The sequence below is a fragment of the Phyllobates terribilis genome, unplaced genomic scaffold (assembly GCF_046119375.1).
Source record: "Phyllobates terribilis strain yellow unplaced genomic scaffold, ASM4611937v1 Scaffold_17__1_contigs__length_24005725, whole genome shotgun sequence".
Lineage (NCBI taxonomy): Eukaryota > Metazoa > Chordata > Amphibia > Anura > Dendrobatidae > Phyllobates > Phyllobates terribilis.
The window spans coordinates 1,929,475-2,001,563 of NW_027362777.1; the positions used below are offsets into that span (position 1 = coordinate 1,929,475).

At 45.0% G+C, this 72,089-nt stretch overlaps 2 protein-coding genes across 2 annotated transcripts; both read right to left on the reverse strand.

The window, feature by feature from the left end:
• Positions 1 to 2,591: 2,591 nt before the first annotated feature.
• On the reverse strand, positions 2,592 to 7,031 carry LOC141176029 (posterior protein-like). The gene has a single exon (XM_073660003.1). The coding sequence runs from the start codon at positions 4,285 to 4,287 to the stop codon at positions 2,641 to 2,643; it is 1,647 nt and encodes a 548-aa protein (XP_073516104.1). The 5' UTR covers positions 4,288 to 7,031; the 3' UTR covers positions 2,592 to 2,640.
• A 116-nt stretch (positions 7,032 to 7,147) lies between these two features.
• On the reverse strand, positions 7,148 to 35,340 carry LOC141176024 (uncharacterized). The gene is made up of 7 exons (XM_073659998.1): positions 35,255 to 35,340; positions 19,308 to 19,430; positions 18,999 to 19,178; positions 18,796 to 18,916; positions 18,615 to 18,712; positions 18,348 to 18,438; positions 7,148 to 10,818 (listed from the first exon to the last, which is right to left on the reverse strand). The coding sequence occupies exons 2-7, from the start codon at positions 19,383 to 19,385 to the stop codon at positions 9,497 to 9,499; spliced, it is 1,890 nt and encodes a 629-aa protein (XP_073516099.1). The 5' UTR covers positions 19,386 to 19,430; positions 35,255 to 35,340; the 3' UTR covers positions 7,148 to 9,496.
• Between the last annotated feature and the right edge of the window lie 36,749 nt (positions 35,341 to 72,089).

Below are 72,089 nucleotides of genomic sequence, written 5' to 3' on the forward strand. Positions count from 1 at the left end.
GTACTGAGATGGCACTACAAATTTAGGGCCTTCTGAAGTCTCTCTCAGCAATAGCTCATCTTGCAGGATATATTTTTGGGGCTTATCTGATGATTTTTCCTTAATTTTGCATTTTATTTGATTTAAAACTGGGTCTTTATCCTGCTCTGCTGCCAAACAAGATGTAGGTGTTTTAACAACAGGTAAACACTCTAATTCAACCTCATCTTTGTCCTTGTCCTCAAAATCTTGTTCTTCCCAGGCTTGCTTTCCCTCTACATCATAGGAAGTCCACTTTTCTCCTATCATTGCTACCTCTTTGGCTAATTCATCTACCTTGTTATTACCAACTGTAATTTCGTCACTGCCCTTTTGATGTGCCTTCACCTTTATTATTGCCACTCTTCGTGGTTCTGCACTAGTCCTTTCCCAAATGTTTTTCAAAACTGAACCATGTACTAGTGTCTTACCTGATGCATCACTGAATCCTCTTGTGTGCCATAAAGGCATGTACTCAGTAAGTGATCTTGTGACATATGCACTATCAGAGAAAATTGTGATAGGCCCTGTACTGAAATGCAAAATTGCTTCCCTCACAGCTTCCAGTTCAGCTCTTTGCGCTGAGAATTTCCTTGGGCATTTAATGAGAATTTGTTAATTTGCTTGAGGACACCACAGGGCATAACCTGTGTAAAATTGTCCCTCTTCCCAATACCTTGTTCCATCCACCCAAATTTTTAGATCTTCTTTTCCTGTCATAAACCTAAACACTTCCTGTGTCTTGGTCATGTGTAACTCCCCGCAGTCATGTTTTTCCCCTTTGTATTGCATCAACTGTGGCAGGATGTAGTTAGTATCGTGAGTCACTGTGATGTTCCTAGGTGTTAAATGTACAAGCCATCTTGCTACCCTTTGAGAAGATACACCACTGAGTGTTCGCTCCAAGAGCATTTTGATAGGAGTGTGGGGTGTTTGGAGTATGATTTTAGAAAATCCTACTATGTACTCTGTGGATAGTATTGCCCAATGCACTGCCAACAGATTCCTAACACAATCATCAAATCCTATTTCCACAGGACTTAACAACCTTGATAGGTATCCGACTGGAACCCATTTTCCTTGCCTCTCCTGCAGCAATACAGCCGTAATTGCTATCACAGAGGCATGAACCTGTAATGCAAAAGGTAGATCTGGGTTTGGATTGCTCAGAGCAGGTGCTTGAGTGAGGCTGATTTTAAACCTGACAAAAGCTCCTTCATGCTCTTCCATCCATTCCAGTGGGTCAGCTTCTCCCTGATCACCTTTTAGGAGTTCATAGAGGGGTTTTGCTTTCTCAGCAAATCCCTCTATGAAATCTCTGGAAAATCCGACAAGTCCCAAGAACTGTCTCATTCCTGTTTTTGTGTTTGGCCTAGGCAACTTCCTAATAGTTTCACATTTGTTGGGGTCAGGAATTCTCCCCCCTTTTGAAACTATTACTCCCAAAAATGACACAGAATCTCTCATCAGCTGGGCTTTGTTAGGATTAAGTTTGAGGCCTGCCTTCTCAAGGAGTGTTAACAGCTCATTCAACAATGTGTAGTGCTGATCTTTTGTGTCAGTTTGGAGCAGAACGTCATCTACATACTGTACAATGCAATCAGGTTCTGAAAAAGATGACAAAATTTCAACCATGCACTTATGAAAGTAAGTAGAACTGGACCTGAATCTTTGTGGTAACCGACAAAATGTTAACTGTTTCCCTTGAAATGTAAATGCAAATTTGTATTGACAGTCAGGGTGTAAAGGAATGGAGAAATATCCATTTGAGATGTCTATTGATTAATACACAGTGGAGGAGGGTTTGAGTGCTGTCATCATGTCAGGCATTTTGGCAACCACATTAGTGACAGGAGGGGTACACTTATTTAAAGCTCTGTAGTCCAATGTCGGACGCCAACCATTTGGTTTCTTAACTGGCCATAGGGGTGCATTATTAGTGGATTGGCATTCCCTGATGACATTTTGAATCAGCAAATCATCCAGTATTCTCTTAATGTAGGGGACTGACTCTGGTGGTATTTTATACTGTCTTTGGGGTGGGGGATCAGGACCCTCTACCATTACTACCATGTTGGACACCTTGCCACATTGGGTTTTTGAATTTGCCCACACATTGTTATGTTGCCACAAGATGTCGGCCAATATTTCATCATCTGTTCTCAATATCATGGCTGGATCTAAAGATTGAGCACCTTTGATGGAATCAATACCATAATTGTCAGTTACCATTTTTAAATAGCCTTTATACCGTGATCCTCTCCACAACATCCAGTTGCATAAATCAAGAATAAGTCCATATTCCTTCATAATATCTGACCCAATAATGGTACCTTCATGTGTTGGTGAAAGATATAAGCCATACTCAACACATAGATTTCCCAGGTTTATTGTCACTGGTAAAGATTGTTCTGAAGATACTAACTGTCCTCCAAATCCTCTCAGAAAAATGTGTTTACCACCAGGGTCTTTAATCAAATCCAGATTAGTCAAACTGACAGCAGCCCCTGTATCCAGTAAAATGTTTGTACGATGGCCCCCTACCGTACCCTGAATAAGGGGTCTACCGCCCTTGTCCCTGCTAAGCTGACTCACTAGGGACAACACTGGGGCGTGACATCCCTATTGTTTTACATAAGGATTTGTTGAAGGTGGGGTCTTTAATTCCTCTGGCTTTTCTGCCATTGCCTTCCCAATCTTCCTCAGTTCATCCAGAAGTGGGCCATATAATGTAACTTCAGGAAGACTATGCTCTCCATTCCTTGCAGTATTTGGTTCTTGTCTTTGCTTCCTATTATTAAAAGGTCTATTATTGATAACTCTTTTACTACTTCTACATTCTTTCATAGTGTGACCTGTGTAACCACATTTATAACATTTTCCAATAAATCTTACTTTGCCTTCATTTTTGACTACCTCTGATATCCTCTTTTGGGGCTTGTTGTCATGACTTGTATCCTGAATCCAATCCTTTAATATATTTACAAAGGCTTGATAGGAATTTGCGTTCCTCAAGGCAACCTTTGTTGGATAATCAACAAAGGTGCAGTTGTTAGCCATTGAATATAGAAAACGGCTATCATCAGGAGACATGTCAGGGCAGTTATAGGTAGAACGATATAATGTCAAACATTCACTGCAAAAAATAATAGGATCATCTCCTCTATTTAATTTTGCATTTTCTAAGGCATTAGTACCTCTCATATCTCGTCCCCCTATAACTCTCTTTAATTCCTCCACTCTGTCTCTAGCATTTCCCCAATTACATTCAAGATCTGCAGATAATCCTTTGTGAGCTCCTACAGGGGGCTGCAGTTTTTCACAAAGTTGAGATGGGAGCCATACCCGAAGTAAGGCACATGCAGCTCTATTACCCAGACTGTATTGTGTCACTACTGCCTCTAACTTATTGGAAAGACTAATGGCTGAGGCACTTGTATCAAACTTCCCTAATATCTGGCATAGATTTGTCTTATCCTGTATGGAGAGTGTTGTGGATTGGACTAAATTACTGCTGTTACTAAGCAAATTGTCTCTCCTTTGTCTGCTCCCTCCTGACTCAGGAGTAAAGAGAGAGGAACTACGATCTGGGTTATACTCAGGGTTATCAGCCGTGCACACAGGCTGCTCCTCCCCTCTTTTCCAATCTCTTTCCTCCTGATCAGCAGACTTGCACATTTGATTACAATAACTATGGTTATTCACTCTAGTACATTCTTGTGATTTCAAGGACATAATGCAATGTTCTTTTAGCTCCAATTTTACATTAGCATCATACAACTGGTTCCTAAGTATTGTCATATCATCATTATACTTCGCTTCTTTTCCTTCTAGCAAAGCAATACGCTGTTCCCTAAGTTTACATCTCTCCTTATACTCCTCCAGCTTATCTTCTAATTCACAATTTTGGTAATTCATATTGTCTACCTCATCCCTTAGATCTTCACACTCACAATTATGATCTTCAGCACTAGCAATAGCCAGACTGACTTCCTGTTCAATTTTGTCCACTTCACCTCTTAATTGAGCTTTCTCTGAATACCAGTGCAATTCCTTTTGTTCTGCAATTCCTTTCATTTTCAACAACATACACAAAACATTTGCTAACTTCTCTTTCTTTGCTTTCTTTTTCGACAATTTACTTTTGTTATCATTCTGCCCTTCACATTGTTTCATAAGGTCATTAAACTGATGTGTCAATGCATCATCTGCACAAGTACTGAACTGAGCAGAGGCATATTTTTCAATAAATTTACTGACTATTTCCATGTTAATTACTTCTAACTATTTTCACAGAAGACAACAAAAATAAACAAATCAGCTTTCCAAACAAAAATTACAAATTAACGAAACACAATACAGAAACCAGTGAATATCACTTCACTAAAACAGGGACACAGATTGAATATAATCTTTTCCCTCAGGCAATCACTGCCACAGTCTTGTCTCATGCACTTGATCAACTACAGATCCAAGATCCAGGCCAAGAGTGATCTCCTATTGAAGCATAAGGCTACTTCCCCTTAACATGAGATTTAGACTTTTAACCTCTACCTCACTTTCTTCTCAGAGATGTCTGGTTTTACCCTTTAGATCTTATGAGAACTTCAATCAACAGGGTGCTACCCTAACTTTACCGGCAACAATTCAACAAACAATCCACTAAACAAATAAGACAAACAGGCCTGAACCTAGGAGACATTAAAATACATAAGCAGTTACATAAAATAAACAGGATAAAAAAAGATAACTTACTATACGATCGCTGAAACGATTCAATATAGGTGGAGGAGTGGCTCCTCAGTTTGATTTGAGCGTTATCGAACGAGACCCGTTGCTTATAATCCTTATACCCCCCTGGAAATGAGTGGTTATGTATTTTCCATGGGTTCTCTTATACCTAAGTGGAGATCTGTCTACACACCCCTTGTGGTGACATCATGTGGGCTGGTCTCCAGCCTGCACATTTTTATTAAAAATGCTAACGTCTGCGATAACTCATTGCTCGTTGATCGCAGAAGCTTGCAAACTATGCCATTTTTTCTGTTATGATTTTACCTGCATTTAGAGACCACACATTGCATAGCTGCAGTCTGTTATTCTGGTGTTTTCGCGCTACAGCTCCCTGATCTTGCTTACAATAATGAAAAATTATGTATACGTTTCTCGGCTGTCCCTGCCACTAAAAATATAGGTCCCATTATTGTCGGAAGTATGAAACTTACAATATTTCATACTTCGTTTTGGAAGTCGAAGTGTCTATAGATTTCTGTTTGAAGCTCGGGAAACAAGCTTTCCCAGTTACACGCAAATTATGGCAATCCTGCGTTTTAATCACCCCCTGCGTCATCCAGGTACAAGAGGCTCGCATTCTAAGTAGCTTGTAACACTTCTTGGCTGACAGCAGTTGGTTTAAGGCCTTACTCATGACTGTGTTAATTGGGGCTTTGTGCTAAGATTTTTATGGAGGCAGCTTTGTACTGACAAAAGGGAGAAATGGTCAATATCCATGTCAGGGAAATATGGAAGAATATTTTCCTGATACCAATATCTCCCTGACAAATAGCAATTGAACTTCTTGTGGCAATAATTAGTAAAACCTCTGAGATTTAAATATGGGACCAAGGAAGAGAAGGCGGCATTGTATGCTTATGATTTACTTTTATTCTTAGGTGATGCTCTGGGGTTTCTAGAGAGCACGATGGTGACTATCAATAGCTGACTTATTCCATCCATAGACCATACTAAGGACTAGGGGGCACTTATTACTGGTGGAAGAATGGCCATTCCGGCAAACAGGAAAGGGTTCTTTACAGTTAGAGCAGTCAGACTGTGGAAGGCTCTACCACAAGAGGTAGTAATGGCAAACACTAACAAATTTTAAAAAAGGGCTGGATAATTTCCTCAGTACATATAACATTGTGGGTTATAGATAATTTAGTGACAAAAAATGTATAATTGGTGGAGAAGGGTTGAACTTGATGGACCTAGGTTTTTTTTTTCAACCCATGTAACATCCCCATGTTTCTCTTTGGCGTCCTCCACCTCAGTACATTCAGAACTTATCTTTGAAAATCCACCAAAATGGGGATGGAAACCATAATGAAGAAAAAACTTTTCAAGGATCCATCTTAAACCCTTCAGCTGATAAAATGAACCCCATTGTAGCATTGGCGTCTCTGCCTCCTGCCGGGCAGAGACGGCGCTCCCCTCACTGTCGTGGTCCCGGTCCGGCGCCTTGCTGCTGCTGCTGTGGCGCGCACCGCGCGCAGCTTCCCGGGCACAGTACTTAGGGTGCGCGCGCGCTTCCTTCCTCTTAAAGGGGCCGGGCGCCGTCCTAAAGAGTCCCCGGAGGACTTCCCCTTTATAAGGCACCTCCTCCAAAATGAAGGTGCCTGTGCAAGGTTGTTGTTTTGTGTGCTAACACTTTCTTCAGCCCTCAGGTCCCGCTGCGTCAGCCTTGCCCGCCAGTCTGTCTAACAATCCTGCCTGCCAGTCTATCAGCCGTGCCCGCCAGTCTGCTTATCTGGAGCACCTGCCAGTTACCTGCTGTGCCCGCCAGCCTGCCTACCTGGAGCACCTGCCAGTTACCTGACATGCCCTCCAATCTATCTACCTGGAGCACCTGCCAGTTACCTGCGTTGCCCGCCAGCTTGCCTGCCCCAAGCACCTGTCTGGCTATCTGCTGCACCCGCCTGCTTGCCTACCCGGAGCACCTGTCTGGCTATCAGCCATACCTGCCTGCTTATCTACCCGGATCACCCGCCAGCCTTCCTGCCGTGCTCATCCGCTGTACCGGTCAGCTCCTGTCATCTGACCCATGGGAGTCACCTGCTATCACACAAGGTCGGTCCTAGAGTGGCACCTGGTTCACCTGCCCGGTCCCTCCCTGGTTCACGGAGTCGACTAAGCCGCCGTGTGACTTGGGTCGGTCCGAGTAGGCACTTAGTTACGCCCCTCTGGTCCCTCCTTGCACCAAAGCACAGAGGTTCCACCACCCGGACCCGTAACACCCATGAATGAAAGTTCCTGAACAGAAAAAAAAACACATTTCTCAAGTTTAGCAAAAATTTCGCAAAAAATATATATCATAGTATCGTGTTAGCCAGTAGATAGAAAAATATTAAGGTTTGAGAGTCCTCAGGGGTTGATACCCTTTAATGGCTAACTGAAAAGATGGTAACAAATTTCAAGCTTTCGAGACTACTCAGATCTCTTCATCAGGCATACTATAACACAATCTGAAGAGTCACATATTTATACGCAGCAGGGCACAGGAATAATGCAATAGATAAGACAAGTGACGTGAAGAAGAACGATCAGTATTGAAGAGGGAGAAGTCGTTGTGGCTGTAAATATTGGAACAGTTCATAGATAAGGAGTGTGAAAGTTTTACTGTCCTGTGATTGAGGTCTGGTCCATGATTGTAAAACTCCCAAAATGGTCTGAGGAGCACATTCCTTAGTTGATGTAGAAAGACATAAATCCATACGATACATTCATTGCTGCTCTGTGAGTGTGTCAAAGATTGTCATAAGCTTGTACTCCCAAATTTTTTTTGTCTTTCTGAGATTTGAAGTTACATTTTAATACAAGTAATTTCATGTCCATGATGCGGTTATCAAGGATACAAAAATGTTTGGCCATAGGTAGATCTGTTCTTTTTTCTTTTATTGTGTGGCGATGAGAATTCATCCTTGTTCTAAGTTTTTGCCCTGTTTTCCCTACATGCAGACCCCCAATTGAACATTTGGAACATATAATTAAGTACACTACATTAGATATGATGCAGCTGAAAGTACCTGGGATCTTGTGGTTGTCTCCTGATGTGAGTTGTGTATCTTCATCTTGTCTGTGTTCATTATAAATGGACAGGTTTTACATTTTTTCTGGCTGCAGGGAAAGGTACCTGAAGCTGTTGGAGAGGACAGGGAGCTTCTGACAATGAAGCTTCTTAGACTTGGTGGCTACCTAAATCACAGAAGTGGGAGGTCTCAAAATATAGATTGTAATCAGGCATCTTTTTGTAATAATAGTTGTAATTTCCGTGCAGCTACCATTAACACCTCCAGATTTGGATTGTAAGTGACTACGAGAGGCACCCGGTTGCTCTCTTGTTTAGTTTTGAAATGTAGGACATGATTGATAGTCTGATGGCTTTTGCAATCTGGTTTTCAATTGTTGTTTGATGGTAGCCCTGCTTCAAAAAGGTGTTTCAGAGGCCACCAAGGTATTTGTCTCTGTCCATAGTATTGGAACATATCCGATTTTTTCTAATGGCTTGGCTGTAGACAGTGGAGATTGTGTGTTTTGGATGGAAACTGACCCATTTAAGGTATGTTGGAAGGTCAATTGGCTTCTGGTACACGGACGTCTCTATTTCATTGTTCTGCAACTTAATGATGGTGTCCAAAAAGTTAATTTCAGTACAGGAGTAGTTGAGTGTTAAGTTGACGGTGGGATGAAATTGATTAAATCAGATCAAGGAACATCTTTAGCTGTTGCTCAGACTCTGTCCAGATGATTAAACTATCGTCAATGTAACGGTAGTAGGCCAGAGGCCTGATGTGATGTGAGGACATGAAGTCACTTTCAAGCTTGACCATGAAAATTTGCATACTGTTAAGCCATTTTACTTCCTATATCTGTACCAGTCTCATGTAGATATGTGTGGTTATCAAATTCACAGTAATTGTGGGTGAGGATGATTTTTGTAAGTTTCATCAAAGGTGAAACTATCCTCCCCATCTGTTTGCTTTCCCTCCCAGCAGCTTTTCCTTCTACCAGTTAGGCTTCTGGGAGGTTATACTTGTTCCTTTTATTTTTGATTCTCCTTAGCTTGCCTTCTTTGCCCTATATGAATGTATCTTAGTTTCTCACCCATGGTTTTTGTATCTTACTTCTCCCTTTCCTTTCCCCTTGTTGACAATGTGTTGCGACCTCTCCTCTGATTCCTCAGAAGGTACAAGAAACCCCTCAGCGGCCTATTACAGAGTTAGATCCGAGGTGGTGTTTTAAGTTGTGCAGCTAGGGCCTTTTTAGTCTATACAGAGACCAGTTGGGTGTAGTTGCGACGTTTTCCCGTGTGGGTTCTCTGGTGGCTATCAAGATGAACTTTCTGGTTAAAACATTTCCCACATTCTGAACATGAAGAAGGCTTATCCCCTATGTGAGTTCTCTGATGTCTGATAAAATTTGATTTCTCTGTAAAACATTTCCCGCATTTTAAACAAGAAAATGGCTTCTCCCCTTTGTGGCTTCTTTAGTGTATAACAACATCCTATTCATGGTAAAAACATTTTCCACATTCTGAACATGAAAAAGGCTTCTCCCTGATGTGAGTTTTCTGATGTCTGATAAGATTTGATTTCTTTGCAAAACATTTCCCACATTCTGAACATGAAAATGGCTTCTCCCCTGTGTACGTTTTCTGATGTGCGATAAGACTCGTTTTCCTTGTATAAGATTTCCCACATTCTTAACAGGAAAAAGGCTTCTCCCCTGTGTGGGTTCTCTGGTGACTGAGAAGAGATATTTTCTTCACAAAACATTTTCCACATTCTGAACATGAAAATGGCTTCTCCCCAGTGTGAGTTCTCTGGTGACTAACAAGAGTTGATTTATCTACAAAACATTTCCCACATTCTGAACATGAAAAAGGCTTTTCCCCTGTGTGAGTTCTCTGATGTTTGATAAGATTTGACTTCTTTGCAAAATATTTCCCACATTCTGAACATGAAAAAGGCTTCTCCCCTGTGTGAGTTCTCTGATGTTTGGTAAGACTTGATTTCTCTGTAAAATATTTCCCACATTCTGAACATGAAAAAGGCTTCTCCCCTGTGTGAGTTCTCTGATGTTTGATAAGACTTGATTTCTCTGTAAAACATTTCCCACATTCTGAACATGAAAAAGGCTTCTCCCCTGTGTGAGCTCTCTGATGTTTGATAAGATTTGACTTCTTTTGAAAATATTTCCCACATTCTGAACATGAAAAAGGCTTCTCCCCTGTGTGAGTTATCTGATGTTTGGTAAGACTTGATTTCTTTGTAAAACATTTCCCACATTCTGAACATGAAAAAGGCTTCTCCCCTGTGTGAGTTCTCTGATGTTTGACAAGACTTGATTTCTCTGTAAAACATTTTCTACATTCTGAACATGAAAATGGCTTCTCCCCTGTGTGAGTTCTCTGATGTGCTATAAGATTTGATTTCCTTGCAAAACATTTTCCACATTCTGAACAGGAATAAGGCTTCTCCCCTGTGTGAGTCTTCTGATGTTTGGTAAGGCTTGATTTCTCTGTAAAACATTTCCCACATTCTGAACATGAAAATGGCTTCTCCCCTGTGTGAATTCGCTGATGTGAAATAAGAGTGGATTTCTCTGTAAAACATTTCTGACACTCTGAACATAAAAATGGTTTCTCCGCTATGTGACTTCTCTGGTGACTAACAAGATTGGATTTTTGGTTAAAACATTTCCCATGCTTGAAACAAAAAAATCTATTCCCTGCTGTATACATTTTTTGATGACTATTTCCATATTCTGATAATGGCTTCTTTGCTTTAGGAGCAGTTTGTTTCTTAATGCCTCTTTTGTGGCTATGATTTTCCTTAGTAGTCAGTAATAAATCAGAAGACAGGACCTGTTTTAAAGAATCAAATGACAAATCTTTTGTGTGAAAGGATGATGGTATATCTGGAGTAATGGCATTCACTTCAGTTGTATTATGTGGGATCTCAAGATCATCTGATTTAAAAATTGAAGATGTCAGCTGTCCCTCTGATCTCTGGGTACTGTCATCTGCGAAAAATAAAACAAATTACTATTTTTGAATAAAATATCCTTGAATTTTATATTTTTGAACATATCTACTTAAAGTGTCTGTAGGAATGGCAAGTTATGTAAAAACATTGAATGATTCACCAAGACAATGACAGTTCACAGTCTAATAGAAAACCTCATAGGATGAACCAGTAGACCGTGGTGTTCAACTGTCTGTTAATTCTGCCTCCCAAATATGGAATATAAAGCCACCAAACAATGTTATGTAGGTGAAAATAACACCAATAGAAACTTCTACTCATCTCACAAAAAACAAGTCCCTACTCCGATCCATCATCTGTCAAAGGAAAAAAAGAAGTTTCCACATTATTAGGGTCTCAGACAGGGCCGTAACTACAGCCGGGGCACTGCCCCGGGGCCCCAACCACCCAAGGGGCCCCAAACTGATGGTAAAAAATTGTATTTTAATACTTTAATTTCTCATAAAATACCCAGCTCCTATATTCCTGTCAGACAATGTCACCCGGAGGACAGGAGAGACTATCATTTCAATAATTTCCAGGAGCTCTGCCAGCTGTCAATGAATGGAAACCTGCACTGGCCTGGAAAGTCTCATAGCACAAGATTTGTAACAATATGTTAGTCTGGAGATCACAGAGAGTTGGCGAGGCCGGCACAGTGCACACTGACTGTAACAAACTCTCAGCATCATTGAGAGGAGACAGTCTCAGCAGACACATATCTCTGTGACAGATGTGAGAAGCCCTGCTATTTAATAAACATATACAGTTATTTTAAAATTGTGCAATATTTGGAATTATTCACCTTATTAATTTTCCAAACATATTCACTGAATATTTAACTTCTAAAACTTGCATCATAAACAACAAAATCTATTAAAGGTCTTGCGGAACGTGGTGAAGCCTGTGTGCTGTATACAGCAATGCGTAGCAGGCTTCACCACGTTACGCACAACCTCTAGTGATTGAAATGTTGAGGGACCCCACAATGAAGTTTTGCCCTGGGGCCCCGAAGTTTATAGTTACGGCACTGGTCTGAGAGGCTCTTGAAAAGCAACATGGCTTCCATAAACCAATCCAGCAATATCCACTCTCCCAAAGTCAGATCTCCCCCTTGCTTCTGAGCCTTGCAGTGTGCCCAAACCACATAGCATCCATGTATTTGGCATTACTATAGTGAGAAGAACCCACTTCATTTATGATGTCTGTGTCTCCTGGAGCACAATCTGGTATGTGTTGGGCAATAAAATAGTATATTTTCAATTTTCACGTTCCAACATCCACTGTGTGCTAATTTCCGGAAAGTGGCTGTGGAGTCAAAATAGTCACTACTCCTATAGATTATTTCACTGAGGGTTATAAAATCCAAAATGGAGTCACCTTATGGGAATTTCTACTACTCTGGTTTTCTGCCATTTTGTCATATTAGGGCGTGTGTCCCATTTCCTCTGAGATCTACTCCTGCGATGTCTACTTCTTTCACCATGTCTGTCCTCATTCATTCTGCAGAGAATCTAACGTGGTGGTATACAGTACAGACCAAAAGTTTGGACACACCTTCTCATTTAAAGATTTTTCTGTATTTTCATGACTTTGAAAATTGTACATTCACACTGAAGGCATCAAAACTATGAATTAACACATGTGGAATTATATACTTAACAAAAAAGTGTGAAACAACTGAAAATATGTCTTATATTCTTGGTTCTTCAAAGTAGCCACCTTTTGCTTTGATGACTGCTTTGCATACTCTTGGCATTCTCTTGATGAGCTTCAAGAGGTAGTCACCGGAAATGGTTTTCACTTCACAGGTGTGCCCTGTCAGGTTTAATAAGTGGGATTTCTTGCCTTTTAAATAGGGTTGGGACCATCAGTTGTGTTGTGCAGAAGTCAGGTGGATACACAGCTGATAATCATACTGAATAGACTGTTAGAATTTGTATTATGGCAAGAAAAAAGCAGCTAAGTAAAGAAAAACGAGTGGCCATCATTACTTTAAGAAATTAAGGTCAGTCAGTGTGAAAAATTGGGCAAACTTTGAAAGTGTCCCCAAGTGGAGCTTCAAAAACCTTCAAAGAAACTGGCTCACATGAGGACTGCCCCAGGAAAGGAAAACCAAGAGTCACCTCTGCTTCTGAGGATAAGTTTATCCAAGTCACCAGCCTCAGAAATCGCAGGTTAACAGCAGCTCAGATTAGAGACCAGGTCAATGCCACACAGAGTTCTAGCAGCAGACACATCTCTACAACAACTGTTAAGAGGAGACTTTGTGCAGCAGGCCTTCATGGTAAAATAGCTGCTAGGAAACCACTGCTAAGGACAGGCAACAAGCAGAAGAGACTTTTTGGGGCTAAAGAACACAAGGAATGGACATTAGACCAGTGGAAATCTGTGCTTTGGTCTGATGAGTCCAAATTTGAGATCTTTGGTTCCAACCACCGTGTCTTTGTGCGACGCAGAAAAGGTGAATGGATGGACTCTACATGCCTGGTTCCCACCGTGAAGCATGGAGGAGGAGGTTTGATGGTGTGGGGGTGCTTTGCTGGTGACACTGTTGGGGATTTATTCAAAATTGAAGGCATACTGAACCAGCATGGCTACCACAGCATCTTGCAGCGGCATGCTATTCCATCCGGTTTGCATTTAGTTGGACCATTATTTATTTTCAACAGGTCAATGACCCCAAACACACCTCCAGGCTGTGTAAGGGCTATTTGACCAAGAAGGAGAGTGATGGGGTGCTACACCAGATGACCTGGCCTCCACAGTCACCAGACCTGAACCCAATCGAGATGGTTTGGGGTGAGCTGGACCGCAGAGTGAAGGCAAAAGGGCCAACAAGTGCTAAGCATCTCTGGGTACTCCTTCAAGATTGTTGGAAGACCATTTCCGGTGACTACCTCTTGAAGCTCATCAAGAGAATGCCAAGAGTATGCAAAGCAGTCATCAAAGCAAAAGGTGGCTACTTTGAAGAACCTACAATATAAGACATATTTTCAGTTGTTTCACACTTTTTTGTTAAGTATATAATTCCACATGTGTTAATTCATAGTTTTGATGCCTTCAGTGTGAATGTACAATTTTCATAGTCATGAAAATACAGAAAAATCTTTAAATGAGAAGGTGTGTCCAAACTTTTGGTCTGTACTGTATGTAATCAAATGTTGTCTACTATACGTAGGGGAAACTACTTAACACATCAGGGACCACATTGCCAGCCATAATTCCACGATTCGTTGCGGCAAAACTTGGTTACCACTATCCCATCATTTCTCCAGCGCCAGGCATACAGTATCACAACTCAGGTTCCAGGTGATTGAAAAAGTACCCAGACGAGATGGTAACCATATCAAACACCTTAAACAACAGGAGTGGTTCTGGATACACACCCTCCAGACACTGACACAGGGACTCAACTGTGAAATAGATTGGCTAACCTGATTAATCTTTTTTCAAAACACACTAGATCAGCTCTACAACCTACTCCTATTCCTTCTCGCCAGGTGAGTTCCTCAAACCCCCTTCCCCTCTCACCTCCCCCCCCCACTGATTTCCTTCTCCACCCCTTCCCTTCCTCACCTTCTCCTCACCCTCTTACACACAACTCCCATGTATTATTCTTGCAAACCTAATTACATACAAAAAAAACATGGCCTCACACTCTATAGTTTAATACAGGACTCCATACATTCCTTACACCCCCTTCCATTACTGCTTTAATCCCGGGCACCATTTGATCCAACCAGCACAAGTCGTTTTATTCTCCCACCCAGATCAACCTCCCTTTTGCCCCTCATCGATGCACCGTGATGACAACATAAAATAACTATTGCATATAACCTAGAGCTCATGCGCGGGTTTCATCTGTCGCCATGGTTACGCTACACATGTGACATGGCCCTATGGGGGACGGGCCCTCCCCAACAGACCCACTCTCCCTGCCACATCACCCGCCCTTGACGCAACTTCTGGGGGGCGGGTTTGAGCACACGCACTTCCGGTCCGGTGGTAATGGCGGAAACATACATAAACCCTTCATTCTCAACCAGAGACAGATGCACGAGCTGTTCACAGCTCCATTAAAGGTACCCACCCAGCATACTTTGTGCAGTCAAGCAAGCCACCAGGCAAGATCATACAACATGCCTCTATACTGATCTGTTTGGGCACCTGTACTCCCTATATGTCTCTAACTGTTACTTAAAAAGCTTTATTACTTATCTAAGTGGGGACCTATATTCCTCATTAGTGTTAAGCGAATTTGTTCGGCATTTCAAATTCGTGTTTGCGAATTATTCTCGCCAAAAAATCGGCTCCGCCCATGAACATCCCTAATTTGCCACGCTGTCACGCAGCTGTCATCTGCGTGACAGCGTGGAAAATCAGGGATGTTCATGGGTGGAGCCGATTTTTTGGCGAGAACAATTCGGAACCCCGCACACGAACACAAATTTGAAATGTCAAACAGATTCTCTCAACACTATTCCTCATATGTCTCTGCCCTATACCTAACATGCCTTTATACTCATCTATTTGGTGACCCATTTTCCTTATGTCACTGCACCTGATACCTAACTTCTTTACCATCTAAGCTCTATCATTCTACTCCTTGGTCCTCCTCCGGCTCCATTGCTCCTCCACTTAATCATTAATCTTTTTGCTTCCATTGTCCCATTTTTTACCAATGACTAACCATGCGCCCAGAATATCAGCAATACTTACCTGCAGGACGGATGTCCTAGAAGCTGCTGAAGATTGTACTTGTAACTGTCGCACATTTATGATGAACATGTGAAAGCCTTATGTATATAACTTCGGTATATAAGTAAATATGTATGCGTGTTTTGACATTTATAGATTTTTTCTCTTTTTTCACAGCGACATTATAAATAAGATTCTGGCAGGGTCAAAACATTAAAAATTATTTATGTCACATGTCCCTGCACCTTTTTAGGTCAGTGCTTATGTCTGAATCAAGGTAGGAGGGAGGAGGAACGTAATTCAGCATCACCATCCAGGTAAAAATTGATTCTTTATTAGTGCATCATTAAAACCGAGTTAAAATCAAACTTCCTTATGTGTTTCTGGCACCGAGATGGGCCCTTAGTTATAGGATATCCTATGACTAAGGGCACATCTCGCTCCGTGCTTCAGCCAACTGGAAAGCACCACACCCTACTAAAGTTCGGAGTATATTGCCGGAAGCTGCCAGATACAGCCTTGTTCTCCTCTGGTTCTGTCCCCTGTGCTCATCTCCCATCTTGTGTATTTGTTTCCGGTTGTGACCTCGGCCCATTTACTGAATACTCGTGTTTTCTGATTTTTCTCTGCCCTCATGGTTCTGACCCGGCAACCTGACTATTCTTCTTGCCATCTCACAACACAGAATAGCAGGTAATACCGTGGCCCAAGCCTAGGGGTCTCTTTGTAAGTCCAGATCCATGTAAGGGGGTTAAAGAATGTTGAGCCAAGCAATCCCTGGGATCTGAAAAACGGGAGTAGATAGCACCAACCCTGTTCGTGGTAGCCATTTTTCTGAGCTGTCAGGTGACCATGAACAGTGTCCCCAATACATTATGTCTGCAATCTATTCCAGCAAGATCTGCATTCAAGCAGCTAAATGGCTCTCCTCCACTTCTTAACCTGCCATGTGCCCAGATAGTAGTGTACGACCGTATATAGGGTATTGTCGGTTTCAAGAGAAGTTGGAAAATAATTTTTAAGGTCCATTTGTTTCCTATTATCCATTGTAAAGAATTCCAAAGTTATCACCACAAAGTGACACACGTCAGATTTGAAAAATGGAGCCTGATTAGCAACATAAAACTGTCTGCGGGAAGTGGTTAAATCAAATTATTTTGGACACTAACTACTGTAGTCAAAAAATGTGACCATAGATAATGACTAGTGTTGAGCGAGCATCCTCATTTACCCCTTTAAACAAGCACGTGCTCAGGTGCTCTCTGAGTATTTGCAGCATGCTCGGCATCTATGTTTGAGCTGCATGTGTCACGGCTGTTAGGCAATCCCTGTGTGTGTCACAGCTGTCTAACAAACAGGAAATCCCTGCAAGTGTCACAGCTGTCTAACAGCCTCAAGACATGCAGCCGTGGCGATTCAAACATAGACGCCGAGCACGACGAAAATACTCACCGAGCACCCAAGCGTGCTCGTTTAAAGGGTTAAACAAGCATGCTCGCTTAACACTAATAATGACACGTCAACTGAAATGATCAAACTCAACAGTCTTCATCAGTAAAAATGAGTAACTAGTGGTGAAACCTCTCTGGTAATTAGAGTATGGGGCTCGGCGGCTCTTAGGAATCTAAACTATCGTAAGAGACAATATTTTCTGTCACATGGAGTTTCAAGAAGAAATGTTAGACATTTAAAGAGAACTTGTTATGATAGTGCAGAGATGAGGTGTCTTAAATTCAGAACTCGGGCATTTGGAAGAGGTAATGGAGATCTTTTATGAAAGACTATCAGGGAGTTAAACATTAAGTGAGGCCGGCCGATCCCACTTTAAACTATCAAACAAAAGGAACCAGGGATAAAAAAGACATGAATAAAAAAATGTTACATCCTATGTATGAGGGGAGAACTCCAACACTAAACCGGAGTTGGATTCATTTATGGTGGACCATTGGCGTTACTGGGAGTCCTGACCAGAAGAGTAGAGAAAGTATTAGCGCCCCCATTTCAGGAGAGATTGTGCAGTAATCTGAATTCCTGAGGATTAAAAACATAATGGAATTTATGACGTGGAGTGAATCCATGAAACCAGGGCTGGAGCCAACACATCTCCTGCAGGCGTGAATAAATGTATATTACAGCCATCAGCCACGCACAGCTTAGAGATATATCATGGCACAGGTGTAATGTTTTTTGTATAGTTTATCACAATCCTGTTTGAAGTTAGTTGGTTTGCAATAGAAATTGTAAACTCAGGATAAAGGGAAACTCTGTTGTTATTGTACAGAAATTCACACTTGGCCCTCACTGCACATTTAATGTTGTCGATCATAAAAGTGAAGTTTGGCCAGAAAGACTGGACCTGGTCTTGTAGGGACCATATGAGCACATTCAGCAGCACAGAAGGGAGAGAAGGGAGATTCATCCAATAAGATATCAGGGATCTAGGAAGCCAACAGCATCATTACCCTCCGCTTTCTCTTACAGGCTCATCATAATATTTTTCTTCAAGTGATTTTCTCACTTGTCAGCACATTCTACGTACGCTGTCATTTGGCTTTGTAGTTCACAGATCTGGGCAGGTAACGGTCAGCGTCTTCTAAACCCAGGGGGTAGGTGGATCCTTCAGGTTGTAAGATCTATAGAAAAGGGCTTTCACAATTTCACCAAGTAATTAGAACAATTTTTCATTTGGAGGCGAATGTTGTAGTCTAGCGGCAAAATGGTGATCACACGATTGAGATATGATTGGACTATCCGACTGATAAAGCAGCCACAGCCAGTGACTGAGAAGAATCTGTGATTTTTCTGTATTTAGTGGTTACTACTCACCTGGGTAGTCATATGTAGGAATCTCCTCTTTACACTGCTCATCATCCCTCACATATGTCTCTGTAGTATTAATATGGGTCAGATCTTCACCCTGAAACAAATAATGTAAAAGTCACAGACAGATGGAGAAGTCACATCTATGATCAGCTCTAATCCTGCCATCTCCACCGATCTCATTACACAAATATAAAAGATATAATACTGGTGGATAAAACAAGACTGAGCACAAGCATAGGGGAGATCTCATGACACCTTCTCTCCATCTACCTGATGATCCTGTGGAACATTGGGATCTTCTTGCTTACAGTCCTGTGGAAGAAGAGGACGGGGACATCTTTCTGATGTTGTCCTCTTACTGGATAGATCTGGAGGAAACACATACAGGGACTGAATTCATTCTTTACATACAGATAATTATAGGCAGTGTGTATTTAGTCCTGTCTATTACCTGGTGATGTGAGGGGCTGGGGAACCTCCATGATGTCCTTGTACAGATCTTTGTGTCCTTCTAAATGCTCCCACTCCTCCATGGAGAAATAGACAGCAACATCCTGACACCTTATAGGAACCTGACACATACAATGATATCGTCATCCCCCCGATCCCTTCATATAATTACTAATAATGTCCCAGCATTCCCAGAAGTGTCACCTCTCCAGTCAGCAGCTCAATCATCTTGTAGGTGAGATCTAGGATCTTCTGGTCATTGATGTCCTCATGTATCAGGGGGTGAGGTGGAGGTCCCGTGATTGGGCTCAGGGGTCTTCCCCATCCCTCAGACACAGGGGCCTGGCAGCGCTCACTAGAGGTCTTCTTCACTACTGTGTAATCCTGGTTATGGAGAGACACAATAATAAATCTCACTACAGACATTTCCAGAGTCCTCACCTCTCCAGTTCTGTCCATCTGTTATTCCCATAGATAAGAATGATGTAATGTGACGTCATCAGAATCTCTCACCTCTCCAGTAAGCCGGAAGAGGATCTCTAGGGTGAGGTGTAATATCCTCTCCGCCATCTTGTCTCTGTCAATATCCATCCTTGATAGGTGATTCAGAAAAATTCTCTTAATATAGAAGATGTCCTAAATAGGAAAGTGATGGAACATCATAAAGAATTCTGTGTAATAATACAATTACTGGAGACAATAAGGGGAAATATATCAGGAGATAGAACGTGTAGATGTTATATTCTCTAGTCTTGTATGGATTGGAACATAAGTTGAATTGCAGAAAAGGACATCTCCTCCATGCTCCCAATCATTGGCTAAGTTGGCCACTGCTTTGGCAACTGATTAGCTGTAGGAATCACAAGTACGTTGGGATTGACCAGGAAATGAAGAGACTGGAGGAGGACCCAAGCAACCATGGTATTTTTATTAGTTTACAACATTCTACTTTTTTCCCTGTCATCTACTAATAAAACCTATATATTTTAGGCCACAGACAACAAGCAGTTTCTTCCTTGGAGTCTGCAGCTGAACACTTTTCTCATAGACTCATCTTCCATAACGCTAATTCTTGTCTCATTTACTGGCACTGGAATCGGCATTAGCAATACTTAAGGAGATATTCATTACACGTAGCTACTACCTAATTACCCAAAGGTAAATGATTCAGGGATGTGTTAAAACATGACTTTTATTTTTTCTTCTTAAAATAACTGATCAAAATTTGATAAAAACACATCAGTGTGCCAGTGCCAGTCCTATACAATTTATGATCCACTGAACTATTCAGTAAGCAATGTGCTCAGACCCTACCCTAATGAGTACTGTTTGTCACTCATTAAGTGCATGCCTCAGAGACTGCAAGCTGTTATTAAAGCCAGAGGTGGTGCAACAAAATACTAGTGATGTATTGGAGTGTTCTTTTAGTGTTTCTTAAAGCCCTAAAGTTGCCATTTGAAATGACTTTAGTTTTGTGCCATGTCTGTGATCTGCTTTTTTTTCAACAACATTAGACAACTGAATGAACATCCTCCGAGCCCGGTGATTCCATAATTTTTGCCAGGGGTTGTATATTAATGGAAAGTTGAGTGGAAGAAAAAAGTGTGATAGAAAAAGGTGCACAAGCAACCGGGATAACCGGTTGAAAGAATTGTTAAGAAAAGGCCATTCAAAAATTTGGGGGAGATTCACAAGGAGTGGACTGCTGCTGGATTCATTGCTTCAAGAGCCACCACACAGACGTATCCAGGACATGGGCTACAAGTGTCGCATTTCTTGTCTCAAGCCACTCAAGACCAATAGACAACGCCTGAAGCGTCTTACCTGGGCCAAGGAGAAAAAGACCTGGACTGATGCTCAGTGGTCCAAGGTGTTGTTTTCAGATGAAAGTAAATTTTGCATTTCATTTGCAAATCAAGGCCCCAGAATCTGGAGGAAGAATGGAGAGGCACACAATCCAAGCTGCTTGAGGTCTAGTGTGAAGTTTCCACAATCAGTGATGTTTTGGGAAGCCATGTCATCTGCTGGTGTAGGTCCTTTGTTTTATCAAGACCAAAGTCAGCACGAAATGTTGGCCTACTGAAATGCATGTTCAGTAAATGTACTCAATACTTGGTTGGGGCTCCTTTTGCATCAATTACTGCATCAATGCGGCGTGGCATGGAGGCGATCAGACTGTGGCACTGCTGAGGTGTTATGGAAGCCCAAGTTGCTTTGATAGCAGCGTTCAGCGCATCTGCATTGTTGGGTCTGGTGTCTCTCATCTTTCTCTTCCCAATACCCCATAGATTCTCTATGGGGTTAAGGTCAGGTGAGTTTGCTGGCCAATCAAGCACAGTGATGATGTTGTTTTTAAACCAGGTATTGGTACTTTTGGCAGTGTGGACAGGTGCCAGGTCCTGCTGGAGAATGAAATTTCTTTCTCCAAAAAGCTTCTCGGCAGAGGGAAGCATGAAGTGCTTGAAGTCCACTTGACAGAGAGCGCGAGTACATATCTTGACGAAATTTTAACACCATTTGTTCATGCATTACCCTCATTTATAAGTGACACAAAAGATCTAGTCTCTAAACTAAGTGATATTACTGTATCTGATACCATCATTCTGACTAGTCTGGACGTGGAGGCCCTCTACAGTAATACCAACCATGAGCTGGGCATTGGGACAATTGCGTATTTTTTTAAATATGAAGAGTAGACAATTCTTATCACATAACTCTTGTTTTGTCACTCTTAGGATTCGTACTTACGCATTATTTTTTCACCTTTGATGATATATTTTACTACTATCAAAAGAAAGGGACCGCAATGGGAACATGTGTCCCAACCTTTGCAAATTTATTTTTGGGGTGGTGGGAGGACCAACACGTTTTCAATGAGGATTTCAGTTTTCATACTAGTCACATTTTATTTTGGGGTAAGTTCATTGACGTTTTGATTTTGTGGGATGGTGACAGATTTTTTTGGGATTTTGTATCTATTTTGAATAAGAATCGGATTGGAATGTTCTTTACCCATGAAATCGGTTTTAAGAGGATCAATTTCCTTGACCTGACAAACCAAATTGATGGGAACTGTAATATTCATATGGACATATTTCGTAAGCCGACCCCCACCAACAATCTCCTTCATTGGGATAGCTGGCACCCCAGGGTGTTGAGAGCAGGTATACCGGTAGGTCAATACCTGCGTGCGAGACATAATTGTTTGGATGAGGATACTTTTATCCAAGAGAGTAGGAATCTATTCTCAAGATTTACAGCAAGGGGATATCCGAAACAGGTGCTATACAAAGTCTTTAATAGGGCTAAGACAACTAATAGGGATTCGCTGCTATGCCCCAAGAGGAATGCACCAGAGAATAATAGAGTCTGACATATAGGAAACTATGATGATCAGACAAGCACAGTGTATAACATCATGCGGAAGTAATGGCCTATATTCTCAGCTGATGCCGATTTGAGGGCGATTGTTGGTGGACATCCGGAAATTACCTTCCATATAGGGAAAAATTTGAGGGATTTCCTCAATTACAGAAATTTTAGGAGGAGCAGGCAGTATTCTGAGTTGGCAAGCGAAACATCATGGAGGCTCCGATCCTTGTAGGGGCTGCTCCTTTAGTAAATATATGACTCGGGTTACGACTTTTACGAATCCAACTGATGGACATGAGTATTTCGTTAGGGACCAAATTAATTGCAGATCTAAGGGGATAATTTATGTAGTGAAATGTCCCTGCCCTAAATTGTATGTAGGGAAGACCATCCAGGAGGTTAGGAGGAGAATATCTAACCATCTTAGCTCTATTAATACTGGTGCAGATACGGTTCTCTCAAAGCATATGAGAGGTTTACATGCAGAAAAACCCCTGGAACTGCTATTTTGGGGCATTTGTAAAATTACCCTTGGCCCTAGGAAAGGTAACCTTGACCAATTATGTTTGAGGGAAAAAGCTAGATGGATCTATAAGCTTAATTCACGTAGTCCTATGGGGCTTAATGAAGGATTTATTTAGCTATAGTGCTTTCCTATAGGAGCATTTATATGAGTGACATGAATGAATTATGCCTATTTACACTATGAATGTTGAATAACAACATACTAGTAGATGATTAATTTATTGAGTTAATTATATATAAGTTTTTGTGATAACAAGACTTATTAGGATATATGGAAATATGTCTGATGGTTAGTGTTACAACCTTTTGAGAGTAAACCAGCAATTAATTTTTTTATGTAAATAGTAGGATTTAGACAATTTCAACTGATTAATTTATGGCTTATATGAAATTGATCTGAGTAATTAATGAGATTAGCATAGAGAATTTATTCATATTTATATAAATATTGTGTCCCTGCAACTATTCTATATAGTTCACAGACATTCGATTTGAGTAATGAATAACGCTGATAGGGAGAGATGATGATTATTTGTCTATCTCTCCTTTTCTGCATATGTGGATCATGTCTCTTTAAGAGATTTGAGGACATGCGCAGTTTGTTATTGAAACACAATGTGTCCTGAGTTTGGAATTTTGGTGAGTGCGCATGTCTGGTGATGTCACCGCATGGAGAGTGATGTCATCTGACGCGCACCTATCAGGGAGCGAGACGTGGCATGCGATGAGTGGCCGGCTCCATTACCCATGGAGAGCGATGTCATTTGACACTCACCTATCAGAGGGCGAGACATGGCATGCGATGAGTGGCTGGCTCTGTTATCCAATAGGGAAAAAGGTAAATAACCTGACATCAGCGTACACGGGCTATCGACGCTGCAAGTGGACACGGGAACACCTATCAGGTCCTAGGATATAGGTTGGTCCCCCCTTGGCATCTGATGCGGTGGTGAATCATAGGCTCTCTGAGATGAGGCATCTTGGGAAAGTAATACATAACTGTCACGATTGGTCATTGTATCAGTTATGAGATTTGCTAAGCATATGCGATATATACCGTATTTTTAGGACCATAAGACGCACCTAGGTTTTAGAGGAGGAAAATAAAAAAAAAATTTATAAGCAAAAAATGTGATCATGATCCACTGTTAAGGGGGAGGGGGTCTGCTGCTGACACTGTTATAGGAGTAATGTCCCCCAATTCTGTTAATATCCCCCATCCTGGTATACATGGCCCCCATCTGCATCCTGATATGCATGGCACCCCAATGCACCATCCTGGTATGCATGGCACCCCTCATCCCTCTTCCTGGTATGTATGTCACCCTTCATCCTGGTATGTATGGTCCCCTCACACCCATCCTAGTATGTATGGCACCTTCATTCCTCTTCCTGGTATGTATGGCCCCCCTCACACCCATCCTGGTATGTATGGCACCTTCATCCCTCTTCCTGGTATGTATGGCACCCTTCATCCCTGTATGTGTGGCCCCCCTCATCCTGGTCCCTGTATGTATGGCCCCCTTCATCCCTGTATGTATGGCCCCCCTCATCCCTGTATGTATGGCCTTCTTCATCCCTGTATGTATGGCCCCCTTTATCCCGGTATGTATGGCCCCCTTCATCCCGGTATGTATGGCCCCCCTCATTCCGGTATGTACGGCCCCCTTCATCCCGCTTTGTCACGCTACACAAAAAAAACAAAAAAACAATCATACTCACCTCCTCTCTCCTCCAGCACTGCGTCCAGCTCTGTTGCCGACAGGGATCTCACTGTGTGAGCCGCGCATGGCGTAACTGCCATGCGCCCTCAAGCAGCGAGATGCTCTGCCGGAATAGTCACTGCTCCCCACACCAGGACTGTGTGCGTGGGGAGCAGTGATCATTCACTCACCTTAATAGCGCGCACACTGTAGCCGCAGCGCGGCTCCTGATGCGCTCGGTGGTCAGCGTGCCCACTATTAAAGCCCATGGATATTCATGGACTTTAATAGCAGGCACGGTGACCGCCGAGCCCAGCAGGAGCCGCGTTGTGCATACAGTGTACGCGCTATTAGGGAGAATGAATGGTCACTGCTTCCCACGCACACAGTCCCGGCATGGGGAGCAGTGACTATTCCAGCAAAGAGCGGGACGAGAGAGGAGGGGAGTTTAATTGTTATTTTTTTTCTGTGCAGCGTGAGGGGGATCAGGGGGTGCCAAACATACCAGGATGAGGGGGGCCACACATACAGGGATGAAGGGTGCCATACATACCAGGAAGAGGGATGAAGGTGCCATACATACCAGGAGCCGCACTGCAGGCACAGTGTGACGGCTATGAAGGAAAATGAAATTCACTACTCCCCACTCCGATGAATATTCATTTCCTGTGCCCCGCTCCTCCGCCGCTGTCGCTTCCCCCACCACCCACATCCACAGTATTTATGTATATCGGACTATAACACACACCCCCCACTTTCCTACAAAATTTTGGAGGAAAAGTGCGTCTTATAGTCCGAAAAATACAGAATGTGATTGGCTGATTTGTGCTGGAAAGTCTATTGGTTCTTTGTGGACCTATGGTGCATATCCAAAGGCTTTAAAAAGGTCAGCAGCATATTTCTGTATTCATTATAGCTCCAGCCACCTGAGGAAGCCCTTGGGGTGGCTATGTGATTGTCTCTTAAACAGCATTGGTGGTGTCAGTGCATTAGCAACATAGGTTCAGTTCAGTTCAATAATAAGCCATGAACTGCAGTCATGATGAACAGATATATATAGCTAGGTATGATCTAAACACGTTGCTTACTGAATAGATCAGTGGATCATACATTGTATAGGACTGGCACTGGCACACCGATGTGTTTTTAAAAAATTTTGATCACAGTTATTTTAAGAAGAAAAACTAAAAGTCATGTTTCAACACATCCCTGAATTAGGGTTCATTTACCTTCGGGGAATTAGGTAGTAGCTATATGTTTTCCCTATAGGGGTGTGAACACCTTTTGTTTTTATTCATTACACATGACCCAAGAAATAACTACTTCATGATTAGGATAACATCTTCATCTTCTACTATGGCTCTAGAAACATATTTGGCCAGAGTCCTTCACTGATTACATCATCACTGGTAATCTATATGAAAGTTTTCTGTCTTACCCAGGCTGTAACCTTTTTATCACATTAGATCTCATTTATAAAAGCTTGTTAATAAGAACACCAATAAAGGAGTGACTTGATGCTAATGTCTCCAGTTACAGTGTTTGTTTTTTTTCTGGATATGTCATAGAAAATAAAAATCTCTGAAGTCAATTGTCCCCCTCCCTCCTTCCCTCTGTCATTTGCAATCTGAGTTGACACTCTTAGATGTAGGATTGAACAAATTACCTATAGTGTGAAGTGAACCAGCCTCATCAACATGCAGGCCGCCCCTTGTGAAGTAAGAGGATTAAAGCAGGCACAAGGTTTTCTAGTAAGACAAACAGCTGACAGTCTCTAAGACTTAGACAAGAAACTAATACCAGTAAAAAATTGAATGTTGCAGAACAGTGAATCAGATTAATTAACATGCAAGAGCTTCTTCTTGTAGGGGAAAGACTATGAGGGTGTGTATTGTGCATAGACAAAGAGTGCAGATTAAACTATTTGTTCAGACAGGAAAAGGTATTTTAAGGATAAAAGGGAATATCTCACACTCTTTAGAAATAGCCAAGGTCACCCAGCATACACATTCCTTTCATCAGCACAGGTTCAGCAGTCAGGATGTCTCCGAAAGAAAATATAGAATATTGGAATTTATATGAATCCAATATTAATGAGACATAATGTGAAGAAGCGGCAACGGGGTGAATCCGCAGAACCTCGCTGTTGCCGCCTCTTGTGATGGATTCACACCCCGCCTCCCACCTGACGTCACAGTTATGTCAGATGGAGCACGTGGTAAGGACCTGCCCTCTGCACCTACGTGACATTCCGCACCCCCCCGAAGGACGTGTAAGGTCAGGTTGGTACATTTTGCGCAGACACTCCCTGTCCACACGGGACAGGAAGGAACCAGGGAGTGGGTAGAGGTGGTCCACTCAGTCACTGATGTGGCACCACACTCGCCCACAACCCTGATAGGCTGAGAGGCTCCGCTCACTAGCTCCAGTGAAGCAGAGCCTAGTCAGCCTGGGAGAGCTACCATCAGTTTCTATTTGATATAATAGACTATATCGGGCTAGAAACCAGTCCAGTAGCTTGTTCGTTGGACCGAACAACAGGCGTAAGTTTCGTGGGTCGAGATAAAAGAACAGCCCAAGATTAAGTTATATATTTAATCGCCATAAGGGCACACTAAACAATACACTATATACATAAGGGTTATACATATACAGTGGTCAGAGTTACAAGCAAAAAAGCATCGGTGCAAAAGGTATAAGGCAGTTATTACAAGTCAGTTACTGGTTTAGATGGATGACCTGTCTTTCTGGGGAAGGGCTGCCACAGGAGAGGTTTGTGGGCCTTCACTTGGTTGATGGACTTGTCCCACATGTCTTGATGGCACGACCTCCCCAGGAACAAAGACGATGATGTCAGGGTTCCAGGAGTACTTAACCCCTCTGGATCACTCCCAATCCGGCCTTGTGGCTGCGCCCAAATTTCCTCCCCTGGTCTCTCTTAGTTAAGAGACTCCCAAAACTAAAATGGGCTATACCTCCTTACTGGATAGTCCCAGGGAACCGGTTCTGGTGTCAATGGACCCAGCTAGGCCTCTGCTATACGTGGAGACCAAACACAGTGGCCCTGGGGGCTTCCGAAAGGCTGTGCTGCATATCTCTCTATCCTTGCTAGCTGGGCGGTGGAGAAAGGGCTGGTGAGATTCTCCCTTCCTTCCAGTTTCCAAAAATCTGGTTTGTTTATCACTGGGACATATCGTTCTCCCATAACTCAACATTAAATTATAGTATCTTACACAAAGAGCCTGCCTCATGGCTTGGGGGATGGGACATCCTGTGTAGCTGTCAGCTGCTGTGGGAGATCTCACTCCTCGCTTCTCAGCCCCCTCCTTTTCAAGCTGCAGTGTATTCAAAAGAGTCAGATTATACTGTGTATGGAGATCTCTGTAATCACCGTCACGTAGTACACAGTGATTGACAGGGGATTACCTTGAATATCTTCACACATACATGCTCAGCACTGGAGATAGCCAGAGAAATGATACATATTTTCTCATTACTGTAGCCCCTGCCAATGAGCCATAAATGCACACTGGCCACATAACTGACAACAGCTATGCCATGTTTGGTCTCTAAGTAAAGATAAAATCCAGATGGAAAATATGGCATCAATCTACAACTTCTGCGATCATCCGGAGTGGAATTATCACATAAGTTGGGGGTTGCATAAAATCATGAAGGACTGAGACAAGCGCACAACCTGGCCCATGTGAGGTCATCACGGGGGAGTGTATGTGTGGGATATGTTCATGTAGAGAGATACATATCGTTCACGCAGGAACCCCCGTTCACGAAACGGCCAAATTAAGTGCTCTCCTTCGGCTAAACTGAATTGTCTCTGTGATTTGGTGTAGTAAGTTTTCTTGTTTTTTTTGTAACTGTATATGCTGTAGGTACTGTGGGAGCATTATATTTAGAAGCTTAATGACCGCAGTCACAGCTACGACTGGGCCTAGACAACGCCAGCCGTTTCAGCTAAATGTGTGTCTTCAGACTCACATTCATAGCAACATAGTAACACAGTAATGTAGGCTGACTAAAGACCTAGGTTCACCAAGTTCAACCTTCCTCCCCCAATTGTACATTTTGTCTAATTTAACTGTAACCCACAATGTTATGTGTATCGAGCAAATCATCCAGCCCTTTTTTTGAAGCTGTTATAGTGTCTGTCATTACTACCTCTTGTGGTAGGGCATTCCACAGTCTGACTGCAAAGAATCCTTTCCTGTTTAGGTGCCAAAATTGCCTTTCTTCCACCCGTAATGAGTGCCCCCTGGTCCTTAGTATGGTCTTTAGAAGGAATAGGTGATGTGGTAGTCCTTTGTACTGACCACACATATATTTATACATGTACATAAGATCCCATCTGAGGCGTTGTTTTTCTGAGCTAAACAAGCTCAACTTTTTCAACATCTCATCATATGAGAGGCCTCCATCCCTTGTAATCTAGTTGCCCGCCTATTAACTGACTCTAACTTCTGAATATCCTTTTTAAAATGTGGAGCCCAAAACTGAATCCCATACATTGGGATCACGCAATTTTAGTTATATCTTTTATACATCCTAAAATTTTGTTTGCTTTTGCGGCTGCTTCTCGACATTGAGTATTGCTGCTCAGCTTATTTGTAGCCAGAATACCCAAGTCCTTCTCCTGTTCTGTAGTCGTGAGCATACTCCCATTTAGTGTACAGTATATGCAGCAACGGGGTTACTCCGTCCTAGGTGCATTACTCTACATTTATCTACATTAAACCTCATCTGCCAAGTGTTTGCCCTTTTAGTCACCTTATCCGTTTTGCAATATTGTAATGTCAAGATCAGATTTTAATATCCTACATAGCTTGTTGTCGTCAGCAAAGACTGACACTTTACTTACAATCCCATTCCCAAGGTCAATAATAAAGAGGTAAAAAGAATCGGTCCTAGCACAGATCCCTGCATCACACCATTGCTGACTATGTCCCAAAATGTAGTATATTCCTCTATGTTTGTCACCCAGTCATGGCTTTCATCCAGCCAGGTTTCCGTAATGCCCACCACATTGTATTCTGTGACTGATATAAGAGTTTCCAGTTCATTCATTTTGTTTGCAAGACTTCTTGCATTTGCCAGCAGACATTTAATACTATTAGCACATTTATTACTCCTACTCAGCTCCCTACTTTCTTTGCATATCCCAGCCCCCCCAGATCCTCATTAATCCCTAGTATTTCACTCACATCGGGTCCGTGTGCCACAATACACGCTGCTGACCAATCAACACTGACTTTGGCGGGCACTTGACTAGGGGCGAATGGAAGTGACATCATGCGCTCCTGTTGCATGCATGCTGAAGTCAGCTGCCAGCTCTAGAAAAATACGCTGCGCGGCGGAGTGAAGGTAATATAATGTGTTGTTTTTCAAATCAGTGAGTACATGGTACCCTAGGCCATAATACTATATGTATGACTATGGGCTGTGCATTATACTACATGTATGACTATAGGCTGTGCATTATACTACATGGATGACTATGGGCTGTGCATTATACTACATGGATGACTATGGGCTGTGCATTATACTACATGTACGGACTACGGGCTGTGCATTATACTACATGTACGGACTATGGGCTGTGCATTATACTACATGTACGGACTACGGGCTGTGCATTATACTACATGTACGGACTATGGGCTGTGCATTATACTACATGTATGGACTATGGGCTGTGTATTATACTACATGTAAGGACCATGGGCTGTGCATTATACTACATGTACGGACTATGGGTTGTGCATTATACTACATGGATGACTATGGGCTGTGCATTATACTATATGTATGATTATGGAATGTGTATTATGTGCATTATAATACATGTATGACTATGGGCTGTGCATTATACTACACGTATGACTATGGGCTGTGCATTATACTATACGTATGACTATGGGCTGTGCATTATATTACATGCATGACAATGGGCTGTACATTATACTACAGGTATGACAATGGGTTTTGAATTATACATTATGGAGGACTATGGGCTGTGCATTATACTATATGTATGACTATGGGCTGTGAATTATACTATATGGAGGACTATGGGGAGTGCCTTATACTATACGGAGGACTATGGGGAGAAACATACTATATGTAGGAATTTGGGGAGTGCATTATACAACCCCTGGCAAAAATTATGGAATCACCGGGCTCGGAGGATATTCATTCGGTTGTTTAATGTTGTTGAAAAAAAGCAGATCACAGACATGGCACAAAACTAAAGTCATTTCAAATAGCAACTTTAGGGCTTTACGAAACACTAAAAGAAAACAAGATTAAAAATGTGGTACTCAGTAAGGGTAATTTTATGCAAACCAAGCAGAGGGAAAAAAATATAGAATCACTCAATTCTGAGGAAAAAATTATGGAATCACCCTGTAAATTTTCATTTCCAAAACTAACACCTGCATCAAATTAGATCTGCTCGTTAGTCTGCATCTAAAAAGGAGTGATCACACCTTGGAGAGCTGTTGCACCACGTGGACTGACATGAATCATGGCTCCAACACGAGAGATGTCAATTGAAACAAAGGAGAGGATTATCAAACTCTTACAAGAAAGTAAATCATCATTCAATGTTGCAAAAGATGTTGGTTGTTCACAGTCAGCTGTGTCTAAAATCTGGACCAAATACAAACAACATGGGAAGGTTGTTAAAGGCAAACATACTGGTAGACCAAGGAAGACATCAAAGCGTCAAGACCGGAAACTTAAAGCAATATGTCTCCAAAACAGGAAATGCACAACAAAACAAATAAGGAAATGAGTCAATGTCTGTGACCGAACTGTAAGAAACCGCCTAAAGGAAATGGGATTTATATATAGAAAAGCTAAACATAAGCCACCATTAACACCTAAACAGTAAAAAACAAGGTTACAATGGGCTAAGGAAAAGCAATCATGGACTGTGGATGACTGGATGAAAGTCATATTCAGTGATGAATCGCGAATCTGCATTGGGCAAGGTGGTGATGCTGGAACTTTTGTTTGGTGCCGTTCCAATGAGATTTATAAAGATGACTGCATGAAGAGAACATGCAAATTTCCACAGTCATTGATGATATGGGGCTGCATGTCAGGTAAAGGCACAGGGGAGATGGCTGTCATTACATCTTCAATAAATGCCCAAGTTTACATTGATATTTTGGACAGTTTTCTTATCCCATCAATTGAAAGGATGTTTGGGGATGATGACATCATTTTTCAAGATGAAAATGCATCCTGCCATAGAGCAAAAACTGTGAAAACATTCCTTGAAAGAAGACACATAAGGTCAATGTCATGGCCTGCAAATAGTCCGGATCTCAATCCAATTGAAAATCTTTGGTGGAAGTTGAAGAAAATGGTCCATGAGAAGGCTCCAACCTGCAAAGCTGATCTGGCAACAGCAATTAGAGAAAGTTGGAGCCAGATTGATAAAGAGTACTGTTTGTCACTCATTAAGTCCATGCCTCAGAGACTGCAAGCTGTTATTAAAGCCAGAGGTGCTGCAACAAAATACTAGTGATGTATTGGCGTGTTCTTTTGTGTGTTTGTTTTTCATGATTCCATCATTTTTTCCTCAGAATTGAGTGATTCCATCATTTTTTCCCTTTGCTTGGTCTGCAAAAAATTACCCTTACTGAGTACCACATTTTTTATCTTGATTTCTTTTAGTGTTTCTTAAAGCCCTAAAGTTGCCATTTGAAATGACTTTAGTTTTGTGCCATGTCTGTGATCTACTTTTTTTCAACAACATTAAACAACTGAATGAATATCCTCCGGGGTTGTACTATACGGAGGACTATGGGGAGTTCCTTGTACTATATGGAGGACTATGGGGAGTGCCCTATACTATACGGATGACTATGGGGAGTGCCTTACACTATACGGAGGACTATGGGGAGTGCCTTACACTATACGGAGGACTATGGGGAGTGCCTTATACTATACGGAGGACTATGGGGAGTGCCTTATACCACATGGAGGACTATGGGGAGTGCCTTATACCACATGGAGGACTATGGGGAGTGCCTTATACCACATGGAGGACTATGGGGAGTGCCTTATACCACATGGAGGACTATGGGGAGTGCCTTATACTATATGGAGGACTATGGGCTGTGCAGTATACTATATGGACTATGGGCTGTGCAGTATACTATATGGACTATGGGCTGTGCAGTATACTATATGGAGGACTATGAGGAGTGCATTATACTATACGGAGGACTATGGGGAGCGCCTTATACTATACGGAGGACTATGGGGAGTTCCTTATACTATCTGGAGGACTATGAGGAGTGCCTTATACCATATGGAGGTCTATGGGGATATGGGGAGTGCCATATACTGTATGGAGGACTATGGGGAGTGCCTTATACTATATGGAGGAATATGGGCTGTGCAGTATACTATATGGAGGACTGTGAGGAGTGCATTATACTATATGGAGGACTATGGGGAGTGCAGTATACCATATGGAGGACTATGGATGGTATAGTATACTACATGGAGGACTATGGACGGTGAGGTATACTATATGGATGACTATAGGTTGTGCATTATACTGTATGGAGGACCTGGAGAGTGCATTATACTTCTGCTATGGGGCCCCATGACTTCTAAGTTCGCATCTGGTGAGTATAATAGTTATTTTTTTTCTATACATTAAAGAACAGCGACAGAATAAGGGGGGCATATACCTGGATAGGGCCCAGGAAAAGGGGCATACATATTTTCAACCAGATAGGGGGCGTCAGTCGAAATTTGCACAGGCGCCCATCAGATCCTAGTTTCGCAACTGATTATACTGTGTGTGGGGGGATGGTGGTACTGTGGGAACATTATACTGTGTGGGAGCATCAAACATACTGCATAAGGGGCATAATGGGGGCATTACACTGTGTGGGGGCATCATACATACTGCATAAGGGGCATAATGGGGCCATTACACTGTGTGGGGGCATCATACATCCTGCATAAGGGGCATAATGGGGGCATTACACTGTGTGGGGCATCATACATACTGCATAAGGGGCATAATGGGGGCATTACACTGTGTGGGGGCATCATACATCCTGCATAAGGGGCATAATGGAGGCATTTCACTGTGTGGGAGCATCAAACATACTGCATAAGGGGCATAATGGGGGCATTACACTGTGTGGGGGCATCATACATACTGCATAAGGGGCATAATGGGGCCATTACACTGTGTGGGGGCATCATACATCCTGCATAAGGGGCATAATGGGGGCATTACACTGTGTGGGGCATCATACATACTGCATAAGGGGCATAATGGGGGCATTACACTGTGTGGGGGCATCATACATCCTGCATAAGGGGCATAATGGAGGCATTTCACTGTGTGGGGGCATCATACATCCTACATAAGGGGCATAATGGGGGCATTATACATCCTGCATAAGGGGAATAACACTGTGTGGGGGGCATCATACATCCTGCATAAGGGGCATAATGGGGCCATTACACTGTGGGGGCATCATACATACTGCATAAGGGGCATAATGGGGCCATTACACTGTGTGGGGGCATCATACATCCTGCATAAGGGGCATAATGGGGGCATTACACTGTGTGGGGCATCATACATACTGCATAAGGGGCATAATGGGGGCATTACACTGTGTGGGGGCATCATACATCCTGCATAAGGGGCATAATGGAGGCATTTCACTGTGTGGGAGCATCAAACATACTGCATAAGGGGCATAATGGGGGCATTACACTGTGTGGGGGCATCATACATACTGCATAAGGGGCATAATGGGGCCATTACACTGTGTGGGGGCATCATACATCCTGCATAAGGGGCATAATGGGGGCATTACACTGTGTGGGGCATCATACATACTGCATAAGGGGCATAATGGGGGCATTACACTGTGTGGGGGCATCATACATCCTGCATAAGGGGCATAATGGAGGCATTTCACTGTGTGGGGGCATCATACATCCTACATAAGGGGCATAATGGGGGCATTATACATCCTGCATAAGGGGAATAACACTGTGTGGGGGGCATCATACATCCTGCATAAGGGGCATAATGGGGCCATTACACTGTGGGGGCATCATACATACTGCATAAGGGGCATAATGGGGGCATTACACTGTGGGGGGCATCATACATCCTGCATAAGGGGCATAATGGGGGCATTACACTGTGGGGGCATCATACATACTGCATAAGGGGCATAATGGGGGCATTACACTGTGTGAGGCATCATACATACAGCATAAGGGGCATAATGGGGGCATTACACTGTGTGGGGTATCATACATCCTGCATAAGGGGCATAATGGGGGCATTACACTGTATGGGGCATCATACATACTGCATAAGAGGCATAATGGGGGCATTACACTGTGGGGGCATCATACATCCTGCATAAGGGGCATAATGGGGGCATTACACTGTGGGGGCATCATACATCCTGCATAAGGGGCATTACACTGTGTGGGGGCATCATACATCCTGCATAAGGGGCATAATGGGGGCATTACACTGTGGGGGCATCATACATCCTGCATAAGGGGCATAATGGGGGCATTACACTGTGTGGGGGCATCACACATCCTGCATAAGGGGCATAATGTGGGCATTACACTGTGGGGCAGTAAAGGGGTCCTGTACTATGAGAACAATACGTTTCCACCTTCCTGTCTCCATAGTTGGGTCGTATGTATCTATTACAGGAAACAGAACATAAACCTTATGATTTTTATAAAGGGGCAACACAAGACCCCAAAAGAGTCTCCGTGCTGAAGGGGTTAATGCCCCCTGCGCCCAGTAATGGGGTCTCCACATACCTCCACCTGCAGAACAGCCACCACATATATGGCTGCTCTGTGCGCACAGGAGCTGTGATGAGGTCACAGGAGGGGAGGAGTCAGGGGTCACATGATCAGGGGCCTCAGTGGATGCAGGACTCTGCTGTGCTGGTTGTCATGGTGCTGGATGAGCTGAAGTTTATGTGTGGGGTCAGGAGGGGTTTACAGTGTGGATGTAGCAGAGCCGCGTGTGTACGAGGTGTACGGAGCGGAGCCGCGTGTGTACGAGGTGTACGGAGCGGAGCCGCGCGTGTACGAGGTGTACGGAGCGGAGCCGCGCGTGTACGAGGTGTACGGAGCGGAGCCGCGCGTGTACGAGGTGTACGGAGCGGAGCCGCGTGTGTACGAGGTGTACGGAGCGGAGCCGCGTGTGTACGAGGTGTACGGAGCGGAGCCGCGTGTGTACGAGGTGTACGGAGCGGAGCCGCGTGTGTACGAGGTGTACGGAGCGGAGCCGCGTGTGTACGAGGTGTACGGAGCGGAGCCGCGCGTGTACGAGGCGTACGGAGCAGAGCCGCGCGTGTACGAGGCGTACGGAGCAGAGCCGCGCGTGTACGAGGCGTACGGAGCAGAGCCGCGTGTGTACGAGGCGTACGGAGCAGAGCCGCGTGTGTACGAGGCGTACGGAGCAGAGCCGCGTGTGTACGAGGCGTACGGAGCGGAGCCGCGTGTGTACGAGGCGTACGGAGCGGAGCCTCGCGTGTACGAGGCGTACGGAGCGGAGCCGCGCGTGTACGAGGCGTACGGAGCGGAGCCGCGCGTGTACGAGGCGTACGGAGCGGAGCCGCGCGTGTACGAGGCGTACGGAGCGGAGCCGCGCGTGTACGAGGCGTACGGAGCGGAGCCGCGCGTGTACGAGGCGTACGGAGCGGAGCCGCGCGTGTACGAGGCGTACGGAGCGGAGCCGCGCGTGTACGAGGCGTACGGAGCGGAGCCGCGCCTGTACGAGGCGTACGGAGCGGAGCCGCGCGTGTACGAGGCGTACGGAGCGGAGCCGCGCGTGTACGAGGCGTACGGAGCGGAGCCGCGCGTGTACGAGGCGTACGGAGCGGAGCCGCGCGTGTACGAGGCGTACGGAGCGGAGCCGCGCGTGTACGAGGTGTACGGAGCGGAGCCGAGCGTGTACGAGGTGTACGGAGCGGAGCCGCGCGTGTACGAGGTGTACGGAGCGGAGCCGCGCGTGTACGAGGTGTACGGAGCGGAGCCGCGCGTGTACGAGGTGTACGGAGCGGAGCCGCGCGTGTACGAGGTGTACGGAGCGGAGCTGTGTGTACGAGGTGTACGGAGCAGAGACGCGTGTGTACGAGGCGTATGGAGTGGAGCCGCTCGTGTACGAGGTGTACGGAGCGGAGCCGCTCGTGTACGAGGTGTACGGAGCGGAGCCGCGCGTGTACGAGGTGTACGGAGCGGATCCGCGCGTGTACGAGGTGTACGGAGCGGAGCCGTGTGTGTACGAGGTGTACAGAGCAGAGCCGCGTGTGTACGAGGTGTACGGAGAGGAGCCGTGTGTGTACGCTGTTTATAGCTGTATACTCCCAGGTTCAGTCGCAGACACCGCGGCTCTTTATCAGACTGTAGAAGAACTGACACTGGACACTCGGTAAAGCTGCGCTCGGACGTCTCCTGTTTCTCGCACAGGTATTGATAACAAGATGGAGTCAGACGAACCCTCCTACAAAACCTGATAACAAAGTCATTACTACAGGACTGGATGAGAAAGGGATTTATTCTACAAGAAACGCTGGGGCCACAAATGAGAGAATCCGGGCCCCGTGGCTGGATACTCCGGGCCCCCGGCGTGTTAGGAGCAGACGGGGTCTTTGTCCCTGGAGCTTCTCTGCTCGGTATAATGAGACTCTGATCTTGTTCTTATAAAGAGGGTTGGAGTAAAATAGAAGCTGCCTGAATATGAGGACCTTGTCTGATCTCTATGTCCTTGTGTACAGAGCTATGGAGATAGCGCTATTCTCTGTATAATAGATGTGATGTCGCTGGAGCCCTAATATTCCTGTACAGGGGTCTCTGTAGAGATAATCTTACCCCAGCATTATGGATTGTGGGAAGGGAAAAGGGATTGGGGACATTTTATTGTAATTTCCCTGTAGTAAAAACTGTAATAAAATATAACGGATTAATAAAAAGTGGTTCGTTTTCCCACCATTTCGTCTGTAGGAGGTAAAGAGCCGAGGCTGAAGATGCTTTGTCTACAAAAGGTCACGGCCCCACTATCAGTATTTGGTCAGTATTCGGTCAGTATCTTTTCTCAAGAGTGGGAGCCAAAACCAGGAGTGGGTGATAAATGTAGAATTGGTGACTTGTTTCTATTATACCTTTTCTCTGATTGTTCCTCACCTGGTTTTGGCTCCCACTCCTGAGAAAAAATACTGACCGATTACTGACCAAACACTGATAGTGGGGCCGTGGCCAAAGAGGGAGGATTGGAAACTCCGAATGTCCTTGTCTATTTGGGGATTGGGAGTTAGGAAAAGGGGAAGGAGAACATTTTGGGTTTTGTTTTGGGGGCAAGAGATGCAATATTTGTCCATATAGTGTAAATATATGAATACAGTTCGGTCCAGAAATATTTGGACAGTGAATCTTCGTGATTTCAGCTCTGCAGGCCGCTAATCTGGATTTAAAATGAAACAACTGAGATGTAATTGAAGTGGAGACTTTCAGGTTTAATTAAAAGGATTAAACAAAAATCTCCTGTGAAACGTTTAGGAATTACAACCATTTTTCTACGAAGCCTCCTCATTCCAGGGGCTGAAAAGTAATTGGAGAAATTAACTTTACCATAAATAAAATGCTCATTAATACTTTGTAGAGAATCCGTTGCAGCAATGACGGCCTGAAGTCTGGAAGCCATTGACGTCACCAAACGCCGGGTTTCCTCCTTTGTGAGGCTTTGCCGCCTTTACTGCAGTGACTTCAGTTGTTGGATGTTTGTGGGTCTTTCTCCCTTATGTTTTGTCTTCAGCCTGTGAAATGCAGCTCGATGGGGTAAAGATCTGGTGACTGACGCGGCCATTGCGCCATTGCAGAATATTTCACTACTTTACAGTAAAAAACTCCAGGGTTGCTTTCGCACTATGTTTTGGGTCATTGTCCATCTGTATTGTGAAGAACTGATCATGTGACTGCCATCCATGTGATCTTCTCCGCCCAGCCACATGACCGTGACTATAATGATGTGATCGTACATCACTTCCCATTCTGCCACCACATTATTCATTATCATGTGATTTTTTTTATGTGCCGAATCCGTCAGCACCTCCAGTATTGGCGCGTCACCGGTGAGATGACTGCTTCCTCTCACGTGTTGGTCGCATCACATGAAAACAGCACCATCAATCATGCGCACAGGCACCTTGTTTTCAGTGGGCGTGCCATCTGAAGATAGCGTCTGAAGTCACTACCGCTTATTGGATGATGTTCCATTGATTTTGTATGTGCAGGAATCCACATGCGTTACAACTTTTTTGATTGGGTCCTACATGTAAATAGCCTGGTTGTTCAGTCCACCATCTCCCCATGACGAAGCCAGGTGCAAAACGTGCGTCGGGTGTGTTTTTCCCTTTTGACTGGTGAGGTTACTTTATGCCACTGTGCATTTCTTACACTTTAATATTAATATAATATAATGATAGTCTGTTTTACTTCCATGAGAGCTCTTTTCCGCGTTATGGGTTCACAGCAACAGTTTCCAAATACAAATGCCACACCTGGAATCAGCTCCAGACCTTTTACCTGCTTAATTGATGATGGATTAATGAGGGAAGAGCCCATGCAGTCAATGAAAGAGCTTTTGAGATAATTGTCCAATTACTTTGGTCCCATGAAAAAGATACTGCTCCATATTAAAGAGCTGTAATTTTAAACCCTTCAATTAGGATGTGAATACCCTCAAATTAAGGCTATGGCCCCACTATCAGTTTTTGTTCAGTATTTTTTCTCAAGAATGGGAGCCAAAACCAGTTCACATGACCGTGAATCGCCAATGGGTTGGCATGACAACCTGGGGTCTGCAGGAGACCCCTGCGGTTGTCATTGCCAAGATGCTATGAACGCCGCCTAGCGGTCAGCGCTCATAGCCAGTGAGCATTTCTGCTACACACAGGTGATCTGATGATCGCAGCTTCTACTCTCCCATAGAGACTATTGAAGGAAGTGAAAAGTAAAAAAAAAATGTTTTTAAAAATATTAAAAAAATATAAAAGTTTAAATCGCCCCCTTTCACCACATTCAAAATAAAACAATAACAAAAAAAATAAAATATACAGATATTTGGTGTCGCTGCATTTAGAATCATCCAATCTATCAATATATGGGCAGCTGACCAGCGCTCAACGGCCAGTGGCGGCTGCCCCATAGTTAGCCCGGCTCCCGAAGTAACAAAGAGGGGTGGAAAGGTAGGGTAGCACGGTGGCTCAGTGGTTAGCACAGCAGCCTTGCAGCGCTGGGGTCCTGGGTTCAAATCCCACCAAGGATAACATCTGCAAGGAGTTTGTATGTTCTCCCCGTGTTTGTGTGGGTTTCTTCCTGGTTCTCCAGTTTCCTCCCACACTCCAAAAACATACTATAAAATAAGTAGAGGGGAGAGAGCGCAGATTGTAAGTGCAGTATCAAGATTCAAATATATATTAAATAAGTGCTGGTTGCACTCACCTTTATGATGTCATAATAAACTTGTCAATAATTCCAAGATAACCATAAGAAAGAAAAATGAGCTGCACTCACCAGTCCTTCAAAGCAGTATCTTTATTCCATGAGGATAAAAAGTCCGGCGAGCAGGGAGAGCGGGGAAGAAAAAAGCCGACAACAGCTGATTCACGTGAAGACGCTTCTACAGGTCTGTGTTACACACAAAACACAACATCACATCCTTTATATGCAAATACGCCGTATGCCACGCACACACACTGTATACGCCGTACGCACCACACACACTCTATACGCACCATACGCACCACACACACTCTATACGCACCACACACACTCTATACGCACCACACACTATACGCACCATACGCACCACACACTCTATACGCACCACACACACTCTATACGCACCACACACACTCTATACGCACCACACACACACACACACATACTGTATACACCGTACGCATCACACACACACTGAATACACCATACGCACTAAACGCACCACACACACTCTATACGCACCACACACACTCTATACGCACCACACACACACACACATACTGTATACACCGTACGCATCACACACACACTGAATACACCGTACGCACCACACACACACTATATACGCCGTATGCCACACACACACTGTATACGCTGTACGCACCACACACATACACTGTAGTTTTACCCCTTAAGGACCCTGGGATTTTCCGTTTTTCATTTTCATTTTTTTGCTCCCCTTGTTCCCAGAGCCATAGCGTTTTTATTTTTTGGTCAATATGGTCGTGTGAGGGCTTATTTTTTGCGGGATGAGTTGTACTTTTGAACAACATTACTGGTTTTACCATATTGTGTACGGAAAACGGGAAAAAAAATCCAAGTACGGTGAAATTGCAAAAAAAGTGCAATACCACAGATGTTTTTTTTTTATTTTTTTTACCACGTTCACTGAAAGCTAAAACTGACCTGCCATTATTATTCTCCAGGTCATTACGAGGTTGTAGATACCAAACATGTATAGGTTCTTTTTTATTTAAGCAGTGAAAAAAAAATCTAAAAGTTTGCTAAAAAAAATAAATAAAATGGCGCCATTTTACAAGACCCGTAGCGTTTCCATTTTTCGGGATCTGGGGCCGGGTTTATTTTTTGCACGCCGAGCTGAAGTTTTCATTGATACCATTTTGGGGTAGATCCGATGTTTTGATCACCCGTTATTGCATTTTATTTCAATGTTGCGGCGACCAAAAAACATAATTCTGGCGTTTAGAATTTTTTTCTCATTACGCTGTTTACCGATCGGTTTAATTCTTTTTTTTATATTGATAGATCGGGCGATTCTGAACATGGCAATACCAAATATGTGTATGTGGGTGGTATTTTTAGAATTTTATTTTGAATGGGGCGAAAGGGGGGTGATTTAAACTTTTATATATATATTTTTTCTTTTTTTATATTTTTAAAAACATTTTTTTTTTTACACTTTTTGCTTGCTTCTATAGTCTCATTAGGAGGCTAGAAGCAGCAACTGTCCAATCACCTCTGCTACATAGAGGGAATGAGCAGATCAACTCTATGTATCAGAAATGCTCCTGTGCTATGAGCGCCGACCACTAGGTGGCGCTCATAGCGTCAGTACATGACAATCACTGGGGTCTGCTGCAGACCCAGGGTTTTCATGCCCACCCATCAGTGACCCGCGATTACATGACGGGGTCACCGATGGGCGGGGAAAGTGAAGCGCTTCCGGCGCGGTGCTGTTAAATGCCGCTGTCAGAGATTGACAGCGGCATTTAACATGTTAACAGCCGCGGGTGTATTGCGATTCCACCCGCAGCTGTTGGGGGCACATGTCAGCTGTATAAATCAGCTGACATGTGCCCGGTTCAGTGCGGGCTCAGCGCCGGAGCCCTCACTGAACCAGAGGTGATAGCCTAGTGCGTACTATTACGCCCCATGCTTTAAAGGGGTTAAATGGAGTATAATATTTGACAGCTCCCAAAAATTTCAGGATTTTTACGGCAGTGATATGGGATCACGTCTGATGACCACGGTTTTAGGCACTGGCCTTGTAGTGTGGTATTGGTCTGCGACCAAGTGTGAATAGGTTCAACAAAACACAGCTGGCAGACTTTAAATGGAGGGGAATATTTCGCACGCTCCACAAAATGTCACGATTATTAGGTAAGGTGTGTATAGGAAAATGTTATTTAAGGAAATAAAATGTACATTTTATTGGGGATTCCACCGCAGTCAGTGATTTTAGTCCAGTGTTTTCCTGTAACTCACATAGCAGTAGAAGACAAAGACAGAAACACAATACACAAATCCCCTGCAGTAAATAAACCGCAATAGTGCATGAAAATAACAAAGGGGACTTAGTTAACAGAATTTTGATCAAAATAATGCGAAAGCCATCCCGCATCATCACGACGACCCTTATGGGACAGTCCTAACTGTAATATTTAAAACCATACCGTTTGTCAAGTGGACACAGAGACAAGGGGCGCAAGATGCTTTCTGTGAGCTGGAAAGCTTATTCATCTTGCGCCCCATGTCTCCATTTCCACTGTTTTGGTTCAGTCTCTCTTACCTTATCCACATGTACGTCACTTGACAAACGGTAAAGTTTTAAATATTAGAGTTAGGACTGTCCCATAAGGGTCGCCGTGACGTGGCAGGATGGCTTTCGCATTATTTAGATCAAAATTCTGTTAACTAAGTACGCTTTATTATTTTCATGCACTATTGCGATTTATTTATTTACTGCAGGGTGTTTGTGTATTGTATTTCTGTCTTAGTTTTTTTCTGGTTAGTGGCCATGTGTGAACATGCTCTTACATGCTGCATGCACGACAATTTAAATTCCAGTTCAGGTCTCAAGGTTTTTTTCATATAGCAGCAGGTTATATGGATTAAAATAAAGGTTCATTTAAATAGCTGTCATGAATTATAACATGGGGCTGGGGGATATTTGCAGTCTGTGACTTTTTTGTTTAGTAATTTATTTCCTGAAGTGTAAACTTGATACATAAAACAGCAGTGTCCGTTATGATGACATCACAAAGCACATGACAGCACTGAGAACATGACATCATAGACCTCACATGAAATCATAACTGCTACAGAATGTACAAAGTTCTATTCCTGAGCCATCTTGTGTCACAGCTTGAAGAGGACCAGTCCAGGTAAGTAGCTCATCACTTAAAGGGGTCACATCGGAAAGGGAGAAGGACTGGCTGCACAGCATTGTGTCACAGCACAAACAGCAGAGCAGGATCAGGAAGAGATCTGCAGTGTGCGCTGTATGGACTGTGTCCTCATCCCCATGATATTTCCACATGATTATTAGCTGCATTGTTTTCTTTCTTCCTGACCTTCCTTAAGGCAGTTCTGAGATCTGTGGAGTAACTATCATACTTCCGGCAATTATCAAGTGAGTAGACTTTTTGGGATTCAGCAAGAAGGAAGGTGTGCGTGCATGTGACTGTGTGTGTAGGCACAGCATTGAAGGTTTATGTGACCCCAGATCTAAAGGGAAGTGTGTCTGTGACCCCAGCACTAAAAAAGATGTGTGTGTTAGAACCCTCCTGTTAGTTTTTTTTCTATTTTGCTGGTCACATGACCTTTTTTGCCTATTTAATCCTGCTCTGCCCTTCTGGCCTTGCTGGACTTCATTGTAATTTCTACTCTTTAGCTAGCCAGGTGCTTTGTTACCTTTCTCAGTCAGTTTAGCTTGGTCTTTTGACCTCTATGTTCTATGTTGTTTGTTTGTCTTTTTACTGCTACAATTTCTGCTAGGAGGTGTCCATCTTTCTCCCAGTCCCTAGTTCTTGTAGGGATCCCTCCCTCACATCTATAGGTCTTCGTTCAGACTAGCTGAGGACTTTAGCGGGTCTGATCGCAGGATCAGGTTCCCCGTTACATCGTAGGGATCTAGCGTAGTTCTATTGTAGGGACAGATCTCCTGTCTTTCCGTAGTGCTTGTAGCAGATCATAACAGTAAGTCCAGCCCAAAAATATCTCTAAGGAAAGACCTCTAGTTTCCATCATGGTGTCGGTTCAGGATTTGGCTCAACGCCTGCAGAGACTCTCTCTGGAGGTGGCCGAGCTCCAACAACACGTGAGTAGCTGATCTGGAGCTCATTTTGTGGAGCCAAAGGTACGATTGCCTGATTTATTTTTTGGTGAACAACAAGATTTTTTTTCCTTTAAAAATGCTTGTTTATTGTATTTTCGTTTGAGACCCAGATCCTCTGGTGATGAATCACAGCACATAGGGTTCATAATGTCACTTTTGCGCAAAGAACCTCAGGGATGGGCCTTTTCTCTCCAACCTAGTGATCTGTGCTTTAGATTAGTGGATAGTTTTTTTTCTGCTTTGGGGATGTTGTATGATGATCCTGATCGTGTCTCATCAGCTGAGACGGAATTGAGACTTTTGAGGCAGGGATCAGGTAATGTGGAAAATTATTGTACTCACTTCCGTCGGTGGTCTGCTCAGGTGGGGTGGAACGATTCAGCTCTGAAAAGTTTGTTTCTTGCTGGGCTAGGTGAAAGGGTTAAGGATCTGCTGATTGCTTATCCTACACCTGGAAACTTGCAGGAGGCAATGCAATTAGCTATACGGGTGGACAGGAGACTGCGTGCAAGGGTTAATGAGAGTAAATCCTTTGCCATGTCAGCTCCGAGTCTTGAGAGGGTCTGTACTGACATTGGAGAGCCGATGGAGATTGGAGCGATGTCACCCCGCTCTCAGGAAAAAGACCGCAGGTTTTCTGAAGGTTTGTGCTTTTATTGCAGAAAATCTGACCATTTCATTAAGAACTGTGTGCTTCGTATGAACAAAGAAAAAAAAAAGGTCAGTTACGCCCGTATAGCCTGTTTAAACACTAAGGGGGTATTTCTTTCTGCTACTACTGCAGCTCAGGAAGAATTAATTGAATTTCGGGTATTTGTGGATTGTGGTTCTACTCTGAATGTGATTGATGGGGGATTCTTGGAAAAACCTAAATTAATACCCAAACCTTTGTCATCCCCTATTGCTGAGGTTTCTGTCGATGGCTCTCCCTTGAAATGTGTTACTCACAAGGTTTATGAATTTCCCCTCACTATTAATGGTATTCACCAAGAAAATTTAGATTTGGTGGTATTAAATAATTTGCCTTCTCTAGTAGTTTTGGGGTTACACTGGTTAAAATTGCACAATCCTGTACTGGATTGGTCAACTAATGAAATTAAGTCCTGGAGCCCTAAGTGTTATGACAAGTGTTGTAACGGGCGCATTGCTGCTGTGGATAAAGGGGAATTACCTGTACCTATTCAGGATTTTTGGAAAGTTTTTTCTGAGGAGGAGTCGCAAATTTTGCCTCCCCATAGAGACTATGATTGTACCATTGAATTTGTCCCTGGAGCGACTCTTCCTAAAAGTCGTTTATTTAATCTTACTATTCCTGAGAGAAAGGCTTTGGAGGAATACATACAGACGAGCTTGGCCGCCGGTCATATCAGACCCTCTAAGTCACCTGTGGCTGTTGGATTTTTTTTTTGTTAAAAAAAAGGACGGCGGTTTACGTCCTTGTCTGGACTTTCGCGAGATTAATAAAATTACTGTACGCAATCCCTACCCACTGCCATTGATTCCTGATTTGTTTAACTAGTTAGTGGGGGCCAAGTGGTTCTCTAAAATTGATCTCCGGGGGGCATACAATTTGTTGCGCATGAAGGAGGGTGATGAATGGAAGACTGCTTTTAACACTCCTGTGGGTCATTTTGAGAATCTGGTTATGCCTTTTGGTCTTACCAATGCACCAGCATTTTTTCAGAATCTTATAAATGACATCCTTAGACCTTTGATCGGCAAAAATGTGGGTGTGTATTTGGATGACATTTTGATTTATTCGCCTGATCTGGAGTCTCATTGGCGGAGCGTACGTGAGGTATTACAGTTATTAATTGACAATTCGCTTTTTCCTAAGCTAGAGAAATGTGAGTTCGCTGTACAGAGAATTCGTTTTTGGGCTACATTATCTCCAGCGAGGGTTTTAAGATGGACCCGGTTAAAGTTCAAGCTGTGCAGGAATGGCCTAGGCCTATTGGTTTGAAATCGATACAGAGGTTTTTGAGTTTCGCCAATTATTACAGAAAATTCATTAAAAATTTTTCTATTATTGTTAAACCACTGACCGATCTCACCAGGAAAGGTGCTAATACGGTTCAGTGGACTACTGAGGCCATTGAAGCTTTTGTGTTTCTAAAGGAGATGTTCAGCTCTGCCCCCATCCTTATGCAGCCTGATGTGACTAAGCCGTTTTTGATTGAGGTTGATGCTTCTTCTGTGGGGGTCGGTGCGGTGTTGTCTCAGGAAATCAAGGATGGAGTACATCCCTGTGCCTTTTTTTAAAAAAAAATTTCTGAGACTGAACTTAATTACGATATTGGTAATCGGGAATTGCTGGCTATTTAACTCGCATTTGAACACTGGCGTCATCTCTTGGAAGGTGCTGAATTTCCCATTCAGGTTTTCACTGATCATAAAAATCTGATCTATCTTGATGCTGCCAAGCGCTTGAATGCCCGTCAGGCTAGGTGGGCACTTTTTTTTTCGCGGTTTAATTTTTCTGTTATTTACATCCTGGGTACCAAGAATGTTAAAGCTGATGCTTTGTCTCGCAGCTTTTCTCCCATGGTCGGTGCTGAGGAGGAGAGCATTTTACAAGAAGGTGTTGTGATTGCTGCATTGGACTCCGTTTTGGAAGATGAGATTCTTAAAGTACAGGAGAATGCCCCATCTAACACTCCCCATGGGAGGTTGTTTGTGCCTAGGACCTTTAGGAGAGATTTGTTTGTTGAGTGTCATGAGTCTCGGTTGGCAGGTCATCCAGGAGTTTCTGAGACCAAGAGACTTGTGGGTCGCAGTTTTTGGTGGCCTGGATGGCAGAAGGAAGTCATTAAGTGGGTTCGTCAATGTACTGTGTGTGCTAGATCTAAGTCTTCTCATACTCCTGCTGTGGGGTTGCTTTGCCCTCTGGAGGTTCCTAGTGCACCTTGGACACATCTGGCTAAGGACTTTATTACTGACCTTCCCTCCTCTGAGGGTTTCACGGTCATCTGGGTGGTCGTGAACCATTTTAGCAAGATGTGTCACTTGGTTCCCTTCATCAAACTGCCCTGCGCTAAGACACTCGCTAAGGCCTTTGTTAAGGAAATTGTCAGACTCCATGGTGTTCCTACTGACATTGTTTCTGATAGGGGACCTCAGTTGGTGGCTCGTTTTTGGCGTGCCTTTCGTGACAGGTTGGGAGTTCATTTGTCGTTTTCTTCTGGATATCATCCTGAGTCTAATGGCCAGACAGAAAGGAAGAATCAGGATGTTGAGCAGTTCTTGCGTTGTTTTGTGGCAGACAATCAAGAGGGGTGGTCTGAGTTTCTGCCGCTTGCTGAATTTGCGCTTAACAACCATACATCCTCTTCTGCTGGGTGTTCGCCTTTTTTGTTGTTCTGGGAGACATCCGTCTTTTGGGTCATTCTCCAAATTGGTATCGGCTGTGCCTGAGGAGGAGAGTTTTTCCGGTGATATGGAGAGAGTTTGGACGGATGTGCGTGTAATCTTCAGGAGGCTAACAAAAAATCTAAAAGGTACAGGAAACGTCAAGAGGTTTTGTTTACGGTTGGTGACATGGTTTGGTTGTACTCTAAGAATCTGTGGTTGAGGATTCCTTCTAAAAAATTGGGTCCCAAGTTTGTAGGGCCCTTTAAGGTGCTTCAGGTAGTTAACCAATCTGCTGTTAGGTTGGAGATTCCTACCTCCTGGAAGATTAATCCGGTGTTTCATGTTTCTCTTTTGAAAAAAGCTGATGTATCAGATAGAGACGCCACTGCCACTGTTCCTCCGGTGGTGGAGCACGGGGAATATGAGATTTCCCGCATCCTTAATTCTAGACGGTATAGGGGGAGTTTGCAGTATCTCGCCGCTTGGAAGGGTTTCGGTCCCGAGGATAACTCATAGGTGAGGGCGGATGATGTTTCTGCTTCCAGACTTGTCAGAGAATTTCACAAGAGGTTTCCTGATAACCCTGGGCCTAGGGGATCTGGAGGATCCTCATAGAAGAGGGGGTACTGTTAGAACCCTCCTGTTAGTTTTTTTTCTATTTTGCTGGTCACATGACCTTTTTTGCCTATTTAATCCTGCTCCGCCCTTCTGGCCTTGCTGGCCTTCATTGTAATTTCTACTCTTTAGCTAGCCAGGTGCTTTGTTACCTTTCTCAGTCAGTTTAGCTTGGTCTTTTGACCTCTATGTTCTATGTTGTTTGTTTGTCTTTTTACTGCTACAATTTCTGCTAGGAGGTGTCCATCTTTCTCCCAGTCCCTAGTTCTTGTAGGGATCCCTCCCTCACATCTATAGGTCTTCGTTCAGACAAGCTGAGGACTTTAGCGGGTCTGATCGCAGGATCAGGTTCCCCGTTACATCGTAGGGATCTAGCATAGTTCTATTGTAGGGACAGATCTCCTGTCTTTCCTTAGTGCTTGTAGCAGATCATAACAGTGTGTCTGTGACCCCACCAATAAAGATGTGTGTCTATATGGCCCCATCAATAACAGGGAGGCTGTGTGATGGTTTGCGTGTCCCTGCACTAATGGGGTGTGGGCTTGTTTCCTCAACACTGCAATACTGATGGGGTGTGTGCACGTGTGTTTGGCACACGTGTACATGTCCCCTGAAATGCAGCACTGAAGGGCTGTGTGTGTGGTTCCAACACTGAAGGTGTGTGTCTGTGTCTGTTTGTGTGACCTCAGCACCAAAGGGATGTGTGTCTGTGACCCCAGCAATAAAGATGTGTGTCTCTATGGCCCCATCAATAAAGGGGTGGCTGTGTGATGGTTTGTGTGTCCCTGCACTAATGGGGTGTGTGTTTGTGTCCTCAACACTGCAGCACTCAAGGGGTGTGTGCATGTGTGTTTGGCACACATGTACATGTCTCCAGAAATGCAGCACTGAAGGGCTGTGTGTGTGGTCCCAGCACTGAAAGTGTGTGTCTGTGTCTGTTTGTGTGACCTCGGCACCAAAGGGATATGTGTCTGTGACCTCAGAAATGAAGGTGTGTCTCTGTGACCCCATTAATAACGGGGTGGCAGTGTGATGGTTTGCGTGTCCCTGCACTAATGGGGTGTGTGCTTGTTTCCTCAAAACTGCAGCACTGAAGGGGTGTGTGCACGTGTGTTTGGCACACGTGTACATGTCCCATGAAATGCAGCACTGAAGGGCTGTGTGTGTGGCCCCAGCACTGAAGGTGTGTGTCTTTGTCTGTTTGTGTGACCTCAGCACCTAAGGGATGTGTGTCTGTGACCCCAGCAATGAAGGGGTTGTGTCTCTATGGCCCCATCAATAAAGGGGTGGCTGTGTGATGGTTTGTGTGTCCCTGCACTAATGGGGTGTGTGTTTGTGTCTTCAACACTGCAGCACTGAAGGGATGTGTGCACGTGTTTTTGGCACATGTGTACATGTCTCCAGAAATGCAGCACTGAAGGGCTGTGTGAGTGGCCCCAGCACTGAAAGTGTGTGTCTGTGTCTGTTTGTGTGACCTCAGCACCAAAGGGATGTGTGTCTGTGACCCCAGAAATGAAGGGGTGTCTCTGTGACCCCATCAATAAAGGGGTGGATGTGTGATGGTTTGTGTGTCCCTGCACTAATGGTGTGTGTGTTTGTGTCCTCAACACAGCAGCACTGAAGGGGTGTGTGCACGTGTGTTTGGCACACGTGTACATGTCCCCTGAAATGCAGCACTGAAGGGCTGTGTGTGTGGCCCCAGCACTGAAGGTGTGTGTCTTTCTCTGTTTGTGTGACCTCAGCAACAAAGGGATGTGTGTCTGTGACCCCAGCAATAAAGATGTGTGTCTCTATGGCCCCATCAATAACGGGGAAGCTGTGTGATGGTTTGCGTGTCCCTGCACTAATGGGGTGTGTGCTTGTTTCCTTAACACTGCAACACTGAAGGGGTGTGTGCACGTGTGTTTGGCACACGTGTACATGTCCCCTGAAATGGAGCACTGAAGGGCTGTGTGTGTGGCTCCAGCACTGAAGGTGTGTGTCTGTGTCTGTTTGTGTGACCTCAGCACCAAAGGGATGTGTGTCTGTGACCCCAGCACCAAAGGGCTGTGTCTCTATGGCCCCATCAGTAAAGGGGTGGCTGTGTGATGGTTTGTGTGTCCCTGCACTAATGGGGTGTGTGTTTGTGTCCTCAACACTGCAGCACTGAAGGGGTGTATGCACGTGTGTTTGGCACACGTGTACATGTCCCCTGAAATGCAGCACTGAAGGGCTGTGTGTGTGGTTCCAGCACTGAAGGTGTGTGTCTGTGTCTGTTTGTGTGACCTCAGCACCAAAGGGATGTGTGTCTGTGACCCCAGCACCAAAGGGCTGTGTCTCTATGGCCCCATCAATAAAGGGGTGGCTGTGTGATGGTTTGTGTGTCCCTGCACTAATGGGGTGTGTGTTTGTGTCCTCAACACTGCAGCACTGAAGGGGTGTGTGCACGTGTTTTTGTCACAGGTGTACATGTCCCCTGAAATGCAGCACTGAAGGCTGTGTGTGTGGCCCCAGCACTGAAGGTGTGTGTCTGTGTCTGTTTGTGTGACCTCAGCACCAAAGGGATTTGTGCCTGTGACCCCAGCACTGAAGATGTGTGTTGATATGGCCCCATCAATAATGGGGTTGCTGTGTGATTGTTTGCGTGTCCCTGCACTAATCGGGTGTGTGTTTGTGTCCTCAACATTGTAGCACTGAAGGGGTGTGTGCACATGTGTTTGGCACACGTGTACATGTCCCCTGAAATGCAGCACTGAAGGGCTGTGTGTGTGGCCCCAGCACTGAAGGTGTGTGTCTGTGTCTGTTTGTGTGACCTCAGCACCAAAGGGATGTGTGTCTGTGACCCCAGCAATGAAGGGCAGTGTCTCTATGGCCCCATCAATAAAGGGGTGGCTGTGTGGTTTGTGTGTCCCTGCACTAATGGGGTGTGTGTTTGTGTCCTCAACACTGTAGCACTGAAGGGGTGTGTGCACGTGTTTTTGTCACAGGTGTACATGTCCCCTGAAATGCAGCACTGAAGGCTGTGTGTGTGGCCCCAGCACTGAAGGTGTGTGTCTGTGTCTGTTTGTGTGACCTCAGCACCAAAGGGATGTGTGTCTGTGACCCCAGAAATGAAGGGGTGTGTCTCTATGGCCTCATCAATAAAGGGGTGGCTGTGTGATGGTTTGTGTGTCCCTGCACTTATGGTGTGTGTGCTTGCTTTCTCAACACTGCAGCACTGATGGGGTGTGTGCACGTGTGTTTGGCACACGTGTACATGTCCCCTGAAGTGCAGCACTGAAGGGCTCTGTGTGTGGCCCCAGCACTGAAGGTGTGTGTCTGTGTCTGTTTGTGTGACCCCAGCACCAAAGGGATGTGTGTCTATGACCCTAGCAATGAAGGGGCGTGTCTCTATGGCCCCATCAATAAAGGGGTGGCTGTGTGATGGTTTGTGTGTCCCTGCTCTAATGGGGTGTGTGTTTGTGTCTTCAACACTGCAGCACTGGAGGGGTGTGTGCACGCGTGTTTGGCACACGTGTACATGTCCCCTGAGATGCAGCACTGAAGGGCTGTGTGTGGCCTCAGCACTGAAGGTGTGTGTCTGTGTGACCTCAGCACCAAAGGGATGTGTGTCTGTGACCCCAGCAATGAAGGGGTGTGTCTCTATGGCCCCATCAATAAATGGGTGGCTGTGTGATGGTTTGCGTGTCCCTGCACTAATGGTGTGTGTGCTTGCTTACTCAACACTGCAGCACTGAAGGGGTGTGTGCACGTGTGTTTGGCACACGTGTACATGTCCCCTGAAATGCAGCACTGAAGCGTTCTGAGTGTGGCCCCAGCACTGAAGGTGTGTGTCGGTGTCTGTTTGTGTGACCCCAGCACCAAAGGGATGTGTGTCTATGACCCCAGCAATGAAGGGGTGTGTCTCTATGGCCCCATCAATAAAGGGGTGGTTGTGTGATGGTTTGTGTGTCCCTGCACTAATGGGGTGTGTGTTTGTGTCTTCAACACTGCAGCACTGAAGGGGTGTGTGCACGTGTGTTTGGCACAAGTGTACATGTCCCCTGAAATGCAGCACTGAAGGGCTGTGTGTGTAGCCCCATCACTGAAGGTGTGTGTCTGTGTCTGTTTGTGTGACCCCAGCACCAAAGGGTTGTGTGTCTGTGACCCCAGAAATAAAGGGGTGTGTCTCTGTGACCCCTTCAATAAAGGGTGGCTGTGTTATGGTTTGTGTGTCCCTGGACTAACGGTCTGTGTGTTTTTGTACCGAGCACTGCAGCACTGAAGGGGTGTGTGCACGTGTGTTTATTGTGTGTGTATAGAGGTGAGTATTTGAGTCTGTGTGTGTATGTATGTGTGTGTTGAAGTGAGTGTGTATGTGTGTGAATGTTCATGTATGTATTAATGGTAACCCATCACTTCATTTCAGGCCCCTAAACCACCACCATTGTGAAATACCACTGTGTAATGAGTTTATAAAGATGCCCCTGTATAAATCATTCATTTCTGCATTGTGTAGAAAATGAGCTTATAATGAACCAACAGTTTATACAAGGACATATTTATTATTCTGTTGGTGCCTTGGTGGTGATTTCATTCCCAGTCCCCTTAAAGGGTTATTTGGGACTTAAGAATTGATGACCTATCTGTAAGATAGCTGATCAGTATGAGATCGGAGGGTCTGACACCTGGCACCCCCACGATCAGCTGAAATCTGCTCCGGCAGGTGCCAGACACATGAAAAGAATACTTGATAGGACTCTGCTTCTGGTCTATAGGACGCACCCAATACTGAGCAAGATTTTTTGTTGTTAAAAAGTGCGTCATATAGTCTAGAAAATACAGTTAATGACGGTCACTCTTTAACTAAGAAATGCATCTTAACTTATGAAGGACTATATCCGTCATAATTCTGCTCTCCGCATTTCTTGCAGGCTCACACGCCGAGTCTGCATCTTTCTCGGCAGATGATGGCTGTGTTATTCAGCAATCATATGCCTCTAACAGTTGCAGGTTGGGCGGAGCTCTGCCCACGACAGTTAGCCTATTAAATCTTGCTATCAGTGTGTGACAGCGGCATTTAATGTGCGCCAGCAGGGGGTGCACCATTCCATCTCTTCATTGGCGCACCCGTGACTTGATCACTGAAGATCCCTGTGTCTGTCATCACTGGATTCCTGTGACAGCCAGCCTGTTGCTAGTGTTCATAGGAGACCGTGATTTCTGCTATATATAGCAATGCTGTATATAGCACAAGCAATCAGATGATTGCAGGTTCAAGCCCCCTAAAGAGACGAACAAATACAGTGAAAAGTAAAAAAAAATGAAAAAAGTATAAAAGTTCAAATCATCCCAGTTTTCCCCCCATTAAAAATTAAGAAATATAAAACATTTAAAAAATACACATATTTGGTATCGCTGCGTTTGTAAAAGTCAGATCCATAAAAATATAAAATAAATTAATCCATTTAGTAAACGGCGTAACTAGAACATTACATAAAATGCCAGAATTACAGATTTTCAGTCGTTGCAACAAGAAAAAAATATATAATAACAGGCAATCAAAACATTGTATATACCCCAAAATGATATCAATATAACCATCAGTTTGTGGTGCAAAAAACTCGCCCTCACGCAGCCCCATTCCCGAAACATGAAAACGCCGCGGCTTTCAGATCTCAGAAAGTGGCGACACAAGCAAATTATTTTTATTATTTTTTTTTACCAATTTCTGAATTTTTTTTCATCACTTAAGTGACGATTTATAGGATTTATATTTAAGTAGAAGAGATGAAGCTTTACTACCTCCTGCTCCAGCTCCAGCACTTCACCGCTGCCGCTGATCTTTAGTCACTGGCTTCAAGGGTGACATCATGACTGCAGCTCTGCAGCCAATCACTTGGCTCAGCGGCCCATGCTGACAGAGCTTCTAAGCTCAGTGATTGGCTGCAGCAGTGATGTGTGCTGAAGTTGAGCCATCACCCCTGCAGCCTGTCACAATAGACCACAGGAAGCGCTGAAGATCCAGAGCTGGAGCAGCAGGAGAAAGTAAAGCTCTGTGTGTTTTCTCTACCACTGGGAACCTCCTATATATTACATAAAAACATTCCTGAAAACCCCTTTAATCTGACTTTATAGAAAAAGTCTATATCCGGCTGCTGTCCTCCCCTCATGAATCACAAAATATGCCCAGTGTGAACAACTCCTGTCCCCAAATGAGGACTTGCAGGCGATCAGTTGATAGTCGGGGGTCCGGCAGTGAACACCCTCTGCAATCAGCTGTGTTTTGCTGGACGTAGTGGCCTCTCCAGGACACATGGGGTATTACATGGTGCTCTTTCAGAATAATATGTAATATGTAATACATGATATCTTGACGTCTTCCAGAAGAAGATATTGGCAGACAGGTAATGACTTATTACCTACCAGCCATTGTCTCCTTTATCACTCGCTAGTTCTTATACACATTTGGATGATGTCACATCTTCGTTGGAAGCCGTATTAGGAACTTCCATCGCAGATTTTATCATACAGGACGAGTTCTCAGCCAACAGCTATTTGGCCATTGTTCACATGACGTAAGCCTATGTTATATACAGCGATATGCAGCAGGATACAAGAGATCCAGGGAAATATCCGATCGCCAGAAATTGGGTCAGGAAGGAATTTTTTTCCCCCCTGAATCAGAATTCTTTTGGGGGGGTTTCTTTGCCTTCTTCTGGATCTTTGGGTCCCAATGACTCTCAGGTGGTCCCCAATGACCGCAGCTCGTTTTGTGGTCTCCACCGGGGCCAATCTGAGAGTGACTGTGACCATAGTTTAATTTCTTAAAGGACCAGTAATATTTTCATTACAATGTTGCTTATTGCTATTTCAATAAAAAAATTAATTATATATATATATATATTGTTTTGTGTGTTTTTCTCCTGGATTTCACCTTACTCAGTGAGAATGATAAGAGTAATCACAAAATATGGGGGCTCCAGACACAGAGAGAACTCTGGTACCAAATTCCATGACAATTGTTCTGGGGTTCAGTCTGTGATGGAGCAGTAACATTGTATCCAGGACGTCGTACACACCATGCTACAGAAAGAAGACTGAAGAACGGGACGCAGCCGCAGAATACAGGAGACACAGGGTCTTGTGTAACAGTAAAAAACAGGAAAGATGTTCAACAAGTGGCCGGGGGGCTCCAGGACCAAACCAGGAGGGAGGCCTCAGTCATCAGTGGCCAATATTCCCATGAAGTGGCCACATTTACCAACCGTTCTGCAGCCACTCGTTTACCTTTGTCCAACACCTCCGTCGCTCCTTGCAGTTATTAGGCCACCACTGAAATTCTTTTCTGATTACACACAGACACGTACATAGAAACCGTGCATGCCGCCATCACCGTCCACAACCAGAGTCCTGGTCCAGACCAGTGGCCTTTCCAATTCAAGTCTACTTGGGTTTAAACAAGGGTCCTGTCTCTAAGAGAACCATGTGCTTGCCACTTGGAACAGCAGTAATACAGTAACACCTGGTTAATATTCTTCGGGCACAGAGATGCACAGACAGTGAACCCTCTTAAAAAGAAGAATTGGACTGACATTCCCTAAGCAATAAGTACCCACACAATTGGAGGGACAGATTGCTAGCCCTTGCTGCACCATGGTGTATGCCCAGTGGTGGCCACTCTTAGTCCAAGTTGGCTCTTCAGATTGTATGGTGAAAGAACCTGAGGGCCATATACCTTCAAGAAAAAGATCTCATAAGGACACGTCGCCTTGAATTGTGAAGAACACAATAATGTTTTCCATACAATTCTATTGTGTTCTATTCAGGATATATTAAAAAAAAGTCTGGTCCTTAGAAGTTATAAAATGAGGTCAATACAACCTCAGGTGACGAACAACACATCACAAATTACACCAGGTCATCGAATATTTACCAAAAAATAGACTTAAATGCAGAAACAGTGTGTGAAAAATTACAGGGGTTGTCCAATAAAAACAAGCTCAATTCTACAGGAACCTTCACCCCCGTTAGATTGGAACGGTGGTCCGCATGCTAAAATGCTGCTCTATTCATTCTATATGAGGCGGCCATGAAGTGCGCCCGACTTTTTTGGACCGATGAGACAGAGTGGCCTTACAGAGAAGGGTCCTTGGATTGGACGCCAAGTTACGGACCCCAAAGCAGCACTGAATATGATGTACTAGTGGGAGTAACGAGTGCAAGGGTTCAAGGGCGCCAGTAGTGGAAGACATAGTGCGCGAAACCGAAGAACAAGTAAGCAGACCTGCTGATCAGCACTGCAGTGCTGAGGCCGAGTTATGGCGAAATAGGGAGCGACAGTGCGCCTCACCAGTCCTGGAGTATATTACAGAGGAAGGATACTGTGTGGAAAATGCTTCATACTGTAAAGGAAACGGCCAGAACACTTTGTGCCCGATATCCCTTGTATGCCGGGACGTTGCTAGGGTCCTAAAAGATCAGGGGCCAAAGCCCCAAAGTAGGTGTTTCCCCATACAACCTCCCCGCCACTTAAAAGAGGACCTATACATATATAATTACAGTACACCATTGTTGCTAACCTAAAATACACAACTGAAAGACCAATATTCCCAAAATTACTTCTATACAAGGCAATAATAATCCCGCTACACAATGCCCTCTACCATCAACACTACACAGTGAGTACATAGTATTATGATATGACCATTGCCTCTACATAAAAAACACACTGTACAAAGACCATCTGACTTCTCACATTTCCAGCACCGTCCCCATCTATTCCCACCCTGCATAACCTCCCCATGCTGCCTGCTCTTCCGACGTGGAATAGGAACCTCAATACTTTAAAAATTATGTCATTACTATGATTACCCTCCACCAATTAATGCTACAAAGACTGTGTGCCAGATAAAGGGGACCTATAAAAATAATAGCGTCCCATAGAAAGTAGTAAAGACCCCACTGTGCTACCTAGCAAGTAATAATGCCAGATATGAACTTATGAAAGTTTCAATATCTGAAGTGTTCCCTCCAAGCAACAAATACCGTTGAGTATCCCCTTTAACTAATAATGCCCCCTTACAGCTACAATCAAACTACACCCAACTACAAAGTTCTTCTTCAAGTCTATGGACGATGATTTCGGGGTGGTGAAAGAAGAAATTTCTGATGATGCACCCATTTAAAAGAAATAATGTCCTGAGTGCCCCCATAGCACCCTGTATATTGTATGATAGTCCCACAGCTCACTACACACTGTATGATGGTCCCCACAGCTCCCTATGCACTGTATGATGGTCCCCACTGATCCTTATACACTACATGATGGTCCCCACAGTGCCCTATGCACTGTATGATGGTCTTCACAGCTCCCTATGCATTGTATGATGATCTCCACAACTCCCTATGCATTGTATGATGGACCTTATAGCTCTCTACGCACTGTATGATGGTCCCCACAGCTCCCTACGCACTATATGATGGTCCCCACAGATCCCTATACACTGTATGATAATCCCCATAGCTCCCTATACCCTGTATGATGGTCCCCACAGCTCCGTATGCACTGCATAATGGTCCCCACAGCTCCCTATGCCCTGTATGATGGTACCCACAGTTCCATATGCACTGTATCATGGTCCCCACAGCTACCTATGCACTGTATGATGGTCCCCACAGCTCCCTATGCAATGTATGATGGTCCCCACAGTTCCATATGCACTGTATCATGGTCCCCACAGCTACCTATGCACTGTATGATGGTCCCCACAGCTATCTACGCTCTGTATAATGGTCCCCACAGCTCACTATGCACTGTATGATGGTCCCCACAGCTCCTTAGATACTGTATGATGGTCCTCATACTTCCCTATACACTGTATGATGGTCCCCACAGCTCCCTACACACTGTATGATGGTCCCCACAGCTCCTTAGATTTTGTATGAGGTCCCCACAGCTCCCTAGACACGGTATGATGGTCCCCACAGCTCCCTAGACACTGTATGATGGTCCCCACAGCTCCCTAGACACTGTATGATGGTCCCCACAGCTCCCTAGACACTCTATGATGGTCCCCACAGCTCCCTATGCTCTGTATGATGGTCCCCACAGCTCCCTACGCTCTGTATGATGGTCCCCACAGTGCCCTATGCACTGTATGATGGTCTTCACAGCTCCCTAAGCATTGTATGATGGTCTCCACAGCTCCCTATGCATTGTATGATGGTCCTCATAGCTCTCTACGCACTGTATGATGGTCCCCGCAGCTCCTTAAGCACTGTATGATGGTACCCACGGCTCCTTATACACTGTATGATGGTACCCACGGCTCCTTATACACTGTATGATGGTCCCCACGGCTCTTTATGTACTGTATGATGGTCCCTGCAGCTCCCTACGCTCGGTATGATGGTCCCCACACCTCCCTATGCACTGCATAATGGTCCCCACACCTCCCTATGCCCTGTATGATGGTCCCCACATCTCCCTATGCACTGTATGATGGTCCCCACAGCTCCTTAGGCACTGTATGATGGTCCCCACAGCTATCTATGCACTGCATAATGGTCCCCACAGCTCCCTATGCACTGCATAATGGTCCCCACAGTTCCCTATGCACTGCATAATGGTCCCCACAGCTCCCTATGCCCTGTATGATGGTCCCCACATCTCCCTATGCACTGTATGATGGTCCGCACAGCTCCTTAGGCACTGTATGATGGTCTCCACAGCTCCCTATGCATTGTCTGATGGTCCCCACAGCTCCCTATGCCCAGTATGATGGTCTCCACAGCTCCCTATGCATTGTCTGACGGTCCCCACAGCTCCCTATGCCCTGTATGATGGTCCCCACAGCTCCCTATGCCCTGTATGATGGTCCCCACAGATCCCTATGCACTGTATGATGGTCCCCACAGCTCCCTATGCATTGTCTGATGGTCCCCACAGCTCCCTATGCACTGTATGGTGGTCTCTACAACTCCTTATAACTGGCATGATGGTCCCTACAACTTCCTATATCCTGTATAATGGCCCTCACAGCCCCATATATACAGTAATGTATAATGGCCCCCGCAGCTCAATATATATTGTATGATGGCCCCCACACCCACTTGTACACTATATTATGACCCCTACAGCTCCCTTTATACTGTATGATGGCCCCACAGCCCCTTATAAACTGTATTCTGGCACCCACTCCCCATTTTATATAATATGATGGTCCCACTGCCCCTCATATATAGCATGATGACTCCCATAGCCCCTTATAGTATGATAGCACTCACACCCCTTATATATACAGGTGCATCTCACTAAATTAGAATATCATCAAAAAGTTTATTTATTTTAGTTCTTCAATGCTGAAAATGAAACTCATATATTATATAAAGTCATTACAATCAAAGTGATCTATTTCAAGTGTTTATTTCTATTAATGTTGATCATTATGGCCAGGGGCGCACATAGAAATCATGAGGCCCCACCAAAAAAATAAAGAAATATTTGTCTGTGTCACAGAAGAGCCGATCTCACAACTTTCCAGCCTTTACTTCGCTTTTCTAATGTTCCTCCTACTGAAGTCCTAGATCCCTCTTTCATTGCCCCCATGAAGTATGATGCCAATAAAAGTGCCCCCCAAACACAGTATGATACCCCCATGGTGCATTCCTCCACATTAGCCTCTACATGAACAGTATAATGACCTTATTGTACCCCACTTCAACTCCCAAGGCAAAGTATGGTGCCCCTAACACAGTATGATTCCCCCAACTGTGACTCCCACACAGCCCTCCATACAGTATAATGGGCCTACATACAGTATAATGGCCCACACTAGCCCTCCAAACAGTATAATGACCCCACACAGCCCTCCAAACAGTATGATGGACCCCACACAAACCTTCACACCGTATAATTGCTTTCATACAGTATAACGGCCCCCCACATAGCCCTCAAAATATCATAATGGCCCCACATAGACTTCCATATAGTATAATATGCCACCCATAATCCTCCATATAGTAAAATGCACCCTCCAAAATCCTCCATATAGTATAATGCACCTCCCATAATCCTCCATATAGTATAATGAACTTCCCATGGTCCTCGATAGAATATAATGCACTCCCCATAGTCCTCCATACAGTATATTTCACACCCCAAAGGGTAAAATGCAGCCCCCATATAGTATAATGCACCACATAGAGTCCTGCAGTATTATGGGCACCACGTACTCACTGATTTTAAAATACTGTATGTTTTAAATAAGACGACCTGAGTATAAGCCGAGGTCCCTAATTTTACCACAAAAAAAATGGTAAAAAGTATTGAGTTGAGTATAAGCCTAGGGTAGGAAAGGCAGCAGCTACTGGAAAATTTCACCATCCTGGTATGTATGGCACCCCTCATCACCAATCCTGGTATGTATGGCACCCCTCATCCCCCAATCCTGGTACATATGGCACCCCTCATCCCCCAATCCTGGTATGTATGGCCTCCTCATCCCCCAATCCTGGTACATATGGCACCCCTCATCCCCCAATCCTGGTATGCGTGGCCCCCTCATCCCCCAATCCTGGTATGTGTGGCCTCCTCATCCCCCAATCCTGGTATGTGTGGCCTCCTCACCCCCCAATCTTGGTATGTGTGGCCTCCTCACCCCCCAATCCTGGTATGTGTGGCCTCCTCATCCCCCAATCCTGAAATGTGTGGCCTCCTCATCCCCCAATCCTGGTATGTGTGGCCTTCTCATCCCCAATCCCCTGGTGTGTGTGGACCCCTCAACCCCCAATCCTGGTTTGCATGGCCCCCTCATCCCCCAATCCTGGTATGTGTGGCCCCATCACTGCATACTGTCTGTCATCACTGGATTCCTGTGACAGCCAGCCTGTTGCTAGTGTTCATAGGAGACCGTGATCTCTGCTATATATAGCAATGCTGTATATAGCACAAGCAATTAGATGATTGCAGGTTCAAGCCCCCTAAAGAGACTAACAAATACAGTGAAAAGTAAAACAAAAAATCAAAAAAGTATAAAAGTTCAAATCATCCCAGTTTTCCCCCCATTAAAAATTAAGAATTATAAAACATTTTAAAAAATACACATATTTGGTATCGCTGCGTTTGTAAAAGTCAGATCCATCAAAATATAAAAAAAATTAATCCATTTAGTAAACGGCGTAACTAGAACATTAAATAAAATGCCAGAATTACAGATTTTCAGTCGTTGCAACAAGAAAAAAATAAATAATAACAGACAATCAAAACATTGTATATACCCCAAAATGATATCAATATAACCATCAGTTTGTGGTGCAAAAAAACAGCCCTCACGCAGCCCCATTCCCGAAACATGGAAACGCCGCGGCTTTCGGTTCTCGGAAAGTGGCGACACAAGCAAATTATTTTTATTATTTTTTTTTACAAATTTCAGAATTTTTTTTCATCACTTAAATATAAATGATATAAATCGTCACTTAAGTAGAACAGATGAAGCTTTACTACCTCCTGCTCCAGTTCCAGCACTTCACCGCTGCCGCTGATCTTTAGTCACTGGCTTCAAGGGTGACATCATGACTGCAGCTCTGCAGCCAATCACTTGGCTCAGTGGGCCATGCTGACAGAGCTTCTAAGCTCAGTGATTGGCTGCAGCAATGATGTGTGCTGAAGTTGAGCCATCACCCCTGCAGCCAGTCACAATAGAGCACAGGAAGCGCTGAAGATCCGGAGCTGGAGCAGCAGGAGAAAGTAAAGCTCTGTGTGTTTTCTCTACCACTGGGAACCTCCTATATATTACATAAAAACATTCCTGAAAACCCCTTTAATCTGACTTTATAGAAAAAGTCTATATCCGACTACTGTCCTCCCCTCATGAATCACAAAATATGCCAAGTGTGAACAACTCCTGTCCCCAAATGAGGACTTGCAGGCGATCAGTTGATAGTCGGGGGTCCGGCAGTGAACACCCTCAGCAATCAGCTGTGTTTTGCTGGACGTAGCGGCCTCTCCAGGACACATGTGGTATTACATGGTTCGCTTTCAGAATAATATGTAATATGTAATACATGATATCTTGAAGTCTTCCAGAAGAAGATATTGGCAGACAGGTAATGACTTATTACCTACCAGCCATTGTCTCCTTTATCACTCGCTAGTCCTTATACACATTTAGATGATTTCACATCTTCGTTGGAAGCCGTATTAGGAACCTCCATCGCAAATTTTATCATATAGGTTCTCAACCAACAGCTATTTGGCCATTGTTCACATAAAGTAAACCTATGTTATATACAGCAATATGCAGCAGGATACACGAGATCCAGGGAAATATCCAATCGCCAGAAATGGGGTCAGGAATGGTATGTGTGGCCTCCTCATCAACCCAATCCTGGTATGTGTGGCCCCCTCATCCCCCAATCCTGGTATGCATAGCCCCCTCATCCCCCAATCTTGGTATGTATGGCCTCCTCACTCCCCAATCCTGGTATGTGTGGCCCCATCACTGCACACACAAAAAATAAACACTTATACTCACCTTCCTTCCTCACCTCTGCTCCAGAGCTGCTGTGTTCTGTCTGCCAGCAGCTCATGTTGGTATCTGAGCAGCGCGCGCTCTCAGTTGCCGAGGTGAGCTGCTGCTGCCAGCATATTCACTCCTCTCCACGCCGGGACTATGAGCGTTGACAAGTGTGAATATGCATTCTCTTTAGTAGAGGGCACTGTAAGCAGGAGCCACGGCTCAGCGCTCCTCCGTGCCTGCTACTAAAGAGAATGAATATTCCTTCTTCTCCACGCCCATGGAAGTGGAGAAGAGGGAATATTCATGTCCCTTTAGCAGCGGGCACACGTGGTAGCTACAGCAGCCGCTACTGCGTGTGCCCGCTCCTCCGCCGCCGTAACCTCCCACCCCCCCAATACTCACCTATCCTCGCTCCCCCGAGGCTCACAGGCCCCATAGCAGTGGTGTGGCCTGCCACCATTGGCGGTACACCACTGATTATGGCTTACAGCCAATGAAATCACAAAAGTCATTATCTCAGTAAATTAGAATACTTTATAACATCAGCTTGAAAAATGTTTTTAAAATCCGAAATGTTGGCCTACTGAAATGTATGTTCAGTAAATGCACTCAATACTTGGTCAGGCTCCTTTTGCATCAATTACTGCATAGTGCGGCGTGGCATGGAGGCGATCAGCCTGTGGCACTGCTGAGGGGTTATGGAAGCCCAGGTGGCTTTGATAGCAGCCTTCAGCTCAACAGCATTGTTGGGTCTGGTGTCTCATCTTCCTCTTGACAATACCCCATAGTTTCTCTATGGGGTTAAGTTCAGGTGAATTTGCTGGCCAATTAAGCAGAGTGATGCTGTTGTCTTTAAACCAGGTATTGGTACTTTTGGCAGTGTGGACAGGGGCCAAGTCCTGCTGGAGAATGAAATTTCCATCTCCAAAAAGCTTGCCAGCAGAGGGAAGCATGAAGTGCTGTAAAATTTCCTGCTAGACGGCTGCGCTGACTTTGGTCTTGATAAAACACAGTGGACCTACACCAGCAGATTACATGGCTCCCCAAACCATCACTGATTGTGGAGACTTCACACTACACCTCAAGCAGCTTGGATTGTGGCCTCTTCACTCTTCCTCCAGACTCTGGGACCTTGATTTCCAAAGGAAAATTGGAACTCTGGGACCTTGTGGATGGTGTCAATGACTGCCTTCTTGGCATTTGTAAAGTCAGCAGTCTTCCCCATGATTGTGGAGCCTACTGAAACAGACTATGGGATATTTTTAAACACTTAGGAAGCCGTTGCAGGTGTTTTTTGTTAATTATTCTAATTTACTGAGATAATGACTTTTGTGTTTTCATTGGCTGTAAGCCATAATCGTCAACATTAACAGAAATAGACACTTGAAATAGATCTCTCTGTGTGTAACGTCTATTTTGGGATATTTTAGTACACCCATGATGATACTATAGACAGCCATTATACCTGGAATGGCCCCTTCCTTGCGTGCCTGGCTTTTTTTTGCTTACACGTCTAACAATCACATATGTGTTGTGTCCCTTCCCCCATCATCCTATTCTTCTATTGCTGAATAAATATGATAGATTTTATACTCCCTGGACTCCTTTGATGGTCTTTTACCCTGCGGGGTTTTCTTTCATATATGGACTCACTGTGTGGTGGTGATGGTAGAGGACATTGTGTAGCAGGATCATTTTGGCCTTGTATAGTAGTAATTTTGGGAATATTGGTCTTTGTATAGTGTATTTTAGATTAGTAACAGTGGTATACTGTAATTATATATGTATAAATCCTCTTTTAAGTGACAGGGAGGTTATATGGGGAAACATGTACTTTGGGGCTGGGGTCCCTGATCTCTTAGGACCCCAGCAACGCTCCTGCACTGGGGAAAAGCAGGGTCTGGAGGCCACTTTAATATCATCATTTTACGGATATGACGCCAAAGAAACTAATGAAGTGCTTTGCAAAGTTCCATAATTAAAAAATAAAATGGAACCATTTTACAAGACCCGTAGCGTCTCCATTTTTCGGGATCTGGGGCCGGGTTTATTTTTTGCACACCGAGCTGAAGTTTTTATTGATACCATTTTGGGGTAGATCCGATGTTTTGATCGCCAGTTATTGCATTTTATTGCAATGTTGCGGCGACCAAAAAACGTAATTCTGGCGTTTAGAATTTTTTTCTCGTTACGCCGTTTACCGATTGGATTAATTATTTTTTTATATTGATAGATCGGGCGATTCTGAGCACGGCAATAGCAAATATGTGTATCTGGGTGGTATTTTTAGAATTTTATTCTGAATGGGGCGAAAGGGGGGTGATTTAAACTTTTATATATTTTTAATTTTTTTTTATATTTTTAAAAATATATTTTTTTTTTTTACACTTTTTGCTTGCTTCTATAGTCTCATTAGGAGGCTAGAAGCAGCAACTGTCCAATCACCTCTGCTACATACAGGGGATGAGCAGATCAGCTCTATGTAGCAGAAATGCTCCTGTGCTATGAGCGCCGACCACTAGATGGCGCTCATAGAGTCAGTACATGACAATCACTGGGGTCTGCTGCAGACCCAGGGTTGTCATGCCCACCCATCAGTGACCCGCGATTACGTGACGGGGTCACAGATGGGTGGGGTAAGTGACGCGCTTCCGGCGCGGCGCTGTTAAATGCCGCTGTCAGAGATTGACAGTGTAACGGGTCTGGGAGGTGGAACCTCAGAGCAACTATATAAAGGGGCAGTCCTTGTAAGGAAGCGGGTGGCTCCCAGGGAAGGCGGGCAGGTAGTCACGGCAAGTGACAGGGACAGTCTCTGGGTAGAAGGGCAGGAGGTCATGGCAAGTGACGGGGACAGTCTCTTGACAGGCGGATGGTCACGGCAAGTGGCAGCAGGGTAAGAGTCTCTAGACAGGCAGGTGGTCACGGCAAGTGACAGCAGGATAAGAGTCTCTAGATAGGCTAGCAGGCAGGTAGCAGGTGAGCGCTCCCAGGTGAGCGGGCAAGAGTCTCTGGACAGGCAGGTGGTCACGGCAAGTGACGGCAGAGCCTCCAGGTTCGCTAGCAGGCAGGTAGCAGGTGAACGCACCCAGGTGAGCGGGCAAGAGTCTCTGGACAGGCAGGTGGTCACGGCAAGTGACGGCAGAGCCTCCAGATAGGCTAGCAGGCAGGTAGCAGGTGAGCGCTCCCAGGTGAGCGGGCAAGAGTCTCTGGACAGGCAGGTGGTCACGGCAAGTGACGGCAGAGCCTCCAGATAGGCTAGCAGGCAGGTAGCAGGTGAGTGCTCCCAGGTGAGCGGGCAGGAGTCTCTGGACAGGCAGGTGGTCACGGCAAGTGAAGGCAGAGCCTCCAGATAGGCTAGCAGGCAGGTAGCAGGTGAGCGCTCCCAGGTGAGCGGGCAGGAGTCTCTGGACAGGCAGGTGGTCACGGCAAGTGACGGCAGAGCCTCCAGATACGCTAGCAGGCAGGTGGCAGGTGAGCGCTCCCAGGTGAGCGGGCGAGAGTCTCTGGACAGGCAGGTGGTCACGGCAAGTGACGGCAGAGCCTCCAGGTAAGCTAGCAGGCAGGTAGCAGGTGAGCGTTCCCAGGTGAGCGGGCAGGAGTCTCTGGACAGGCAGGTGGTCATGGCAAGTGACGGCAGAGCCTCCAGGTAGGCTAGCAGGCAGGTAGCAGGTGAGCGTTCCCAGGTGAGCGGGAAGGAATCTCTGGACAGGCAGGTGGTCACGGCAAGTGACGGCAGAGCCTCCAGGTAGGCTAGCAGGCAGGTAGCAGGTGAGCGCTCCCAGGTGAGCGGGCGGGCAGATCCATAGACAGACTGACAGGTGTTGGAAGGCAGACTGTCGGACCGCAGGAATGCAAGCAGATAGACAGGAATCAGGTAGGTATCAAGCAGAGATCTGGCAGGTAACTGGCAGGTATCTGGTAATGGGACCTGAGGGTTGAGTTGAAAGGCTTTACAACAACATTGCTCGGGCACCTCCATTTTGGAGGAGGTGCCTTATATATGGTGAGGTCCTCCGGCCATTGGCCGGGGACTCCATAGGACGGTGCGCGCGGCCCCTTTAAGAGAGGGAGAGCTCGCGCGTGCGCGCGCGTGCCCTAAGCACAGAGGCCGAGAAGCAGCGCGCGCTGCCAGCAGAGCGGGAGGAAGCTGCCGGGCACGGAGCGGAGAGGTGAGGGGAACGGCGTCCCTGCCTAGCAGGAGGCAGGGACGCCGACGCTACAGACAGCAGCATTTAACATGTTAACAGCCGCAAGTGGATCGCGATTCCACCCGCGGCTGTTGGGGGCACATGTCAGCTGTATAAATCACGGTTTTAGGCATTGGTCTTGTAGTGTGGTATTGGTCTGCGACCAAGTGTGAATAGGTTCAACAAAACACAGCTGGCAGACTTTAAATGGAGGGTAATATTTGGCACGCTCCACAAAATGTCACGATTATTAGGTAAGGTGTGTATAGGAAAATGTTATTTAAGGAAATAAAATGTACATTTTATTGGGGAATCCACCGCAGTCAGTGATTTTAGTCCAGTGTTTTCCTGTAACTCACATAGCAGTAGAAGACAAAGACAGAAACACAATACACAAATAACGGTAAAGTTTTAAATATTAGAGTTAGGACTGTCCCATAAGAGTCACCGTTACGAGGCAGGATGGCTTTCGCATTATTTAGACAAAAATTATGTTAACTAAGTACGCTTTATTATTTTCATGCACTATCGCGATTAATTTATTTACTGCAGGGTGTTTGAGTATTGTATTTCTGTCTTAGTTTTTTTCTGGTTAGTGGCCATGTGTGAACATGCTCTTACATGCTGCATGCACGACAATTTAAATTCCAGTTCATGTCTCGAGGTTTTTTTCATATAGCAGAAGGTTATATGGATTAAAATAAAGGTTCATTTAAATAGCTGTCATGAATTATAACATGGGGCTGTGGGATATTTGCAGTCTGTGACTTTTTTGTTTAGTAATTTATTTCCTGAAGTGTAAACTTGATACATAAAACAGCAGTGTCCGTTATGATAACATCACAAAGCACATGACAGCACCGAGAACATGACATCATAGACCTCACATGACATCATAACTGCTACAGAATGTATAAAGTTCTATTCCTGAGCCATCTTGTGTCACAGCTTGAAGAGGACCAGTCCAGGTAAGTAGCTCATCACTGAACGCTGGGGGTCGGGTCACATCGGAAAGGGAGGAGGACTGGCTGCACAGCATTGTGTCACAGCACAAACAGCAGAGCAAGATCAGGAAGAGATCTGCAGTGTGTGCTGTATGGACTGTGTCCTCATCCCCATGATATTTCCAGATGATTATTAGCTGCATTGTTTTCTTTCTTCCTGACCTTCCTCAAGGCTGTTCTGAGATCTGTGGAGTAACTATCATACGTCCGGCAATTATCAACTGAGAAGACTTTTTGGGATTCAGCAAGAAGGTAGGTGTGCGTGCATGTGAGTGTGTGTGTAGGCACAGCATTGAAGGTTTGTGTGACCCCAGATCTAAAGGGAAGTGTGTCTGTGACCCCAGCACTACAAGGATGTGTGTCTGTGACCCCACCAATAAAGGGATGTGTGTCTGTGACCCCACCAATAAAGGGATGTGTGTCTGTGACCCCACCAATAAAGGGATGTGTGCCTGTGACCCCACCAATAAAGGGGTGGCTGTGTGATGGTTTGTGTGTCCCTGCACTAATGGGGTGTGTGTTTGTGTCCTCAACACTGCAGCACTGAAGGGGTGTGTGCACGTGTGTTTGGCACACATGTACATGTCTCCAGAAATGTAGCACTGAAGGGCTGTGTGTGTGGCCCCAGCACTGAAGGTGTGTGTCTGTGTCTGTTTGTGTGACCTCAGCACCAAAGGGATGTGTGTCTGTGACCCCAGCAATGAAGGGGTGTGTCTCTATGGCCCCATCAATAAAAGGGGTGGTTGTGTGATGGTTTGTGTGTCCCTGCACTAATGGGGTGTGTGTTTCTGTCCTCATCACTGCAACACTGAAGGGGTGTGTGCACGTGTGTTTGGCACACGTCTACATGTCCCCTGAAATGCAGCACTGAAGGGCTGTGTGTGTGGCTCCAGCACTGAAGGTGTGTGTCTGAGTCTGTTTGTGTGACCTCAGCACCAAAGGGATGTATGTCTGTGATCCCAGAAATGAAGGGCTGTGTCTCTATGGCCCCATCAATAAAGGGGTGGCTGTGTGATGGTTTGTGTGTCCCTGCACTAATGGGGTGTGTGTTTGTGTCCTCAACACTGCAGCACTGAAGGGGTGTGTGCACGTGTGTTTGGCACACATGTACATGACTCCAGAAATGCAACACTGAAGGGCTGTGTGTGTGGCCCCAGCACTGAAGGTGTGTGTCTGTGTCTGTTTGTGTGACCTCAGCACCAAAGGGATGTGTGTCTGTGACCCCAGCAATGAAGGGGTGTGTCTCTATGGCCCCATCAATAAAACGGATGGTTGTGTGATGGTTTGTGTGTCCCTGCACTAATGGGGTGGGTGTTTGTGTCCTCAACACTGCAGCACTGAAGGGGTGTGTGCACGTGTGTTTGGCACAAGTGTACATGTCTCATGAAATGCAGCGCTGAAGGGCTGTGTGTGTGGCCCCAGCACTGAAGGTCTGTGTCTGTGTCTGTTTGTGTGACCTCAGCACCAAAGGGATGTGTGTCTGTGATCCCAGAAATGAGGGGGTGTCTGTGTGACCCCATCAATAAAGGGGTGGATGTGTGATGGTTTGCGAGTCCCTGCACTAATGGGGTGTGTGCTTGTTTCCTCAACACTGCAGCACAGAAGGGGTGTGTGAACGTGTGTTTGGCACACGTGTACATGTCCCATGAAATGCAGCACTGAAGGGCTGTGTGTGTGGCCCCAGCACTGAAGGTGTGTGTCTGTGTCTGTTTGTGTGACCTCAGCACCAAAGGGATGTGTGTCTGTGACCCCAGCAATGAAGGGGTGTGTCTCTATGGCCCCATCAATAAAAGGGATGGTTGTGTGATGGTTTGTGTGTCCCTGCACTAATGGGGTGGGTGTTTGTGTCCTCAACACTGCAGCACTGAAGGGGTGTGTGCACGTGTGTTTGGCACAAGTGTACATGTCTCATGAAATGCAGCGCTGAAGGGCTGTGTGTGTGGCCCCAGCACTGAAGGTGTGTGTCTGTGTCTGTTTGTGTGACCTCAGCACCAAAGGGATGTGTGTCTGTGATCCCAGAAATGAGGGGGTGTCTGTGTGACCCCATCAATAAAGGGGTGGATGTGTGATGGTTTGCGAGTCCCTGCACTAATGGGGTGTGTGCTTGTTTCCTCAACACTGCAGCACAGAAGGGGTGTGTGAACGTGTGTTTGGCACACGTGTACATGTCCCATGAAATGCAGCACTGAAGGGCTGTGTGTGTGGCCCCAGCACTGAAGGTGTGTGTCTGTGTCTGTTTGTGTGACCTCAGCACCAAAGGGATGTGTGTCTGTGACCCCAGCAATGAAGGGGTGTGTCTCTATGGCCCCATCAATAAAAGGGATGGTTGTGTGATGGTTTGTGTGTCCCTGCACTAATGGGGTGGGTGTTTGTGTCCTCAACACTGCAGCACTGAAGGGGTGTGTGCACGTGTGTTTGGCACAAGTGTACATGTCTCATGAAATGCAGCGCTGAAGGGCTGTGTGTGTGGCCCCAGCACTGAAGGTGTGTGTCTGTCTCTGTTTGTGTGACCTCAGCACCAAAGGGATGTGTGTCTGTGATCCCAGAAATGAAGGGGTGTCTCTGTGACCCCATCAATCAAGGGGTGGATGTGTGATGGTTTGCGTGTCCCTGCACTAATGGGGTGTGTGCTTGTTTCCTCAACACTGCACCACAGAAGGGGTGTGTGAACGTGTGTTTGGCACACGTGTACATGTCCCATGAAATGCAGCACTGAAGGGCTGTGTGTGTGGCCCCAGCACTGAAGGTGTGTGTCTGTTTGTGTGACCTCAGCACCAAAGGGATGTGTGTCTGTGACCCCAGCAATGAAGGGGTGTGTCTCTATGGCCCCATCAATAAAAGGGATGGTTGTGTGATGGTTTGTGTGTCCCTGCACTAATGGGGTGGGTGTTTGTGTCCTCAACACTGCAGCACTGAAGGGGTGTGTGCACGTGTGTTTGGCCCAAGTGTACATGTCTCATGAAATGCAGCGCTGAAGGGCTGTGTGTGTGGCCCCAGCACTGAAGGTGTGTGTCTGTGTGACCTCAGCACCAAAGGGATGTGTGTCTGTGACCCCAGCAATAAAGATGTGTGTCTCTATGGCCCCATTAATTACGGGGAGGCTGTGTGATGGTTTGCGTGTCCCTGCACTAATGGGGTGTGTGCTTGTTTCCTCATCACTGCAACACTGAAGGGGTGTGTGCACGTGTGTTTGGCACACGTCTACATGTCCCCTGAAATGCAGCACTGAAGGGCTGTTTGTGTGGCTGCAGCACTGAAGGTGTGTGTCTGTGTCTGTTTGTGTGACCTCAGCACCAAAGGGATGTGTGTCTGTGACCCCAGCAATGAAGGGGTGTGTCTCTATGGCCCCATCAATAAAAGGGATGGTTGTGTGATGGTTTGTGTGTCCCTGCACTAATGGGATGGGTGTTTGTGTCCTCAACACTGCAGCAATGAAGGGGTGTGTGCACGTGTGTTTGGCACAAGTGTACATGTCTCATGAAATGCAGCGCTGAAGGGCTGTGTGTGTGGCCCCAGCACTGAAGGTGTGTGTCTGTCTCTGTTTGTGTGACCTCAGCACCAAAGGGATGTGTGTCTGTGATCCCAGAAATGAAGGGGTGTCTCTGTGACCCCATCAATCAAGGGGTGGATGTGTGATGGTTTGCGTGTCCCTGCACTAATGGGGTGTGTGCTTGTTTCCTCAACACTGCACCACAGAAGGGGTGTGTGAACGTGTGTTTGGCACACGTGTACATGTCCCATGAAATGCAGCACTGAAGGGCTGTGTGTGTGGCCCCAGCACTGAAGGTGTGTGTCTGTTTGTGTGACCTCAGCACCAAAGGGATGTGTGTCTGTGACCCCAGCAATGAAGGGGTGTGTCTCTATGGCCCCATCAATAAAAGGGATGGTTGTGTGATGGTTTGTGTGTCCCTGCACTAATGGGGTGGGTGTTTGTGTCCTCAACACTGCAGCACTGAAGGGGTGTGTGCACGTGTGTTTGGCCCAAGTGTACATGTCTCATGAAATGCAGCGCTGAAGGGCTGTGTGTGTGGCCCCAGCACTGAAGGTGTGTGTCTGTGTGACCTCAGCACCAAAGGGATGTGTGTCTGTGACCCCAGCAATAAAGATGTGTGTCTCTATGGCCCCATTAATTACGGGGAGGCTGTGTGATGGTTTGCGTGTCCCTGCACTAATGGGGTGTGTGCTTGTTTCCTCATCACTGCAACACTGAAGGGGTGTGTGCACGTGTGTTTGGCACACGTCTACATGTCCCCTGAAATGCAGCACTGAAGGGCTGTTTGTGTGGCTGCAGCACTGAAGGTGTGTGTCTGTGTCTGTTTGTGTGACCTCAGCACCAAAGGGATGTGTGTCTGTGACCCCAGCAATGAAGGG

Excerpts from the sequence above, each read along its gene's own strand:
- LOC141176029 (XM_073660003.1), bottom strand. The coding sequence starts at position 4,287 with ATGGAAATAGTCAGTAAATTTATTGAAAAATATGCCTCTGCTCAGTTC.
- LOC141176024 (XM_073659998.1), bottom strand. The coding sequence starts at position 19,385 with ATGGATATTGACAGAGACAAGATGGCGGAGAGGATATTACACCTCACC. Across the intron at positions 18,917-18,998 it reads TTGAGCTGCTGACTGGAGAG|GTTCCTATAAGGTGTCAGGA; the intron begins GTGACACTTCTG and ends TGTATGTGTCAG. Across the intron at positions 10,819-18,347 it reads TCCTACATATGACTACCCAG|ATGACAGTACCCAGAGATCA; the intron begins GTGAGTAGTAAC and ends TATTTTTCGCAG.